General features: G+C 39.3%; 1 protein-coding gene and 1 long non-coding RNA gene across 2 annotated transcripts; both read right to left on the bottom strand.

Moving 5' to 3' along the window:
* Positions 1-25,577: 25,577 nt before the first annotated feature.
* Positions 25,578-53,491, bottom strand: LOC311081521 (uncharacterized protein). Its single transcript, XM_084112072.1, has 5 exons — positions 53,238-53,491; positions 29,343-29,654; positions 29,140-29,264; positions 27,837-27,943; positions 25,578-27,745 (listed from the first exon to the last, which is right to left on the bottom strand). The coding sequence occupies exons 1-5, from the start codon at positions 53,389-53,391 to the stop codon at positions 27,622-27,624; spliced, it is 822 nt and encodes a 273-aa protein (XP_083968198.1). The 5' UTR covers positions 53,392-53,491; the 3' UTR covers positions 25,578-27,621.
* LOC311081347 lies at positions 34,683-38,775 on the bottom strand. Its single transcript, XR_014605870.1, has 3 exons — positions 37,876-38,775; positions 36,637-36,794; positions 34,683-35,255 (listed from the first exon to the last, which is right to left on the bottom strand). It is a non-coding gene; the product is annotated as an uncharacterized lncRNA (long non-coding RNA).
* Positions 53,492-72,089: the final 18,598 nt, after the last annotated feature.

Here is a 72,089-nt window from a genome sequence, read left to right as displayed (position 1 = left end):
TTTATTTTATATTAATCTTTGCCCTTTCTGGCCTTTATTATAACAGCAATATTCTCCCTTTCTGGGTCTGTATTTTTAAATACTATCTTTTCCAGAAGTTTCTCTTAGACGTCTTTTATTTTAACCCTTTATGGGTTGTTCCTTTAAATAATCTTTTCTAGATTATTAACATTTTTGGGGTCTTACAGGTTGCCTTTTAGTTGGTAATTTACTAGCATTCAAAGTTCGTACTCCTATACTCAAGCGTACGAGTGCGGAAGCGAATGGGCAAGCATTGCTCGATCGACCGTGGCCAGGGGTCGATGGAGCAATGCCCCTAAAACGTTGGGCGCCATGTTTTACGGTGTGTACTTTACTCTTAACACCTTTTACCTATTTATTTATTATTCTCAGGTAAGGTAAAGAAAGTCAAATCTGACCTAAACCGTAAGCATTCAAAAGGTACTTACAATTTGGTCAGAAGACTCCCCTGTGGTATGTTCTCATTAAAAGTCTTCCAGCATCATAAATCTCAGAAGGCAGATTTTGTAATCAATTAAATTTCTTTTAATTGGTTACTTTTCTTTTTATAATAAATAAAAGTATAAAGGCAAATAAAACTTCATCATTTAAGTATAAAATACAATAATCATGTTTTAAATCAAAGGTGTAGTAAGCTCTGGGCTTCTTCTCTTCTGCTTGGGGTTTCTTGTCCTCAGCTCTGGGCTTCTAGGCGTCGGGGGCACTGGCGTATCAGTATCCCCTGAGGCAGTCAGTTCATCAGTCTTTTATACTCCTGTTGTTTTTAACAGGCGTTAGGTTGACACTCCTCCAAAGTTTCCCAGATCCTTCTCCAGGCATGTGCAAGCGGTCAACCTCTTCATGTCCTTGAACTCCAGTAAACTCAACTAAGATGGCTGAGTTCATTTAAAGTTCTAGGAGTCCTCTAGCGCACAAACATAATTGCACTTTTCTGCTCCTCTCAACATGGGTTGGCACAGTCACATATACATACATAACCAATTACTGTACATCTATGCCAAAACAATATAAGCCATCTTTTACAAACAAAATAAATAACAACATTGAATGCAATGCATTATATCCAATACATTGGCTAAATATGTGTAACAAAACGGCATCTACAATAAACAAGGAGGCAGGTAATTGCATTTTCTTAATATTATACAACAATATATATATATTAGTGCTGGGCGGTATATCAGTTCATACTGAATACCGGTGTTTATTTTTGTTATGATATACATTTTTAATATACCGCAATACCGGTGTATGTCGCTTTAACAATGTTGGGAACACGTCACGACACTGTTCGAGAGGGTCTGTTGCACTGGTGATACACAGCTGTGTGTGTTACTGTGACGGTAAAGATGGATAGGTTAAACTATAGCCTAATTGATAGCTATCAAATTATATTAGTGTTTCCCATACATTGGTTCACAATATCAACACAGCCTTTTGGAAAATCTATTAGTGGTTGGCATTGACATTGTTTAATAAACATGAGCACTGCACTGCAAAGTCAAAACGCGGTGCGGCTGTTTTTATATGAATGTATCTTTAAAGGGAAGTGACAGTCTTTAGAAAAGTTTCGATGTTATTTCAATTGACCATTCGCAAAACCCCGCCCTCGAACAGTCCTCGTCCAATCCTAGCTCAGAAACTGTAACTAAGGAGAAGGACCCCCGTCAAACATTGCGATTTCAGCAACACGGTGAAATGATGCGCCTATGGCACCTGCAAGTCTGACAACAGGTACCCCAAAAGTTTAGAGGGAGGGGTCGTTTTTTTCGCCTTTCCAAAACCCAAGACCCAAGACCCAAGCGGAAAGATGCCGACAATGGATTAAGCAGTGTGGGAGACCTCACTCACAGCTAAATGCCTCGAAGATTAATAAGCATACATATGTCAGCGTATATAACATATATAAGCGTCAGTCATGCCCGTTTCACATATACTCCGTAGTCCGTTTACAGTGCGTTTGCAGTGCTTTTTTTTTTCCGCACCCATGTTAACAGGTAACGCTTTCACACTGCACGCGGATGCTGCAATCGTTTCTGCACCGAGTCTATTTTTGCTGTGCTGCACGCGCTGAATTAAAGTGACAGCGCATGGTTCTTGGTCAAAATGAACACAGATTTACATGAAAATATAATAATCTCACCATAAATGCATTTAATAAAATAAAATGTAGTAAACTCACCATAGCCTAAATGTATTTTTGGACTTGCAGATTTGGAGGAGTTCCGTTTGCACACAAGCACACACACACACACACACACACACACACACACACACACACACACACACACGACTTGTTTAAATACATTTATATTGTTAATAAATAACAATAAATTGTTGTTGTACCAGCAATATCTTCAAGTTTTGTTTTTCACTGTAGAAATCTCAAATGTCATGATTTGCCAATGTAAGAGAGTAATGTTAGCCTACCGGCACCTTTTTTCCCCATCTTCAAGCACTGGCCTCGATTGTTGTAATATTCCCGTCTTTGCTTATTTTAACATTTTGAACATATCCCTCCACTGCATATTGCAGCCCTTTCTGTAGTGCCCTGGAGGATATGTCTGCTGCATTGCTACTCCAAAACCAATCACTTATACCAATAGGTATGGAGCTCAACCCAGCCATGGCTATGTGTCTGGTTCTCAATTGTGTGACGGGTGTAGTAACAATAACTAGGGGGCGTGGCTTTTGCAAACGGTCAATAGCTTGTTTGCATATGATGTCACGTCACTGCGTTGCCATGGCGCGAAATGCAGATGGAGGGCAGGAAGTAATGTGCTACATTTAGGAAGCACTATAACAAACTCAAAATGCCTATGTTTTGCGTCGTTTATGGTTGCTCAAATTGATCAAATCGAGAAACCACAAAGAGTTTTTATCGTGTACCAAAAGTTGTTGTTCATAAAGGGGAAAAATGCAAGAAATTGACCGAAAAACGCCGGAAAAAATGGCTTGCAAAACCTAAGCCTGCGGTCGGGAGGAGCCGAATCGTAAAATGCCCGTGTGTGCAGTATTCACATGGGCGTCAGTTTGGTTTGAAATGTGCTGGGTACAATGACGCATTATTTTTTTTCTTTCTTTCGCGGAGGTCATGTTTTGAAAGACTATGTCCTGTAGCTTACTAATGTAAATAAATAATGTATACAAAAATGTGATGATGTCCGACTCGTTTTATGAAGAAGAAAGCCTTAAGTTTTCAAAAAGCATTAGACATATGACCCACTATTCTGCTTCATAAGTAGGCCTACCATGTTGACAATATGACGTGACGTGGTTTAATGTTACAATAATTATCAAATTTCTCTCTCATATTGCTCCTCATAACCACTGAAAACTATAAAAAAAATCGAACCCAAAGTCCAATTATTATGGACGTTAAGTTAAAAGTGGTGGGTACAAAATGACTCGTGACGAAATCTGGTGGGTACGCGTCCCCACCGAAATCGACGCCTATGAGTATTCACTTCGTCAAAGGTGAGTTAATACAACTTATGGGGCTATGTTTGTGTTACGTACCAGTTTCCGAACTTTGTAAAGTCAAAGTAATTGTTTCTTCTTTTCTTTGAGTTTGTAAGTTACCCCTGTAACTGAAGACAAACGTAATGTTACTGGCAAATCTTTCAATTCAGTTGAAAAATCGCTGAATGGTAAGGATCACGTCCAACATATGTTTCAATTTTTTGTTATATCTTTCTCTTGTAATAGCGTCTAAAAGTAGTACGTTCGGACTTTCCTCCATCTCGTCCATTCCGCTCTTCACTTCCTGCCCTCCATCTGAATTTTGCGCGTCATCACAATCACGTGACTGCAAACCACCTATCGAATCTTTCTTTATCTGTCCTGATAAAACAGCGTTTATGAGCGCTGTGCTGGTTTGTGTACAGCCATTACCGGGGATTTGTGTACAGCCGTTACCGTGGAAACCGTTGTTTCCGACGCTCCTAAAGCGCCTCCTGCTGGACCTCTTTGTAAACAGCCTTGCAAATCTGTATTAATACTAGTGTGGATTTCTTTCTACAATATTCACTCATGTCAGTAATATAGGGCATTCTAAGTCAATTTACTGTAGTATTTCCTCTCTCAATCAGTAGAAAATGTGGCTAACACCCAGTCATGCTTAAAAAAAAAAAAAAAAAAAAAAAAAAAACTTCCCATGAAACAGTATAATTTTGAAAAATACCACCCACCACTAATATATATATAGGTAGTTCTGTGAGTTGGATAAGTCTCTTGTACTATTTGAATGATATTTTGTATTACTGTAATATGTTGTCATTTTGACCTGGAATTTTTTGAAATTTGAAAGACCCCAGGATTTTTGTCGCACTTTAACCACGAAAACACACACACACAAAAAATGTATTGATTACATTTTTTTGAGTTTTGTGGTTGAAATAAAAAAAAAGTAACAAATCCTTCCATCGGGTGTCAATTTGACCCCCATAGAATGAATGGAATGCGAGGAATGCTTCAGTACACATAAAAAAACCTAAAAATGCTCAAAATTCTAACTAAAAATGCTAAAACTTTACCAAAAAATTATTTTATTATGTCTACATGCATGTGTATTTGAATGGCTTTAGGACCCAAAGGAACAGCTCATTTGCTCCATATAGAGCTATAAGGCCATCTAGTGGCAAGAGTCATGAAATATCATGTTATATAATTTTTTTCACAAGAGATATTTTGAATTTAAGTTGAAAGAATGTGAGGAATGTGCTTAAATTAGTAAATATTAAACTATTTATTATTTATTGATCAAATCTAGTCATTTAAATGTAAATAATCTCCAAAAGAAATGCATTAATAAAACAAAAAATATCTAAATGACATAAAATAAGCTGGACAAAAACAAATGAAATTAAAGCTGCAAGCAGCGATGAAAAGGGCCCTCGCACCCCAGCCACCGCCACCTGACGCCTTTAGTAAAGGCCTTAAGATTACACTCACCAAATATGAAGAGGATCAGATCAAAACTGTAGGAGGAGTTCGTTAAAGTACAACATCAGGAAATGGCAAAAACTGCACAAAATCTGAGAGGAAGTTCAAAATAGCTGACTACCTGTTGTGTATAGGGCTGCGCTCCAAGAGACTTTTTTTTAGGTATTGGGTCATTACATGTATGTACCAAATTTCATACCTGTATGTGAAACGTAGAGCCGGGGCAAAATATAGGGGCAATAATTAAGCCATTTTGCCCTACCCAATTTTGAAAACCACATAACATGTAAATTTTCACCACTTCTGAAGCGTGTGCAGAGTTTCATGATTTTTCGAGCACGTTTTGTATTTGCCACACTTCCTGCTATCAGCAGGTGGCGCTATTCCTATAACCAAATATGAGCATGGTCATGTGTTCAGGACAGGACTCTTATCAAACATGTGAAGTTTGGGGCAGATTGGAAATTGTATGCCTGAGTTACTGCAGGCTGTCTGTGGTTGCCTAGCAACATCGGAACTGCAAGCAACATTAATATTGAACTTATCTGATCATGCATATATCACCAGAAGGCCGAAATTGGGTGAACATTTGTCAGGCCGCCGAGGGCACAATCTTCGACGAAAACTCAAGATCTTCGCAATAGTCCTATTTCACAAGATGGCGGCCGTGATCGGAAGTAGGGTAGCGATACTTCCGGTCGCGCCACCGCCCCCTCATACTGTCTATGCGCCCGCTACGATTGCCATTCGTTTTTAAAATGGACTGTGAACAGCGCGTTTTCTCTCAGTCATTCATGTATTTGCCAAAAGTACATATATCAGATGTTGTCCGTTTTGTTGACAGTTTTCAGGGAGATGTGAATAGATCAAAATTGGACAAAGGGTACAAATTCTTTTTTGAGCAATTTATTTTTGATTACCAAGGTATGTTATATTTACGATAGCCAATTTACAATTTATATTTTGTTGATTTAATGGATCATTTCAAAGCGGTGTAATAAAACAAAATCAGTTTTAACCATGTGTGTATGTGTGTATTTGGACACTTCAGTCTCAAATATTATTGCAGGGACAGTGATAATTAGGGCCAGATGTTATAGGTCATTAAGAAAGCGTGAGGAACCACATCAGCTTGAGGTAAATACATAACTTACTGGATTTAGCTAATGATGAATGGTATATTTTCTGATAACCAGATAAATTCTAATGTATTACTTGTCTCAGTATCAATAGCAACAGCAGCTATAGACACTGTTGAAAAACCGTTCCATTCATTAAAGCTCTACTATGTAACTTTGGTATTTGACCACAAGAGGGCACAGTTTCCAACAATAACAAAGGCGAAGCTTGATGACGCTATGAAGGACGATGGGAGATGTTGTTTTTAATGCGTTTTCACCATCTAGCGATTTATCTAAATGGAATTAATGAATCATGATCACGGATGAGGTAATTTATTCGTTTTTGTATTACCTGTATGTCTGATCGTATTATTTTATGTCATCATAATTAATGAACTGCAAGGAACATGAAATGTTACGCTATATTATCCCGTTACAACATACAGCTATTTGTCAAATGATTTGTTTGGTTAATGTTGTGCAGTTTTACGTTTTTAGGGGTTAATGCCGTGTTGTTTAACGTGTTCAAACCAATATCTAAAAGTAAATTTGAACGAACATTTGCAAGTAATGACTAAATATATTTTTAACAACATATCCGATTGTATTTAATTGTACTGCCATAATCTCGGTCACCACACGTGATAAAAAGCCTTACCGAAGTACAAAGAGCAATATAACTTTGTTTATAAGTGCTATTATTGACAGTTGCATGTCTTACCTGTCTATCAATACAATCGCGAGAGCAGTTTCTGTCAAGTCCAAGAATGTCACGCAGCTCTCTCCATCTCGAAAACGCCTGACGATATTTATCCGGGTTTTATTCCTCCGTCTGTCACACAGTCCGCGACTCCGCGTGTATCCGAATATGGACGCTTTCGTTTTGTTGGCACTTCAATACTCGCCAATGAGTAATCGTGATGCATAACAGCTAACCATACAGACTATGGCTATAACGCTTTAACCACCACTTCCGCATTTGACCATGCGATATTCCGGTGTGGTGGGTCATATTTTTTATTTTATTCTTTTTTTATTCGTTGTCAGACGTCTTTATTGTTTATTGTGATAAGAAAAAAACTCAATAAAGTTGTTGTAAAAAACAAAACAAAAAAAAATCCGGTGGGGGAATATCCTATCACATGTTCCAGACCGGAAAAAAGGATAGAGCGGACATTGCGTCACTGAGGCGCGACATTTCTTTTCCGGGACGGACAGTTATTTAAAATCGGAATTTCTCTGAAATAAAAAATCTTTGGAGACTTTTAAGATATTGTAAGTACACAACTGGAGGAAATATATCACACTGTGCAAGTTATTTTCGGAAATTTTATTACAAAATTCCTGCATATTGGAGCTTTAAAATTGCATTACACTTGATGACTAATCTCACACTTACTATATCTTTACCCACAAAATCAATAAATAAATTGAAATGATGTCTGATTGTATGTGTGATTTCTAGTATCTTTTTTTATTTTTTTTTATTCAATGTTATTTAGTCCAGGAGAGTGCAGAATTCATAATGAATTACACGAGATTATGGCTCATTTTCATGTTACCACCATGAATGAAACTAAGAATTGTACATCTTTCCAGTGAATTTAATTTAACTTCGCTGTTTTATCTAAACATGAAAATAATGAAATTAATGCAAATAAATAATAATAAACAAATTTTAGACTAAAAACATCAATGCAGTAAGTGATACTAAGTTGAAAAAAAAAATCATGTTACAAAAACATATTTTAGTGTCTCTAGAGACCCCCCCCCAAAAAAACAATGTACACCCTAAATGAACAACACACAAAGGTTAAATGAAGATGTGAAATATATGAGTCTTTCTATCACTTTCTTCAGATCACGCTTGAATCCAACTATCCACCTCAAATGGCAGCTTATACTTGTACTTGTGCTGCTGGAAGAAGTTTGTGCAACCACCTGGTAGCACTACTTTACCAGACAGCACATTACAGTACATTAGGAACCAAAAATGTTCCAGCTGCCCTTGCTTGCACAAGCAAACAGCAGACCTGGCATAGGCCACGCTCCCAGGTAACCAAAAAAAACCACAAAAAAAAAAAACTAAACAGTTTTAATTTTGACAACAGTTAATAATAAATAAAAATGTATGTAAAGTGCATGATGTGCAAATCAGATTACAATCAAGTGCAATATATACATGTTTTGTCAGGGCATCACTCCTGAACCAGTGGATGAGCTTGTAGTGCGCAAGCCAAAAGCCTCTGGTAGGAGCTGTGTGCAGTCTACTCTGTACAGAGCATATGGAGGTAATCTCCAAATACTAATACATACATCTTCACATTAGATAAGAATTAACACACTGAAGCATGAACATTTTTGTTTAAGGACCTTTGCCTGACAAAGACATGATTGCTGGAGCAGCATCCCTCATCTCCCTTCGACCACAACCGCTTATAGCCAAAATTATTGATGGAATGTCTGCTGTAAGCATGGTGTCCTCTAAATTTGGAGAGGTCCCAAAAGGTTCACTGCTGTCTTATCAGTGTCCAGCTGTGACACCAAAGGATGTGTTTATGCATCCATATGCTCCACAATTCCCCCCATTACCTGTCCGACAATACACACTTCCACAATTTCATTTTGTCCCTGGTAGCTGGGCTGAACTCCTGCATATGCAGAGTCTGGAGGTGACCCCTGAGATATCAGGCATCGTTGAGGAGGGAACAAGGGGTCAATCCAAAAGCCCACTCTGGTTTAGCATGCGTCGCCTCCGTCTTACAGCAAGCAAGTTCCATGAAGCTGCTCAGGTCAGATCAGAGTCCACAGCAAAGACACTTGCTGGCCGGATCATTAAAGGTGCCCCCCAGACCAAAGCAATGCGTAGAGGAATGGAGCTTGAGCCAGAGGTTCTTCGCCGCTATGATGAGACGTTTAAAGTTAACGTTCTTCCATGCGGTCTCATCATCCACCCCGATGCTCCACACCTCGGTGCCAGTCCAGATGGTAAAGTGGTGGACCCAAACGAAGAACCTCCCTATGGCATAGTTGAGGTTAAGTGCCCTGATGTGAACGACATTGGAGAGGCATCACACACCAATATTATTGGGGGTCAAGCAAAACTTAAAAAAAACACACCTACCACTGGCAAATCCAGGGTCAGCTGATGGTCACTGGCTTAGCTTGGTGTGATCTGGTGACTGATACAAGGAGTGACTTCACCGTGGAGAGAGTATGGAGGGATGATGAGCTGATCCAAGAAATCAAGGCTAAAGCTGATGAATTCTACTTTGGTACATACATCCATGTTTTGCTAGGATGAAAATAGTCAAGAAAGTGACAAAACCAAAGACGTTTATATTATTCACAGTTATGCATGTTGTATGTTTCTAAGCTTTATGATAAATGTTATTTTAAAAATGTTTCCCAAGCCTGACAGAAATTGATAATGGATCGTTTTGCATGTGACAGCCACACAATATTTTATTATAAAATGACCAAGACAGACAAAATCAAGTAATTATATTTAAAATATACCTTCAGTCAGTTATTGCCCATTTGGATCGCACTTAGTCTGGAACCTCACCCTTGAGCATGCCACACCCGTGGAAAAAGCACCAGAATGACTTACTCTTGGGATCAGGAACACACAAGCCTTTCCACCACGTCAAGGTGGCGATCCTTGGAAAGGACATTCACTCTGCATTCATTCTTATTACAACTCACTTTACCTTGCTGTCTTTTATGTCTTACTGCGGCTGCTGCTCTCGCTGTTTGTGTCACTCCTCAGTCCTTCCTGCTGCTGAGGCTGCTGCTGTACTTTCCTGGTAGCTCAGTGGCATAACACCTACACCATACACACCACAATCTCACCTCAACACGACCATACACACAACCATACACACAAATTTGAATTAATATTTAATTATTATCATTCAAAATGATTTAAGTTAATTTTATCTACACCACAAATTAAGCTAAGTACTTTATCGTCAGCCCCAAACTGCTGCCAAATACTTTATGTAGAACTCAGTGGCTCTGGTGCTGCTAACCTCAAAGTCTGAAGCCATGTGAACTTAACACTCTGACATTTTTCATTTGGGGTGACACTAGTGATCTTTGGGGTCTCCAGAGTTCCCAGGCAACAACAGGTATTTTTATAACAGAATAATAGTTTTTTTTTTTTTTTTTTTTTTTTACAAAAAGTAATTTTACTCTGTTTATTAATGGTTTTACTCCATATTTGTGCAGTTTTTGGAGGATCTATGATATATATTATATATAAATAATTAAAAATGTTTTTTAAATAGGTTTTTATTAGTGGTGGGCCATTATCGGCGTTAACGTGCTGCGTTAACGCGAGACTCTTATCGCGCGATAAAAAAAATATGCCGTTAATCTATTCTCCAAGTTGGGTTGGGAGCTGCTCCATACTACACAAGCTATGATGACGCAATCTACCCGCGGCCGCGAGGTAAACCCGGCTGCAACGCATCATAAACGCGGCTGAAAGTGAAAGCTGGTGAAAAAGATCGGTGCAACATCCATTATTTGGACTTGGTTCGGATTTAAGCCATCCGACGAGCAGCAGCAAACTATATAGACAGAGTGTGTGGGGTAACAGTTCGGTAAGTTAACACACGACTAATCCGTTCTACCACCTCAAATTCAAAACGAAACATGACATCACTGAATACCAGCGCGCGCGTATTATTCCCAATATATCTTAGTGGTGTAGCACATAATCTCTGCCTGCGCCCGATTTTAAGAATCGTTGTTGTGTTTCTTTTTAACTGAAAAGACATCAGTTAGACAATATTCTCATTTTAAATGTGGGGTTTCATAAGCTCCAAGCCATAATAAACATTAGACCTACTGAAGTCTGTGCAGCTAGTGTAGGCCTACTTAAATTTTATTTATCTGCAAAATTATGTTGTATACTTACAGTTTTGCACAATATATGTTCTCAAAACTACATACTAGAGGGCTGCATTGGGATTGAGTCCCGCCGGGTCCCGTGGGACCCAACGCAAATCTCGCGGGAGCGGGCGGTTTGAACTTTGCTGCGGGCGGGAATGGGCGGCTAAAAAAAAACACTGCGGGATCGGGAGGTAGCCTAGCGACATGATGATGTCGTCAATAATGGCGCTTTTCCACTACACAGTACCAGCTTGCCTCAGCTCGGCTCGACGCGCCTTTGTTTGGTTTTCCGCTGTGTAAAAGTTGTAACTGTATCTGCTTCCAGGTACTTTTTTTCGTACCACCTCCGGCGAGGTTCAAAGCGAGCTGAGGCGATACTAAAATGTGACTTGAAAACACGGCAGACTGCTGATTGTTCAGAGAGAATCATCACTATTCACCACTAGCGGCGCCAGGATTTTGATTGTAGGTGGGCCTCCAGAAAACTGGATGGGCCAGTTAAAATAAGCAAAAAAAAAAAAAAAAGGGGTTCCCCTTCATCTCCGTTTCAGCGCTTTTCTGCGGCACGTAGGACAGCGACTCATAGCCTACCTGAATTTAATGCGTAATACAGGTTAAAAAAAAAAAAAAAAAAAAACTTAAACAGGAATTTTTTGTTGTTTTTTTTAATAAAATTACAATTTAATTGAACGTATTGTTTAATAAAATTATAGGCCTATTATTTTTAGTTTATTAACAGTAGCAACAGCTGTAAAGATGAAGTTGTCGATCGTCATCTCCGTGAACGCGCCTATAGAGAAATGCACATCATGGATTGCATAATCAGAGAGTAGGCCTAGCCTTTTTCTTTTCGTTTTAAATTGTTAAAAAAACATTTCAAGCTTTAAGATATATTTCATGTCTGTGAGGCATATGCTGAGTTTCGTTAAGTTAGGATTAGATGCGCTCCTGTTCACGAGCAATGCAAGTGACCGCGCGGGCGCCTCTATGATTATATTGTCTCCTATATTTATTCAGGCAATTGGTTGATAAAAAATAAAATAAAATTAAGATACAATTTATACAAAACGAAATTCACTTAAAAAAGGGATTTGTAACTTAATTAAGTGGTCAAAATCATGTCTGACCCGCTCCATGTCTCTCGATATTGCGTATCTCGTGTGTTACTCGTGCGGTTCACTTTTCATAATCAACTTAGATGAAAAAATAACATTATAATATTTTAACAAATATGAAACTAAATGAGCTTGATGGCTACAACACATATAGGCCTACAGACTCTCTATTTGTACAAATTGCTGCATATTAATTTTATTCTGAATTTTGCACACAAGGCATTTGTTTGTGCATGCATAGTAAAACATATCTGCAACATTTATCAAGTTCACTGATAATTATGCGTGCATTTATTATTGTCTTAATGAATAATGTAACAAGGACGAATGAAGGCTAAACTGCGTTGTTTGTTTAGAATGGAATGGATCGCAAATAGATCCGAATGAAGGAATGTACAAAACCATAGTAGAAAATGGGTGGGCCCGGACCTAAAATGGGTGGGCCCAGGCCCACCCGGGCCCAATGGTAGCGCCGCGGCTGCTATTCACTGTCATTATTGCACGCGCCAGACGGAGTATGCTATCTTGAATAAAAAACAGCAAAAACGAAAACAAAACCATCCAAAAACAGCATACACTCGATTTCCTCCATTGTCCTGTGTGTGTGTGTCCAGAATACATGCCGGCCAGGGAAACGAAACAAAACCCATGAATCTCTTTAATAATAGCAATACAATTATGTGTTTTTTTCCTGCGGGACGGAAGAAGACACAAAATCAATGCATCTCTATTATTGTGCGGGAATAAATTCTCAGAGTTTTGCGGGTGCGGGCGGGAGTGGACATACATATTGCGGGAGCGGGCGGGAGTGTAACACATACATTGCGGGAGCGGGCGGGAATGGTCAGAAATTCGGCGGGCGCGGGCGGGAGCGGGATGAAGAAAACAGTCCCGCGCAGGGCTCTACTACATACACCCTTTAAAAAAAAAAAAAAACATTTAGCAGTTGTTTAGCAGGGTCTGTGTAACCTGTTTTGAAATGGTTTTATTATAATCGTTATCACAAGAGGCTGCAATATATATTGTATATCACAATATGGATTTTAGGCCATATCGCCCATCCCTAATTGATAGCCTATAGTAGTTGATAATAACATAGGCCTATAATGTTGCCTACGGACGGTAGCAGTACAGTAGTAACCTTTTACAGTCTATGAGTAGAACAGCTTTCTCAAGCTTTTCTCAGCTTTCTCCTGACTTGAGAAACCTGTTCTCAAAGACTTACTTTTATAGTCATTATTTGGGTAGCACACATATTCTGAATGCCTTCGGCAGAATTCAAATGAGCCATTTTAATCTAGATTAATCTAGATTAATTTCAAAATTAATCTAGATTAAAAAAAATAATCTATGCCCACCTCTAGTTTTTATACAAAAACAGTTTATGTAAAATTTACTTTATAAAAGACTCAAATTTCTAAATTTCATTTATGGGGATAACATGGATAATTTTACATGGTTTTACAACAGATATGTACAGTTATACTATATATTGAGAACAAAAACATGACACATGAACATCAAAATGCATTGAACTGAACAGCATTACAAATGAGCAAATAAAAAAGTAACTGTGTGTGTGTGTGTGTGTGTGTGTGTGTGTGTGTGTGTGTGTGTGTGTGTGTGAGAGAGAGTGTGTGTGAGTGAGTGTAAGAGTGTTCACATGGTCGATGTGTCCACATCACTGATGTGTCAGCGTCACCAAATTTGGATGATGTTCCTGGCTGGCATGTTCACTCTTTCCAGTATTTTACCTCACCTTCAAAATCTAAAGGACCCTGGTAATTTGCCATCATGCAACAGCAGGACCACATCTGATTCACTGTGCCTGCCAAGGTGAGGGGAATTGGGCAATCCCAAATGTGGTTCTCTTTTACCTGCCTTATTACGCGTTCCACAAGGATGTGGAGTCTGGCTATGGCCTGGGTTCTCTCAGTTTCCTCTCTGCTGAACTGGTCTCTGTGCTTGAAAGGGGGAATGGTTAGTTTTGCCCCAACAACCTCCAATAGCTTTCCAATGAGAAAGCCCTTGTCTGCCATAACCTCATCACCTGGCTCCAGCAAGTCCAAGATTCCTGACTGCCTTGTCAACTCCTTATCAGACATAGAGCCAGTGAACAACTTTGATGCAAATGTGATTGCACCACAGGGTGCAACTCCAATCAAAGCTTCCCATACACAAAAGAATTATATTTGAAATATATTTTCAGGATATATTTTGGAATATATGCAAATATTTGAAATTGGCCCAATAAATATATTTCATACTTCATATATTTTTGTTATATTTCAGAATATATTTCAATGTATTTGGAATATATGCCACATATATTTTTGACACTTTTGGGGACCCATACAGAAAAAAATACATTGAAATATATTCTGAAATATAACAAAAATATATGAAATATAAGCCTTGACACCAGTTCTTCCAGCTCCTTTATTTTTTCTAGTGCCTCATCAAGAGCACCTAATTAAAAAGAACAAAAGAAAACATCTTTTTTTTTTTTTGGTGTTAAACATGACACTTTATCAATAGAGGAAAAAAAAAATCATATTAATTTGGTAAATTGCTATTACATGTTTATGCAGTTATAGAACATCACTATTCTTTATTCACCCCAACAGCCTCACATACCATTTTTTATTTATTTTTTAGTTCAGTTTAATCAATTGTTCATATTGTAAGGAATAAGACTTAGCTCAAATGATTATAGGGAATCAAAATTATGAATCGGGTTGATTCATCTATATTCTTACAATATTAATAAATTATTGAAACTGAAATTTAGACCCATTCGTATACATCAATGTTCAATTACAATGAATTATAATTTAATCATTAATATACCAAAAAGGTCCCTCTTTCAGATCAATTAATCAGAATAATTTTTAAGGGAAATTAATGTATTAATTAAACAGTTGTTTGTCCCGCAAACTGGTCGTAAAATTAATTCCATCAACTTCTCAACAAAATTGTCTCTTTCTTATAATTCGAAGAAAGCTATATTTTCTGGCCATGAAAATTACTTTCTTGTTCTTATAAAATGTAGGGTACTTAACAGTAGCGCATTAGTAAAGCGTAGCTTGATCGTCATTTCATTGACTTGTAAAATGAACACTTATGCAGAGACAATCTAGGATATAATGGGTTTTTAATAATTGGACTAATACTACATCGAAACTACGAGTATACACAGAGTAAATACATATATTTACAACAGAAACATACGGATGAAAACATTACAAGACCGAACGGATAACAGATGAGAGAGGGAGAGGATGAAAGGGAGAAAGTGAAACTAAAGTTCAGGATGAGAGAGATCACCGAGATGATCTCAGCATGGCAAAATCAAATCAAATCAAATCAAATCAAGTATATTTGTATAGCGCTTTTTACAATACAGATTGTATCAAAGCAGCTTCACAGTATTAAAATAAAATAATACAACAAAGTTTGTTTCTAGTGGAATTTATTGATTGATAGAATAAAATTAAATATCCCCAAAATATCCCCAACTGAGCAAGCCAAAGGCAACAGTGGCAAGGAACCGAAAAACTCCATCAAGTGACCTAATGGTGTCCTAAAACTCCATCAGGTGACCTAATGGAGAAAAAAAAAACCTTGGGAGAACCCAGGCTCAGTCGGGGGCCAGTTCTCCTCTGGCATTTATGAACTAGAGGCCGGATTGTAGTTTGAAACTGTGAGATTAACAATATTATATGAATGCCTGGCTGAAAAGATGCGTCTTTAATCTAGTTTTAAACTGGGAGAGTGAGTCCGAGTAACGAACAGTATCAGGAAGGCTATTCCAGAGTTTTGGAGCCAAATGTGAAAATGCTCTCCCTCCTTTGGTTGATCTGGATATCCTAGGTATGACCAAAAGCCTCGAATTTATTGATCTTAAAGAGCGCGATGGATTATAGGGTGATAGAAGATCCGTTAAATAGACTGGAGCTAAGCCGTTTAGGGCTTTATAAGTCAGTAGCAATACCTTATAATTAATACGGAACTTTATAGGTAGCCAATGTAGTGATGATAAAATCGGTGTTATATGATCATATTTTCTTGATCTAGTAAGAACTCTAGCGGCTGCATTTTGGACTAACTGTAGCTTGTTTATTGAGGATGCAGGACAACCGGCTAATAAAGCATTACAGTAATCTAGTCTCGAGGTCATGAATGCATGAACTAACTTTTCTGCATCAGAAACTGATAGCATATTACGTAGCTTAGCAATGTTTCTAAGGTGGAAAAAGGCAGTTTTTGTAACATACGAAATATGATTTTCAAAAGACAGGTTACAATCGAGTATAACACCCAGGTCTTTTACTGTAGAGGATAAAGTAACAGGACATCCTACGATGTCAAAGTTGTATTGTGAGAGGTTCTGTGGGCGGTTTTTTGAACCGATAAGTATTACCTCTGTCTTGTCTGGATTTAATAAAAGAAAATTACGCGTCATCCAATCTTTTATATCTTTAACACACTCTGTCAATTTGGATAAATTAGCGTTTTCATCCGGCCGTGATGAAATATATATTTGAGTGTCATCAGCATAACAATGGAAACTAATTCCATGTTTCCTTATAATATTTCCAAGTGGCATCATATATATTGAGAATAACAGAGGGCCTAACACAGATCCCTGCGGCTCCATAGTTTACTGGAGTTATGATCGATTTTTCTCCATTTAAATAGACAAAATGGTAGCGGTCAGATAAGTATGATCTAAACCAGCTTAATGCTTGTCCTTGAACACCAGTATAATTTTGTAGTCGATCTAAGAGTATTGTATGATCTATAGTATCGAACGCAACACTTAGATCAAGTAAAACTAGTATTGAGATACAGCCTTGGTCAGAAGCTAAGAGTAAATCATTTGTGATTTTAACGAGCGCAGTTTCAGTGCTATGATGCGGCCTGAATCCAGACTGAAACTTTTCATAGATATCATTTTCTTGCAAGAAAGAGCCCAGTTGAGTGGACACAACTTTTTCTAGTATTTTAGACATAAAAGGTAGATTTGAAATGGGTCTATAATTTGCTAGATTATTATGATCTAATTGTGGTTTCTTAATGAGAGGTTTTATAACTGCCAGTTTAAATGTTCTTGGAACATGACCTAAAGATAAAGACGAGTTAATAATATTGAGGAGAGGCTCTTCCACTACAGGTAACACTTCCTTCAGTAGTTTAGTTGGTATAGGATCTAATAAACATGTTGTTGTTTTAGATGAAGTGATAAGTTTATTTAACTCTTTTTGTTCTATAGTTGTAAAGCACTGTAATTGTTCTTGCGGGGGGAAAATTGAGGCTGAATTATAAGGCGCGATTGAGGATTGAACGTTTACAATTGTGGTTCTGATGTTTTCTATTTTCTCAGTGAAGAAGTTCATGAAATCATTACTACTAAACTGTAACGGGATATTTTGTTCGGGTGACGTCTGTTTATTTGTTAGTCTAGCCACGGTGTTAAATAAAAACCTAGGATTGTTTTGGTTGTTTTCTATTAGTTTGCGGAGATGCTCAGCCCTGGCCGCTTTTAGGGCCTTTTTATAACGTGACATACTGTCTTTCCACGCGATTCTAAAGACCTCTAAATTAGTTTGTTTCCATTTACGCTCTAAATTACGGGTTTCTCTCTTTAGAACATGCGTAGTATTATTGTACCATGGTGCTTTAATTTTCTCTGTAACCTTTTTTAATCTAACGGGTGCAACAACATCCAATGTTCTAGAGAGAATGGTGCTCATAGTGCTAGTTAGTTCTTCTAGTTCATCTGTTTGTTTGGGTTCAGGCAGCAGCTGAGACAGATCAGACAAGCAACTCGAGAAATTATCTATGGTGGATGGAAGGATTGTTCTGCCTGGTCGAAAACGCGGCGCCGCATGACATATTACAGCAGTACGTAATATGCAAGTTACCAAGTAATGGTCAGTGACATCATCACTTTGTGGAATGATATCTATATCGGTTGGATCGGTTCCATATGATATAATTAAATCGAGTGTATGATTAAGACGATGAGTTGGTCCGGTGACGTTTTGTTTGACCCCAAAGGAATTTAATAAATCTATAAACGCAGCCCCTAATGCATCATTTGGATTATCTATGTGTATGTTAAAATCTCCAACAATTAATGCTTTATCTACATTGACCAATAGATCTGAGAGAAAATCTGCAAACTCTTTTAGGAAATCAGCGTAAGGCCCAGGCGGTCTATATACGGTAGCCAAGGCTAGAGATAATATGGATTTTTTTCTAACATCTAAGAGCATAACATTTAGTACAAGTATATCAAACGAAATAAACGTATAACCCATTTTCTGAGTAACATTGAGAATATCTCTATAGACCGCTGCAACACCGCCGCCACGACCAATCAGACGGAGTTCGTGCTTATAGGAGTATCCTAATGGAGTAGACTCATTTAGACCAAAATAATCATTAGGTTTAAGCCAAGTTTCAGTAAGGCAAAGTACATCGAAGCTATTATCCGTGACTATTTCATTTACAATAACTGCCTTAGGTGTGAGTGATCTAATGTTTAGAAGACCTAGCTTTAGAAATTGTTTTTGGTTACTAATAGCAACATTTTCTGGTTTAATAACAATTAGATTTTTTCTAGATCCTGCAGTAGATTTATTATTTGATCTCACTAAACGAGGAATAGACACAGTTTCTATGCAATATTCTACACTATTTATATAAGTTAATTTGGTGCAGCAGAGACTATGATTTGAACTTTTGGTTACTAGTCAAAAGGTATTTAACATTTTGGAGATGTTATCTGACAGAAGATCCGATCCGAATCTGCTTGGGTGTAAGCCATCAGCACGGTAAAGCCTAGGACGCTCCCAAAACAGATTCCAATTATTTACAAAGAGCAGTTTCTGCTCATTGCACCATGATATTAACCATTCATTTAGCGCGAATAATCTACTAAACTTTTCATGACCTAGTCGGTACGTGGGAAGCGGTCCTGACACAATGATCGTTATATCAGGCGATGTGCTGCGTACCGTATCGATCAGATTCCTGAAGTCTTTCTTCAGAACCTCTGTCTGTCGCAGCCTGATGTCGGCCCCTCCCGCGTGCAGGACCACAGTTCCGACGCGCTCGTTCAGAATCTCGGGAACGTGAGCAGCGATTTCAGAAACACGAGCACCAGGAAAGCAGTGACTATGCACCTTACTTTTATTTAACGTAGCTTGTACGTGTCGAACGATGGAATCACCGATGATCACAGCATCGCGTTCTGTTTCGCGAAGAGGGGAGAAGCGGTTTTGTGTGGATATCTCGAAAACCGGGAGGGTCGGAGAGAGTTTTCTTGGTCTAGACCTGACTCGCGTCTTCCGCTGCGGAAATATCCAGGCTTCGTGGTGGCATGTTGGAGCCGGCGTAAACGAGACCATAGCTGATCGCGGCCTCGACGCTCGTGACCGATGCTGAGTAACGCACGGAGTAGATGAGGTCGGAGTCAGCGGGTTAGTAACGTTGATCACTGATTTGTGTGCAATTGCATCGGCGCGTGATGTTTCAAGAGCTAACCGCCGGTCTATCAGCTCGGCTTTTCTCACTAAAAGGTCGTGGATCTGTTTCTCAACAGCTTCCAGCTCAGACTGCAACGCGTGTAGCTCAAATGTATCCTCACCTGCACCAAAAGGTAGACTACTTACATCTGATATATTCGCCATTTTAACAGATGGACAGTAAGTTAAGTTAGCAACGACGCTACCAGTGATGCTATCAATATTAATACTAATTTATGGCTTAAGTCTTGGATATAATCCGTCTTTTTAGTGGTACGGGTGTGGAGTAGACGCACGATAGGCGAAAAAAAAAATGTTTGTTTATAAATGAGTGCGGAGAAGACGTGTTCAGCCGTGATCCACGGACGTAACCTATAAGAGTATCCAGCGTTGGATCACTAGGCTTGAGACACGTCTGCTCAACAGTCCGCGTTGTAACTATGAGGTGAGGAAAAATAGAAAATGTTCGTTGTAAGTGAGTTTAAAGAGAAATCAAGAATCCCCAGTCTGCCAAAAAAAAAAACTGTCCAATCTATACCAACATGGAAAAAAAGAATTCTTGGACTGGAAGAAAGCGAGTTCTATTGGCAATCCAAGTGTATTAGTGGTAAGTACATTTACAAACCAATTAATTTTTGTCTAACAAATGTCAGTATAACTCCCACAAATATGATAAACATTAAAGGGATAAGTAACTTACCAAAAAATATTTTATATCTGTCGTCATCTACTCTCACGTTTTTTCAGACCTTTATGACTCTGTGAAACACAAAACGTGAACTTTGGAAGTAGGGGTGTGCGATATGACGATGTTCTGGCGCCTCTGTCCCAACATACTGAACAACGCAACATATATTCACATAAAATGTTAGCGCAGCGGAACGGGACACTGCAGTTCACAAAAGTTAAATGGTTTCAGTAAAACCATAGTAACTATGACTGTAGTAACAGTGGTTTTTGGAGAAAACTACAGTCATGGTTACTATGGTTTTATTGTAGCATTACTACAATATAACTGTAGTAAAACCATGGTTAATTTTCGTAAGGGCGTGGTTAATGAATTTGAAGAAAATCAACATTTCTGTTCACAGTTTTAATGAACAGACACTTTTCTTTTATCTGAGATGCTTGTATAGCAACTAAAGGCACCAGACTTTTCCCTACAGGGATGAAATAAAAAGGATTCTTAAATTGACCGCAGATTTTGACATCCACAGAGCGGTCTTAATTTCCCTAAAACAACTGCAGAAGTTGTACTTCACCTGTGTTTTAAGCAAACCAAAAAACCCGGGAGTAGCTAAATTTTTCCTATCCATGAATTTTCTCTGCTTTGGATGCACGATTGACCGTGTGACTGTTAACAATGCAGTCCCCATGATGGACATGTGCATATGAAAGAACGATGCCGCTAAAAAAAAGGGGGGTGATGTTTCCAATCAGAATTTCTTTCTGAATCCAATCAGAATCTTCCAATTGACGTGTTTACATGACGCATTTTTTATTATGATCAGCCCTTTATCCAAAATATGTGTCCAATCGCAGCTGTACTGTAAGCACTTTGGGTTCCTGATGAAGCACTATATTATTATTATTATTATTATTATTATTATACTGTCTTATTATTTTTGTCTTCTCTAGATGCTACATTGAAGAAGTGGCCGGCAGCCAGCTGAGGGCAGATAGGCACGTCTATCAATTCGAAGCTCACGGAGCTGAGAAGATCAACAAAATTTTTTTTTTTTTTTTTTTTTTTCTGTTCAGTTTTTTGTCTTATTTTTGTTCTTGTACTATATTTTTGTTCTTGTACTATTTGATTGTTCTTAAGTAAATAAAAACTGTAAATTTCTACATTTTGGGCTTTTATTTATGTTGTATAGCAGCTATGGATTTCAATAATTTTACTAACATATAGGTGAACATATAGGTGCATATATACGTGGATATATGCACACATATATACGTGCATATATGTAGGCCTACCTATATAGGTAGCCTACATGTATGCACGTATATATGTACACATATATGTGCACATATATGTACATATATGTGCATATATGTACATATAATATAGGAAAACGGCCAATTTTATATATGTCACATATATTAAAAACCTATATCAAAACATATATGTTTATATAGGTTATTTCCATGTGGGCGTATAAATCTCAATCACACTGGCCCTCATTTATCAATCTTGCGTAGAAACGGGCGTATATATTGGCGTAAGATTATGCTTACACTCCTCTCATCGCCTGATTTATGAAGCTGTGCGTACCTTTGAAATTCTGGTGTACGCAATACCTGCCCTTGATAAATGCCGCGGCTGAAAACGATCGTCATTAGAATAACACGCCCCTATATATTCAAGTCTCCGCTCCCCCCACGCCCTCATTTTACGCCATGGACACACGGAAGACGGCAAATTAAAGAGAAACTTCTTTGAGAAAGAGAAAGCGAAACCAGGGAAGTGGAAAGAAACAAAATTGATTTCTAGATTTTTATTATTAATGACGCTTATTGTTATTTAGAAGAAGAATGTCGTTATTATTATTTGTATTATTATTATTATTATTATTATTATTTAAAAGAAGAAGAATGGCATTTTTATTATTTTGTCAGTCTGAATTATTTTTTTGGTCATTGAAAGCCTTTCATTACTAAACCCAGTCCGTGCATACCTGCCGGGCCTAACCCTGGCCTAACCATCGTTTCAAAGAATAGTACAACGGCGAGCGCGTCGAGTATAAACGCCTCGTCCGTTTGGGGAGGTGCGCGCGCAGTCTGCGGAGACTCGCGCTGCGGAGCCACGCGAAAGTATAAACAAGGCTTGAAACGTCAGGTAAAGCGCACAGGCTCGCAACTTAAGGAATACATATGCCTACAATTCAAATGCTTTGGTAAAGTCACACAAATTAAACATTGAAGTCCATGTTGCACAAAAATAAACACTGAAGTTTATAATTACTATGTTGTTGTTTTTTTTTACAGTGGGTCATATTATATTATATCTTTTAGTTTGTCAGTGCGTTTTGTGGTGTTAGGAATTGTTTTTTTGCGCATTCCCGCACTCAAAACGTGCGTACACCACCTCCCGAGCTGGCGTAGGATTTGAGCGTGCCGTACGCCAACGTCCATATTGATAAATCTCAAAGTCAACGTGGTTTTGGGTGTACGCCAGGTGTACGCTGGAAATTTGGTGTACGCACTTTTGATAAATGAGGGCCACTGTGTTGCCAGGCCCCGCCCTGCTCTGCTTCTGATAGGCTTGTAACGTTAGTAAGAGCTGCGTTCCTTTCATATGATTGGTAGGTGAAATCAATTGACTCGAAAATATTAAACCATGCAAGTTCCAATTTTATTTTCTTCCTCACTGCCGCACGCCGGAGATCCGGCACGGTGCCGGAATACTTTAAGCCCTGCGATTTACACTGTGCCTGTAGTAATGAAATGTTAGACACCCTAGGTAAGGAGTGTGTGCCACTCTTTGTAGTTTTGTTTTCTTAGGTAGTTTTAGTTGGGCGCCGGATGCGCCGAAGATTTCGGTTTTATTTCTACATTTTGCTTTGGTTAGTTTAGGAGTAGAAATAAGGAGTGTTTGGTTATATTTCGTTCTTTTCTTTGGCGCCACTTAAGTTCCTTTCCCTATTTTTTTGATTGTATGTTTATTTTTCTTTCACTGCACTGTACATAGCGTATTTTTGTAACTGGATCTAGTGGCTTCGGCTTGTTGATTTTTCTCTTCAAGTTTGTCTGACGTGTTTTTCTGCTCCATTCCATCCACCAGTAGTAATATAATATCATAAATGTTACGGTACATCTCCTAGGCCTTTAAAGTTCGTAACAACTTTAATTTATTAAATACCCACAAAATAAAATGTCAGCTCCCCAGTTCACAAGCACTTCACCATTCCACAAAAATATTATTTTATTCTGATTATATATGCCTACATGAGCCTTGCCTATGAACTCGTAGGATTAGGACTGAGGCTAAAGTTTATGTGAATAAGGCTGCATTTGTAGATCAAAGCAGATTCATAAGAATTGTTTCTGTACAAGTGAATTAGTCCCATTTATTATTATTATTTTTTTTTTTTTCATAAATTAATTCATACAGTTGTTTGTTCATACATTCAATAGGAACTACATCAACACTAACACATGATTTATGAGGATTTATTGTATTTCTTTGTGGTTTACAGAGCATAAAGTGATTTATTAAATGAAAAAAAAAAAAAGAAAGAAAGAAATAGGTCTTCTGGGACAGAAAGGCAGCTTTTCCACCTTTTGACCACAAGATGTCGTTAGTGTGCAACGTGTTGAAAAGCTTAGAGTAATGAACCATTTTACAATACAGTTGAGGGGGAAAGCCCCAGTGCTTCACAAAGCTTCATTTCACCATCACTAAAAAATAGAACTTAAATAGGGTAAAATGACAAAAATAACCACACAGGTAAGTAAAATAACACAATACACATGAATTGCAGTGAAGATACAGACATAAAAGCAACAATTACACTAAAGATTAATTGGGATTAACATGAGCCAAACATAACTCACCTCTTCAGTGTATTAACCATAGACAGTATATAAACTGGACACAGCGACCCCATAGGTTTCAACGGAGAGAAAGTGAAGCACATTAGAAGCCCTCATTTCCTGATTGCCAAGCGTACTGCGCAGACTCAAACTGAGCTTGACGACGTGGATGTGACGTGAGCAGCCTGCCTGACAGTTGTAAGTTTTCTAGTAGCTGTGCCAAACGAAATCTGAACCATTCCCTTCCGAATCTTGCAGAGATGGAAAGCGTGAGTAGGATCTGTCCATGAGCTAGGAGCAGGAGCAACGTCATGACTCTCTATGGGCTTCTCCCTTGACTTTATCGGACTTTATGCCTCCACGTCCCCCCGATTGCATGCGAGCTTCTCTTCCTGTCTCTACGGTAATTTCCAGAGAGTCGCGTGGTTATGACGCAATCGTTAGCCTACTTTTACAAAAACTGCTTCTACGGGGGCATAACGTAAGATACAAGGTAATGGAGCCTTTTATACATTGTCGTGTTTCTTTAGAAATAAACCATGGACAAATGGAGTCTTTAAACGCCTCAGATGTAAAGTTATTCGCTGTCAAAGTGACGCCAAAATGAATGGGAGTCAATGGGATGCTAACAGCAGGTGAAGGCTTGTTAGCCAATGGCGGCTCCCGGGGGTACCTTCAAAGTAATATGAAACCCTTACCCACTGGTATTAACAATGCCAAGAGGAAGAGGAGGAGACAAAACAGGAAATTATGTAGGCTCATGATGACATCACAGCAATTATAATAAACAATGAATTATAACAGTGAATTATAATAAACAATACATACACTTTCTGCACCTGTTACACGCACACATTTTGTTGTAGATAGATATTTGAAATGATTATTGCAAATCTCCTGAGTATAACACCATTTTGAGGTTTCACATTAATCATTGAGAGGCAGAATTGTTAAAACCAAGAGCTCAGTACAAATGAAGTGATAAACTCTGACAAAACATGATTGTGTTATAATAGTAATTTTATATTGTCTAATTATGAATGCAAAAGCACTGGTGAATGTCCAGCAGATGGCAGTAGAAGAATTGGCCCACAACTGAAGGCAGGTGGTGCTCCTCCTGAGACTGATCTCAAAATGTTTTATCAGTTCTCAATGTTAGATTGGTTATTTCTGAATAAATCACCCGATGGCCGTCCCACAATCCTTTTTGTGTACATTTGTCACACCCATAATAACCTGAACACAGCTTTATGGACTTCACATAATAATAATAAACTTTATTTAATATAACGCCTTTAAACCAGCTTCTCAAGGCACTTTACACAATAAAACAGATATAAAAAGCGTACAAAAAAAGAGCAGATTTGAATACAAAATATTTAAAACCATCAAGAAAAAGGTAACTTTAAAAAAAATTGCTTTTAGGTTAGATTTAAAAATGCTTAGATTGTGTGCATCTCTAATATGAAGTGAGAGTTTAGGAGCATAGGATGATAAAGCCCTGTCCCCTACAGATCGCAAACGTGTCTGGGACAGCCAGTAAACCAGCTTGAGAGGAGCGCAAATGAAGCTTGGGAAAAGTTAAAAGCACTGAAAGATACTGAAGGGCCAGACCATGCAGTGCCTTAGGGTGGCATACACTGTGATTTTAGCTCGATTTTGAGCCGAATTCTGACTCGTGTGACATTTTTTTTTTCTTTTTTTCTTTTTTTTAGTTGGGCTGATGTTCAGATTTGTCGTGCAGTGTTACATTGTTAGACTGTTGACCATCATTTTGCAATTGTTGATAGGCTACAGAAAAATGTCACGTCCCAATAGTGGACATTTCTGTTTTTAAATCATAAAATCAGTTTGCGTTACATTGTGTTTCAATATTCATTGCGTTACAACATTTTAATAAAATTTTTAAAACATTTATAATACATTTTTTTAAACATTTACCCCCGGTTTCTCAAACAAAGCTTTAAGCCTAGTCTGAGACTAAAAAGCATGTTTGGGCTGTTTTACCTGAAAGAAACTTGCACTGACAAATCTTAAAATATGCACTGCTGTTGTTTTGTCTCAAGATTCAGACCAGTAATGTTTTTTTTCTTCCCAAGTCACGTTTATAAAAGCTACTTAAATGTCCTAATTAAACTAATCTTGGTTTAATCTGAGTACAGTCTGTGAAAAGGGCTTATTCTCTCAATACTAAAACTAAGCATTCTTTGTAAAATTCTCCTCTAAACAAAAAGTATTCTGCCTATTTAATATTTTAGCCTACTGTAAAAAAAAATAAATAAATAAAAAATTGTGTGAGAAAAGAAACATCCAACATTACTTTTGAGGAGTCTTGTTTATAGTATGGAAGAGTTGCCTTATTATCAATAATCTGAGAAAAATAAGTAGATCTTAAGCCGGGTGCACACTGTGCGATTTTGTCCATGATTTGGTCATCTGAGACATATTTTCAAATTCTAAAATAATCCTAGGCTAAAATCTGAAGTCTTTGATCGTAAATTTGACGTTTACGACAGCCGATTATTGACCGTTGCGATCAAATTTGACCTCAGACGAAATTCTGGCAGTGTCAGAAGATTTGACTCTCAGTCCTGCAGTGTGACTTCTCCTACATCAACAGTCAAATTGTCTTTGTTTATCAAGACAAGCCATGACCAAAATTAACGTTAGAGATTTCTTTGTAGTCACCATTTCAATCCGGCGTGTAACGCAGCTCACATCACCGAACGTGTCATTGATTGATGATGTAAAACTCCAGTTTTTAACGCATCTTGACTGTCGTACAGTCTGACATTAATGACAGCTGAGATCTTACAGTGTGACACGGCTTACAGCGAGGATCATGTTCGTTCAGTCTGACAAGCAACAGTCGTAAAGGACTAAATTAAATTGCACAGTGGCTTTAGACTCAACTGGAGCTCTATAAAGACCGCTTGGGGCAAGTGTATACTTTATATTAAGGTTCACTTACACAGGTTATTAATGTAAATACCATGCTTTATATTATGAGGAGATTTAAGCTAAGCTGTTTTAATGGTACAAAGACTTCTTTTAAGTCAAAAGATCAGGGCTGATTTGATTTGTCATGACCCCTTTAACTAGTCCATCACTGTTCTGATCTGGTCAATCTTCAGTATATGAGCTGTGTGTCATCTAAAGGTTTAATCTTCAGTCTTCCATCAAAGCTAATCGTTTTGTGGTCTGGGTTCAAGCTACTGTTGGTTATATTTGACTGAACTCTAAGTTTGGACTCATTTATTAAATACATTAATAAATAATGTATTTATTTTGATAAGATGTCATGATGTTTTATATATACTTTACACACTGTCACTTTAAAGTAGTGACTGTCATTATTTACAACTATGGGGAGAATATTAAGAAACTTGACTCAGTTCACATGTTGTTACGGCTGTGATTAAAATATATTTAATTACTCATTTTTTAAATATTTTTCACACCGATACATTTAAAAGCATGTTCACATGGATAATCAAACCACCCTGATGGAAATAACACAGCACAGTTCTCTTTTTCATATCCATTTGGTTCTGCCAACTTCCAGGACCTGCATCAACAGATCAGCATTAGATGTTCTTCAGACTGTGAGATATGATCATTTATTAGAGAATAATCAGTTCAGTTCAGTGATTTCTCACCCAGAGGTCAGTGTGCTGCCATCAACCCATGTCCATCTGCCCTCCACATCACCGTCAGTCAGACCCATCCAGACTCCAGTTTTTCCAGACATCTTCTTTACAAACTCCTAGTAGAACCAACAAGGAAACTACATTTAAAGGGTTAGTTCACCTAAATATGAACAATGCTATCAACAGTTCCTCACACTCATGTTGTTCCAGCTCCATAAAACTTTCATTCATCTTCGGTACACAAATAAAGTAGCCTAGAAATCTAGACACACCCTAGCGGCAGCAAAATTTATTTTGCAGCCAGGGTAGTCTAGCAACTCTCCGTTGACTTTCGAGCTGTAAAAACTTAAATTGGGTCAGGCCAATCACATCGTGTATAGAGTAGGCGGGGCGGGCTTAACATAATGACGACAGAGTTGCGACGGTTCCCTGCTACTTGAAAACAAAGAATGGCAGCTGCTGATGGAGAACAGTCTTTCGAATCGGCTTTGGCCACGACTCTGGAGAACTTGGAGTTAAGCTGTTCTTTGAGAAAAGAGCAAAGAACGGCACTTAAGTCATTCTTAAAAAAGGAAGATGTGTTCGTAGTTTGAATACGAACAAAAGTTGAATCTATCAACTAACGTTAGCTGTTGGGAAAACGCTCTGGTTGGTTGAAGCGCTGTCCTATTGCGTGCAGAGGGAATTTGAAAGACAACCGTTTAATCCGCCCCTCGGATTGAGCAGTGTCTATGGTGAGTTGCCAGACCTAACATCTTGATGTAGGTCTGGCTTGCCAGGCTACAAATAAAGGTGTTTTTAATGAAATCTGAGAGATTTCTCTCCCTCCATTAAAAGTCTATTCACCCAAAACTTTGACGCTTAAAAAAGTTCACAAAGACATCGTAAAAGAAATCCATATGAATCGAGCCGTTTAATCCAAGTGTTCTGAAGAGACACGATCACCTTATATGATGAACAGATTTAATATAGCTTTTATTCACATATAAACATTCATCAGTGAACAAACATAGAGCAATTTTGTTCTCATGCATCAAGCAAGAACGGTTGATCTCTGCGTATGTTCGATGAGTATTTTGAGTTTTGGGTGAATACACTTTCAATGGAGGGACAGAAATTTTCAGATTTCATTAAAAATATCTTTCATTTGTTTTCTGAAGAAGAACAAAGTCTTATGGGTTTGAAAAGAGGAGGTTGAGGAATTGATGACAGAGTTTTTGGGTGAATTAACTCTTTGACGTCTGTGTTTCTGAGTGTTCATACTGTAAGAGTGCAGCACAACCTTTGGATGGTCAATCTATGTTTCACTCACTTCTTTCTCTCTGTTGTTTACGATGATCAGATCAGCTCCTCTCTCTGTACAGTATCTTCTGCTCTCAGACCAGCTCTTCTCCTCAGAAGACATATAGTAAAAACTGGATTGATAAATACATCCATCTGTAAACAGAACCAGATCATCTACTAGCACTTTTACCACTGGTACTGAATTATGGAAACACTATAGTTTAACATTACCCATTTCATTGAGCATCTTCCACAGTTCATTTCTCTCCTGATTAAACTGGTCTCTTTCATTAGTCTGGTAATTGTTCTTGGTTACTCCATCACTTTCATTTGTCAAGGTTATGTCCTTGTTTAGTAGCTGGTCTCTCTCCTCTGTGAGGTTGGTAATCATGTTTAGTAACTGTTGTCTCTCTTCTGTGTAGTTTGTGCTCTTGGTATGGATGTGGACACACAGCACTATGACTGCAGTCACCAGAAGAACACACAGAAGCACCAAACACACTGGAGCTGCTCTGGAGCTTCTGGTCTTCACACAATCACTTCCTGAAAATAATGATAAAAGTTTTTGTACCTGTATGGTTTCTCTGAGTGCCTCTGTCCAGATCTTGTGTTCCACCAGTGTTTATATTGCCATAAACAGGCTGAGACATTTTTGTTCACTTGGTCATGGAAATGATAATAATACCAATAAATGTGCATAACAAAAATCTCTTGCTAAATGGCACAATTGTGGTAGTGTGGTTAGATGTAGTAGCCGGGTTCAAGTTAACACATTTTCAGGGTGACTCTTATTCAGTTGCATCGTTTAACAGCTCACTGGAGAAGTTGATCAATAAACAACAACTTGAATTTCAGATTGTTCTTCACACAAACATATCATATGACTACAGAAGACTCGGAATAATCCCCCAGGTCATATGGTCATATTTGATGATACTTTTAATAGCGCTTTAAAAGCGTGTTCTTCTAAGCTTTTTCTTTTAATCTCAAGAAATCTTCAAAACATTTATTTCATTTTCATATTATTATTGTGTTAAATTATTTACAGGATTTTACAAGATGTAACTAATATTTCACAGTAAATTACATTATTATCACACAGGCTTTAACTGTGATATTTCAAAATACCATATTCAGAATTTTACTGTGAAAATAATGCAGGAAACTACTGTAAATTCAATCTTTTGTGAACACTGTGTCATTGAGCTCTCTCGTCTCCTCTGTGGTCTCATCTGATGGATTCAGCGGTAAGTGTTAAAATGTCAAAATTTGCTCAATTAAACGACTGTTTTTTATATGATAGTGCATGTAGTTTAAAAGTATTAACCAAGTTGGCGCCAGTGGCCTCGTGGCCAGTGCGTCGACATGTAGCACCTTTGTGCTCGGGCGTCCCGAGTTCGCGTCCCGGCTCGTGGACCTTTCCCGATCCCATCCCTCATCTCTCTCCCACCTCGTTTCCTGTCATCTCTCTACTGTCCTGTCACAATAAAAGGAAAATCACCACAAAAAAAAAGCAAATAGCGTTAGTTGTAGGTTATGTTGTTAGCAGTTAACGTATTCACGTAGGTTTGATCATGCAAATTTAAAGATGTTGGTTTTAGTGTTAAAGCAAACTGTAAGACATTAGAAACACTGTTGGAAATTTCTTTGGAGCCTCATTTTTGAAAACATTGGTCATTATGTGTTAACTATAGCTTTTCTTAGTACTAACAACGTTAGCATTTTTCTGTGGTGAGCACTGGGAAATAAAGTTGTAAGGTAAGCTGTGGCCTTAAATGTGCTGTATGTAATTGTTCACTCTACTAAAGCATAACAATACCACAGTATGTTTGCAGATATTTAGGAAGCATGCTGAGTTCACATACTCGTTTCTCTGAAAAACACTTCTACAGCCAGTTATTTTACTAATGTTTTTTAACCCGTTCTCTCTGTTTTTTGTTCTGGTCTGTGTGATCTCGCCCACTGCCGGTTCACCTTAATAGTATTTCGACACCCTGGGATGCCAGTTGGCAGGAAACACAGCGTACTGGAAATGAACAAACAAACTGGGTGAGAGATTGTAGATTCTACCCGACCTAAAATTTCCCATCTAAAAATCTCAATGAATATATTAGAACATTTTAAAACGCGGATAAATCAAGTCATCAAGTTACAGTGTGTAAGTGTCCTCGGCTTTCATTGTCAATTGTGCCCGTTTCTATTCCGTGTTCTCAAACTGGCAACCCACATGAGCGTCGAGTCTGAGGAGGAGGGGCCGGGGGAAACGACGATCTCCAATATTTTGAATTTGGACTGCAGTACCTATTTCGACAGCTAGCTGTCATCCTTACAGACTGTACCTTTAATGTAGGCATGATGACAGTTCACAAGTTCGTTTGCCCATATAATCTTTAAGCTAATAAGGTTAAGCGTATCTGGGTGAACTCGAGCTTAGCTCAACTAAGTTTTCTCAGTGTGTTCCGCACCGTCAGCTGAAATTGGTCCTCCTCTGCTTTTTTCGGCTGATTCGACATGTTGAATCGGCGTCTGGCCGTCGGTGAGAGAGAGAACTCTAATTGGCTGTTCATCTTAGTGAATGAGTCAGTGCACGAGAATAATAGCAAAACAGCGAGCAAAGAAGAAAAACAGTACAGATAGAAGGCTGTTCTAATGTTACGTCATCTTACCTGAGTGTTCCTTGGCGAATATTTCAATATTAACATGAGCGGAGTGGAATAAAATTAAGTGTTTAACAGGATTGATATTCAAAACGGTAAGCACGCACTGCTTTGTGCATTGGCATTAACTGTTACTTCACAGTTAAAAACAGTAATTCTACAGGAGCACACTGCTAAATCACAGTAATCTGATGGCATTAACTGTATCTTCACAGTTAAAGGAGAACTCGGTAACTCTAGCTAACTCTAGTCACTTCTTCGCTGATTTTCCCTTTTGTTGTCGCATGTTTTCCCCACGAGCTCCCCCTACAGCTGTGGGAGGTCGTATATTTCACAACACAGTCGTAAAAAACTCACTTGTGGCGGCCTCCTCCCCCTCTCTACCGCTGCTCATGTGCGTTTGTTATGATCGGAGCAAGCCAACTGTATCGTGTGGAGCTATGTCTACCGAGGTGGGTAATCTGGTAATACATCATACATGCGTGTGTGTTTATGTCGAATTGCCGTAAAGCAATTTGTGTTTCGCGCTCGTTCTCGTTCTAGTTCTCGCTTCTCACGAGACTTCTAATTTCTATCTTGCCGGGACGGTAGTGCCCAAGTTGCAAGGTTGGTTTTCCGCCTGGGAACGCTGGGGGGAGCGGGGAAAGTCACCAATATCACCAGAACAGGTTGTTTAACCATCCAAATGATTTCTAGACAGTTTTATTAAGTTAAAAAAGTTACCAAGTTCTCCTTTAAAAACAGTAATTCTACAGGAGCACACTGCTATATCACAGTAATCTGATGGCATTAACTAACTTCAGAGTTAAATACAGTAATTCTACAGGAGCACACTGCTAAATCACAGTAATCTGATGGCATTAACTGTATCTTCACAGTTAAAAACAGTAATTCTACAGAAGAATACTGCTAAATCACAGTAATCTGATGGCATTAACTAACTTCACAGTTAAAAACAGTAATTCTACAGGAGAATACTGCTTATTCACAGTAATCCGATGGCATTAACTGTATCTTCACAGTTAAATACAGTAATTCTACAGGATCACACTGCTATATCACACTAATGCAATGGCATTAACTGTATCTTCACAGTTAAAAACAGTAATTCTACAGGAGAATACTGCTAAATCACAGTAATCCGATGGCATTAACTAACTTCACAGTTAAAAACAGTAATTCTACAGGAGCACATTGCTATAGTAATCTGATGGCATTAAAGGGTAACTAAACCCCTGGTGAGAGCCTGACTCCACCCACTGGCAATATTTGAAAAATGCTAGAAAAGTGGGCAGACCCCAGCGGAGATAGAGGGGACGAACCGTGAGCGGGAGGGGGCGTGCACCTGAGACCCGCTGTCAGACTCTCTAAAATGGAGAGTGACTCACAGGGTCGCAAGACGACGTAAAGTACATGCATCTGATGAGTTTTATCGAGTTGATGTTGTAGGATTATCCTTGAACAGTTCATTTCATATGAACCCAACACCGCATTCCACAGTTTGGAACGATTCCCCAGTTAACCATTAGTAAGTCATAAAACACAGTCATGGTGCCGAGATGGCTAAAGGAGACGTCACCCCCCTTTCCCTTTTGGTGCGTGTCTAATCTCATACCAGCGATGCCAGGACAGCCGGAAAAGAGTGCTCTTTGTTCCCCAAACTTAAGACCAAATGGCCCAGGAACCCTGTGGTGACCCCAAGGCATAAATCCACAGCCTTATCAGGAAACGAAGGATGCTAAAGCATTCTTATGGCCCAGAATCGCCACAAAACCCTAAACTAGGGGGACACCTCCTTTCTGCAGTTGTAAATTCCAGAGACCTTTGTCTTTAAAAAAAACCAATAGACTGAAATTAACCCACTTATGGTTTAATACAAACAACGGTCTCAAAATTGCTTCCAATAAGCTGAATTGATCACCAGTATTTACCTCACATATATCTTAAGTATTATGTATGTTTTATATAACCTGTGGAGTCCTTTCTGTGTGTTTAACTTCATTACAGCCTATTTGTAGGGTTTTCTACCTCAGTTATAGGAGCTAATCACCAGAAGTTCAACTCATACATGTGTATTCTCTGTATTATGTATGCTTTATATTATTCAAGTAATTTTTGTGTGTTAAACACGTATCACAGCTAAATCCTTATTTACTTCTACCTCAACTATGGGAAGTATATGTATTTTGGTACCTACTTGATGGGTAAATGATTTCTAGAATTTTGATATAAAGTAGATGTGTGTAGGATGCACCATATTCAAACTATTAAGTTTGCTTATTAAAGCGTTTAACTAAACTCTCAGGAGTTTGGGCACGCATGATCACGTGGACATTACGCTAATTACATGCAAGAACCGGAGAACGGGGCTTAGGTCCCGCCCAAGACAATATCTGATTGGCTGTCGCGCTAGGAAGGACGGGTCAGATGGACACGCTTATAACCCAATGACAAGCACCTATGCGTTGCTTTTTGCTTTGCCTGCTTTGTGCCCTGCTCTTGCAGTGACTTTTGCTCTTGCCTTTGTTTGTGCTGACCTTTCCATCGTCCAGCGTGTATGCTTACATACTCTTCAAACCACCAAGAGCTCACTCAAAACTCACCCAGTCAGCAAATTACCTTTGGCAAAGATGTGGGCCAGATAAACAGCTGAGCTGTGGCCCAGATTAGTTTGTGTTTGCCGGCCCAGATATGGCCCACATCTCCTTTGCCAGAACTGAACCAAAGGACTGCCATAATTCCACCAAGCATGAGCCAAATACTACAATTTCATGTGGCCCATATGTGGGCCTGGTATGCAACTTTAGTATGGTTGAGTTCTGTTAAAATCTAACGGCCCTTATGTGGCCCACATGCAGCTGACAGTATTTAAAGTCTTATTAACTCACAGGTAAATTAAACACTCAACAACAAATGCACTCAAAACTATTTATTTTGACAAGCATTTAAATAATTACAGCTAAAGTGTTGTACTTAATTACAGCAGTATTCAGTTGAAAACATTTCATAAAAATAAATATAATTACAGCAAGAGTTGAATAATAACAGTAGTATTCAGTTGAAAACATATATCAAAATAAATATAATTACAGCAACAGAGTTGAATTTAATAATTACAGTAGTATTCAGTTGAAAACATTTAAGAATACATAATTACAGCTACTCAGTTGTACTTATTTTAAGTAGAATTCAGTTGAAAACATTTAAGAATACAAATTAATAATATAAATAGCATTCAAAGCTAATTTTTTACACCAAAGTTCAAAACACTCGATCAAAGCGTGTATTAATGTTATGTTTAATTAGTCCAATGAGAGTAATACAAATAAATCACAGTTGGTAAAGAGAACTTTAAAGAGAAATTGAGAAAGTTAAAGCAAACTTGAAAGGTAAAGAGTTGAGAAGTGTGTTGATGTGCAGAGAAGTCTCCAATGAGGGTCGGCAATGTGTTGACCTTTTCCAGTAAGGGGATTCTGCCTGACTGCACCTGCAATAAAGAAGAATTTAAATAATGTTAGCAGCAATACAACCTGGAAGCTAGAGCTGCAGGATAATAAAAAAAATAATTAATGTAAATATCCTTTAATATTTTAATTGCAATTATTAACAAATTAAACACCTCTGAATTACCAGTGTATGAAAGTTTTTTCCAGTAAATTTTCAAAAGGAATTGCAAATTGTATTTTTCAATATGTGGGCAAGAATTATACCGTAATTCCTTATGACAAATTATTTCAATTTTTAGAATACTTTTGCACCAACAACCGGTTAAAATTTACAGCACTGCATGTATTCTGCTTCTTTTTAAAAAAAAAGACATGCACACTCTAATGTAAAAACACACCAACACAGATAGCATTAATGTCATGTTTTAGTCCAAAGACAGAGTCTACAAAAATAAGTGTTTTTACTAACACAAAATAAACTCAAGACAATCTGCAATGATGCGAGACAATTTGGAAGCAGAAACACACAAACAATAATGGGCCAAGTACTGAATGCAAGGAGGAACATAAAGGGTTAGTTCGCCCAAAAATGAAAATTCTATCTGTAATTACCCTCAAGTTTTTCCAACTTCTGGGTTGTACGTCAGAGCATAGACTCACTATTGGCCAAAGCTGGTCATGTGTGGGATGCTGGCCAATCGTGAGCCTACGTTCTGACGTACAACACAGAAGCGCTGTGCTGTTACACTACGTTGAATAAAGTCTTTATTTTAGCTTGTTTTGCGCACAAATTTTTTTTTTTTAATAAATAATTTATTTTCGACACTTGATAAACTTAAGGTTCAGCCATTGTATTCTTGGACTATTTTAACAATGTCTTTACTAACTTTCTGGGCTGGCAAGTTTCAATAACAGAGAAGCCTATGGAGGAGTGAGACAGCTCTCAGATTTCATCATATAAATCTTAATTTGTGTTCCGAAGATGAACGAAGGTCTTACGGGGGTTGGAACAACATGGGTGAGTAATTACTGACAGAATTTTCATTTTTGGGTAAACTAACCTTTTAAATACACAGTGATAATGAACTAAATACAGATAGTTGTAGGCATGCGCTGGTATGAGACTTTGACAGAATGATAATCTTATATTGTGATTACAGCTTTAAAATGTATAATTGAAACGATATGATTCGCAATATATAAAAAATAACTTTCTTTAAAAACAAAACATAAAACTTCTAAATAAAAAATGCAGTCACTTAAGTGAGCCACGGATGTGATCAGGTAATGACAAAAAAAGTTGTTTGGTTCGATACTGAGATAACAGAAATAAAAATACAATGTTCTGTAAAGCGGTTTTGAAAAGTTGTGTATTGTGCAAAGTGCTATACAAATAAAAGTGACTTCTAAAAAAGGTCTCACCAATGACAACTTCCTTTACGACCAGGCGTTGGACACCAATCTTCCCATTGACTTCTCTCCAATTCTTAACGTGCCACAGCAGTTGTAAAAGTGTCTTTCAGCACTCTCCACACGATGTTATCCAGGTCAAAGCCACCAACCAGACCCAGATAGGTAATCTGATAGGAAAAAAAAAACATTGTGTAAGTGGTTGAAATATGCATTTAAATAGACCACCCTAAAATGAAAGTGCTTTTATATTCAAAAATGAACTATAAACTATTACTTACTCCATCTGAAACCATATTTTCTAGGTTTTTAATATGGAAATTATTGTCATTGCCCCACCCATACCACACATTAGGGCTGGGCGGTATGACAGTATACCATAGCATGGTATATAATCTCTATCGTGAGAAATTAGAGTAATTATAAAAATGTCCTGCCTCTTCCAAGCTTTATAATGGCAGTGAATGGGTGCTCAATTAATTGATAGTTAACAGAAATACAGCAATTCATTGTTTGTTCATGTTAGTTCACAGTGCATACTAAAGTTAACAAGTACAATTTTTTATATTGAATGTGTTAGTAAATGTTGAAATTAACATTAACACATATTAATATATGCAGTAGAAGTGCAGTTCATTATTAGTTCATGTTAATGTTCAGGTATTGTATTGAAAGTCATAATTTTGGTATTGTGACTTGACACTAATAGCCTAACGTTAACATTACAACTTTAATTTTAAAGAGGGAAAAGTCATGAGAAAAAGTCTTGGTTGAATATCATTTCAGAGTTAAATAAAGATACATACAATAATGCACACGTATTAATGTGTTTATTTTTGGCATTTTTATATTATTATGATTAGTTGAATGATTGTGAACACAAATTAGGATTTAGGTTTTTTGACAAACAGTAACACCAACATTGGACCGCGTCGCCTTCACGTTAATTCACAAATAGGCTACTACATATGACAAACTATACTATTTTATTGTGTACGACAGTGAGCTGTTGATTTATAAACAAAAACATCTTAATTTAAAACGACAAACCAGCGAACTGCTATAGCCGAAGTTAACGGTTAAGTTACATTAAACTTATTGTAAGTTATAGCAGTAAACTGAGGAAAATATTAGCTAGTTCAACCCCTTCCTCGATGAAACGAATAACTAAACGCATAATAACATGCAATATTGACACATAATGCTGCATATTTCATTTATATGACTTTAAAATGCCAAAACATCACTTACCTGAATGTACACAGTCGTGAGGAAAGCAGAGTAAATGGCGTCAGCTGGCCAGCGTCGCAGTCAAACTCGCGCCGTAGTCTCACTCCACCAATAGGAGGGAAGATGCAGAGCAACATGAGGTGTGGAACGGCGGATGTTTGCCGCACTTGATTTCAGGATTCCTGTGTTTTTCCACGTATAAGCCAAATGTTTACCACAAGTCGGTGTTTCTCACTGTGTGCCATAGCTCAACCACATATGGTCCTCATGTGTTCGTTGTTATCTGGGCCATATACCTCAATATCAGTTGTGAACCAAGACAGCATTTCCCGCAGATTTTAAAGTTATGGCAAAACAAATATGGCTACGATATGGCCCATATCTGTTCAGCCATGCCACATCTAGGCCATATGTGCCAGATAATACCCACATGTGGCCCAAATGTAATTGCTATCTGGGCATCAACTCTTCCGTAAGATCCTTCGTTGAACTTCGTCAAAGGAAACCCTCTCAGAGTCGCTCCAGACTCAGAGGAAACTCCGTTGCATAGCAACCCGCAATCCAGGAAATCCCGCGAACGAAGCGCCACCCGGCAAAGCCAACCAACCACTCACCATCGAGTGCGGTCCCACAGAACGCATCATCGACCGACTGCCAGCCAATCAGCGCCAGAGATTCCCTCTCCAGCAACTTCGTCACAGAAGGGAACGCACGCGCACACAGGAGCAACCAAACGCAAGTACACGATATCTCCTAATTCTGGCTGAACTGGTGCAAATCTTATTGAGAAAACAAACTAAGATTAAAGTGCTAGTAGATTGATTCTCTCAGGTTGCGGTCAAGAAATAGTGTCTAACGCTAGACATTTGGGACTCCATTCACCCTCCGTTAATGACATCACTTTTCTCTCACTGTTTGAATGAATGTGTGTGTGTTTTCGTTAGTTTAGTTTGTGTGTATTAGAGTAGTTCAATAAAGTCTTGGTTGATTTTACATATACAAGCGTCTTGTGCTGTGTGCTTACAAGTTACTGCCTTAAACTGTAGATTCTGTTACCTTGCTCATAATCAGTTATTATAATTTTATGATATTATCACCGTAGGCCACGGGATAATATTCTGTCCAGAATTTATAAAATACCCTAATCTCAATTTATCGGTGGACGAATAGTTGATAAAGTGTTAAATATTAATTCTGAATAATTTGCATATTAATTCGGTATTCACTGTAATTCAATTACCTTTGAGTTATATTGATCCTAATTCCCTTATTAATCTTACATATCTGGTGGAGAAAAATGCTGGCAGTTTAAACTAAATTGTAAGCACAAAACAAGTCATTTGTGATTGTAGCTAATCTATTGGTCCGGAAAGATAGATTAGAGACACAGGAAAACGAGTATTTTATTGTTGATGTGTAACGTTAAGAGCGCATAACAGGACGTTGTGTGAATGAATGTGAATCTAAACTCACGTTTAGTTTGTTTAAGTGTTTTGTTGTTATTGTTGAAATTGCAGTAAACGAATTTAAGATTGTCTGTTGAGACAAAAGAAAGTCGCCTTACAGCGCACCAGGAGAGAAGTAAGCGTGTTCCTTACTTTCTTCCTAAAAGGCCTTGTTATAGCTAGATTGATTAATTATTGCGTGTTCCAATATTAAATCAACTAAGCTGTCTCCCTAGGTTGACATTAGAGTAGCTAACTAATGTACCTGTTTGTATTGACTCACTTGGTGAAGTAGATACTGTTACTCGCGAAACACTACATGTGTCCGAGCCTGATTTGAATGGGAGTTTTGTTAATCTTGATCAAGTAAATTGATGCAGTAAATCCTGCATGCTGTGTTGCGTGTCCACAGAAACTGACACGAAGAATTCCGATCCGCCGAGATCGCAATAACGTTATTGTTTTAACAGTGCATCTGCAGTGCACGAAATATTTTGCCTCACTCACAAAGAGCTGAGATTTATTGAGCGCTATATCGTAAAGAATTAGCGCCCAGTGTTTGTGTAATACTGAAATGCGCCGCCATTTCATGTAATGTTTTGAACTTTGTCTGCACGCAGACATACCCACGTGCGTCTCGAACTGTTTGGCTGTGCGTCACCATAGTAACAGCCGTGACACGGAAGTCTTAAAAGATTTTCGGGTTGACCCTCAAGTGCGCATGCGCGCACTGTTGTAAACAACTCAGGTGTTCACGGAAGTCTATGCTAAAGCCATTAGCCTCGTAGGTTAGCGCAAGCATTGGTGTGGCTCGCTGAAGCTGGATGCAGTGTGTTGTGTAGCAGTGTTGAAATGATTTAACCTTTTCACATCTCCACTCTAACAATCTGTGAACATTCCCATTTTATGTTTTACTCTTTTTCACCTCCCTCTCCCCATTAAAGGAATATTGACTCAGAAGTATTTAATTTGTGACGAATATACAATTAACTAGAGTTAAATCTAGGCTAATCGTAATCACCAATACCCTAAGCATTACATTGGCAATAGCTCTTCAATTGTGTAATAGGAAATCTTGACCTTCAAAGTTTAAGTAAACCAGTTACCAATTAGATCAGCCATTTTATTTTTGTATTATTTTATTATTATTATTATTTTTTTCTTCCTTTTTTTTTATTCCTTTATTTTACTTTATTTATTCACTCTGTTTTATTGTTTATTTCCCATTTTCATTTGTTTTCTCTCTCATTCGGTACCGTCATGGGCGGTCCCTTTGCATGTTAATTATTATTAACGCTTGGATTACACTGTTAGTCTCATTTCTTTTAAACAAATGACGAGGAACTTCATCGTTCATTTGTTTTAAATAAAGAGACGACAATAATTAAAATTTTGTTTATTTACTTTTAATTTTACATTAATTTGATTTTATTTTTATTTTATTTTATTTTTTTTATTATTTTCTTTTAATTAATTTTGTTTTCAAAATCTCCTATTGCCAGTATTGTTTTCCCTTCCGCTCCATTTTCCCTTCTCCTATCTTCAGTGGGAGCAGTAATGTATGTATATATTTATTGACATAAATGTATAGATAAAACACTCTGCGAGTTTAATGATAAAGTGGAAACAACTCCCTTTTGACATTGTTTTATTTAGATGTGCACCAAATAAAAGCAGCCTTTAATCGCAGCAAGGCTTAGTGGATTAGCATATAACCAAAGCATAACTATTGGTCAACTAGTTCCACATGCTAATTGAGTCAGTATCCCTTCCCTCACTTGCATTTAACTCCTTCCTTGTCTTTTCTGCTCTTCTCTCTTCTACCCATGATATTTCTGTAACTGAACCTGTGAGAATCAATCAGTAATTACAGGAAGTTTTCAAAAGAAACTGTTCGCAAACATTCTGAAGTTTTTAACAGTTGTGTGAATTCACCCTCCTTGCACCGCACACTACCCTCTCAGATTTTGGCATCCTATACGGTCTAAGCCAAATAAATTGATAGGAGGAGCAATAAACGACTACCACTCACGTAACGCATTCCAAAAAAAAAAAAAAAGAGCACGTAACAGATGTATGGTGTCAATCCTATAAGAAGGAGCACGATTATTGTCGTTAACACTTTCTTTCTACCAGGAGGAAGTTATAACAACAATAATACACGGAATTAAGAGATTCCAGGTATCTTTCAATTTGATCTTCATTGAAATATCTCTATTAAATTATTTACAAAAAAAATAAATAATAATTTTCCCTTCCTTGAGAATATTACTATTCTTTTATTTTTAGTGCTTTGTTTCACAGCTCTGATTGCTATCTGCTATCTTTGAGTATCACCTTGCTTTGTCTGGTCTTTGCTCACTCTCCCTCTTCTTAGCTGTATCCTCCAAGCTGTATGCACTATTTTCTCCCACAGAGACTACGAGTAGCAGTACACGTCAAAGGAGGCCCACAGTTCCAGGAAACCACACTTAACCACCCATCACATACTTAGCTCACACACACTTTCACAGATCTGTGCCAGTCTCTTTTCCAGGTTTCCCTACCTTGTGCCAACATGTCTCACACTGATGATCACACCACCCACTGGGAAGACTTAGAGAACTGGTTAAGTATGGTGACAAGCAGCCTCTTGCCCCAGGCTGCTGACAACCTACGACAGCACACGCAAGAACAACTGGATGCCAACATCTCTGACATCACGGCACAGGATCCAATCCGCAGCTATAACCACAAAGAAATAGCAAAGATCACTGGCTCCCTGAGTCACACGCTGATAGCCTCACTCAAACTGAGCGATGAGCACGAAGCTCACCTCCAGGAGAAGCTGACTCGCGCAAAACAACGCATCAACCAGTTAGAACTGGAAGCACAGGACCAACAGGAAGGGTCCGACGAGGTGGAGCCAGGCGCCAAAGAGGAAATCGAAAAGCTTCAAGAAACATTAACAACCACCAGCAGAGAATTAGAACAAGCTAGGGCTGCCCAAGATGATCTGGCCAACAAGTTACAGTATGCAGAGCAGCTACTGGAAAAGGCCAAGGCTGACTTCAGAGACAAGAACAGCCGAATAAAGGCCCTTGAAAACCATCTTGAAAGGTCACGAAATCAGATCAGCGACTTGACTCAACAGCTCGACTATGTAAAAGAAGAATCCGACTCAATCAGAGAAGAACTCAAGCATGCTTATGAGCTGCACCCTGAGCCAACCAGGACAAGGCGTCCTCTGGTCTCACCCCTGCCCAGCAGAGTTGCGTCCCCTATCCTGGGATTGCCACATCAAAGAAAAAGTGAAGAATCACCACCAAAGCCCTATCCAGCTGTCACGGAGGAGCGCTACCCTGCTGACAAGAGAAGGGGGTCTCTCCGAACCGACTATGAAGCTGCACATGGCCTGGAACTCAAAGACCTTGACAAACTGGCCAGGAACATCAACAAATTCACCCCAAATGTGTCAGGAAGTCAAGACGTGCAGGCCTACCTGCAATATATTGAATTCCACTTGGAAATGAGATCCAATGTGACAGACAGAGACAGACTCTATTTGCTTCGAACAACATCCAGTCCTGAGGTGCGAAGTTTCTTGGATAGACAGCCTACACACACCAAGTCAGACTTCCACCTCCTCCGAGAAGCCCTAATTAAAGAATTTGCAGACCCAGAGCCAGACCAAGGACTGGTGGCCGCCCTAGAAACCAAACAAGGCCGGCATGAGACACCCCAAGCCTTTTACAACAGACTCAGACGAGCGTACTTTGGTTCACGCAATGAACCCGATATGGAGGAGGACTTGAACTTTAAAACCCTCTTCCTGAGAAACCTCCACCCTGGAGTAAGCCACCACCTAGGCGTCATGGCCTGCCCTCGCACAATGACTACACAACAGCTGAGGGATTTGGCCCACAAAGCCTATGGCAAACAAAAGATGGCCTCAGAAAAGGGAACCAAACCACCAGCAGTTTGTGATTTCAATACGCAACATCAAGGATTAGCCCTAGAGGGCACCCAGCATCACGAAAGCACCAAGCTGCCACCTAAAGAACAAAGACACTCCTCCTTCAGAAAAGAACGGGACTCTCATGTCAGTGTCAGACCCAAACAACCAAACAATCACTGGCACAAGCAACGAGACCCGCCACACATGTCTGGACACCACTGGGAGAAATCATGGGACCAGTCATGGCCGCACGAAAACCGCTGGGATAATTCATGGAACCAGACACGGTCGTATGGAAACTCAAGAGGAAAAGGTTCATGGGAGGCCAACTGGACGTCTAAAGGAAAGCGACACACGCCCCCAGGAACAACTAGCCCAAGGAGTCGACGACGAAATCCACCCAGGCATCAATCAGACCAACCCCACACTGAGTCCACACAAGAACAGCAGACTGCACCAGGTATCAGTTCACAAGAAATGATGCAGATGTTCATGAAAGAATTCTTCAAACGCAATGAAGAGGACAGGAAATGGGAAAAGAAAGACAAGTCAGATTCAGCGTGACTAGAGGCGAAGCAAGGGAACAGCGACCACCTGGTACACATCAGCCAGAGCAATAACCACCTCTCTCACATTCACCACCCTCAAAACACGACAAGTAACGCTGCCATAACACCATTGTCAAGGAAACAAGAGACTGAACCTGAATGCCTAGCAACAGATTCAGAACCTGATCCGACACATGTCAACTCATACCACGGAAACCTCAAAGAACCAGAGGAGGATGGAACCACTCAAGTACCAGAAAGCGCCATCTTGGTTGTCTGTCACCCCTGCGAGCAACAGCAAACAAACCACAACACTCTACCTGTCTCAACCCAAACTCCAGTTCCTCAACTTCTGGGTGACCTCATCGAGAAAGGTGTGGCAAGGAAGTTCTATCTCTCCATCACACTAGAACACCATGTCAAACTAGAGGCCCTAGTAGACACGGGAGCCGACATCACCCTAATGTCCACTCAGCTCTTAGAAGAAATTCAAGAAAGAACCAAAAGAACCAGTGGAACCCTCAGACTTCAAAAGTGTGCACTCAACGTTCAAGCCTATTCCCACACGGGACTGCGGTTGGAGCAGGTGGCCCCAATCCACCTGACCGTCGGACCAATGAGCCTTATACACCCTGTGTACATCTCGCCGTTGGACACATATCCTCTTCTCATCGGCAAAGACCTTCTGAATCACTTTGAGCCCTTAATAGACTTTAAGCACCTAAAGATATGGGCCCAAGTTCGGGAACCCCTTCCCTTTCACTCACAATGCTCCACAGAAGCGCAGTGTCAAGTCACAGACACTGGTTCCAGCTCACTGAGCGAAAACTCAAGCCCAAGACCAAAGCAAGTCTCAAACTTGGTGCCACATGGCAAGAATCAAACTTCTCTTCTGTGCGCATTCAAAACCACAGAACCAGGCTCAAATGGCTTTCAACTGATGACAGCTATAGACATTCAAGGCATTACAGTACCTGACTCTGTGCTAGCCCTATGGGCAGAAAACTCAGCCATCAGCCTGAAGCTCTTCAGAGCCTTAAAGAAAGACAAGCCTGAACTGCCACATGCCACCAAGCATAACCGCTTCCCTCTGAATCCATGCTCCTTAACCATGATTACCTCTAAGACTGTCTGTGCCTTAGACATGTGCTGGAACGACAGACACCTGAGTCACTACTTCCTCGTTGTCCCCGACCTGCCACACGATATCTACATCGGAGCAGACATTATGGTCAGAATCAATGCCTACGTGGACACTTTGAACGAAGCTATATGGGCTCCCTTGTCTCGCCAAATAAGCACTTCAGTCAACCTCAAGAATCTCCAATCTGGGCAAACCATACCAGAAGTATGTGCCACAACCAATGAACAGGAGATCACGATACCTGCCTACACCAAGAGTGTCAGTGTCCGCCTCAACATGCGACCTGGCCAAAACCTCAACCACAATCTGGGCTTCTTCGAGCCTTCCCAGAACTGCTTAAAACTGGGACTAACTCTAGAAGCCACGCCTCTCATGGAAGTGTCATCTCGTGCTGTGTATGTACTGTTCAACAACTGTACTGCCAACGACATCAAGATCCCCAGAGCAAGTCACCTGGGATGGCTCATCAGCCAAACATTCCATGACTTTGAGCTCTCTGTACCTGTCATAGGCCCCATACCAGCCCACTTACTGCCAGAAGAAAGCATTGACCACAGAGTTTTCACAGCACCCCTCAAAACCATTGCCATCACCTCCATCCTGCCAGTGTCCCAAGAAAACGTCTGCAGATCAGAACTTACGGATGACGCACACCTCGCTGTGTACACCATCTCAACACAACCTGTGACAGAACCAAACGAACCGGTAACCACCACAGTCAAGGGCCTCTCCGACGACCCTACAGTGGAAGAGCCGTATGCAGGATTCAACGCTCAGCTCCAACAAATTCTGAACGAGGCAGACGCCCTCCACAATGACACTGACCGACAGGGACTTCACAAAGTCCTGTATAAGTACAAAGACTCCTTTGCAAAAGACTCTTTGGACTGTGGACTCACCAACATCCACACAGTACGCATACCGACGCACCCAAGTGCGCCACCAACTTTTGTACGGCAGTACAAAATTCCCATTGCATCATATGAGCCTGTGCAGGAAATCATCGACTCAATGTTGGAAAACGGAGTCATCCGTCCTTGCAACAGCACCTATTCGCCCTTATCACGATGGCCCATGACACAGCTGGACCAAGAAATTCCAAAAATCAAAGGTGCAACAATTCTTTCAACTCTGGACGTCGCTTCAGGATTCTGGACAATTCCTGTGCACCCAGAGGACCAACACAAACTGGCATTCACCTTTGGGAACCGACAATACACCTTCACCCGGTGCCCCTTCGGGTATGCCAATTCACCAGCAGAATTCAATATCTTCCTCAACAAAGCATGTCCTGATGCACGAACCAGAGGCAACCTTATCTATGTGGACGATGTACTCATGAAGAGTACCAATGTCGCTGATCATCTGAAGGAGATAGATCATGTTCTGAACCAACTAACAAATGCAGGAGCTAAGATTGCTCTCCACAAAGGACAGTGGTGTAAAACCAAAGTAAACTATGTGGGCTTGCGCATCGGACCTCAAGGTATCGAGCCACAGTCGAGCCGCACCCAAGCAATTCAGAACATCAAAACGCCCACTAATGTGTCAGAACTTCGCAGCTTCTTAGGCGTATGCAATTACTCACGACAATTCATCGAGAACTACTCAGACATTGCACGTCCACTCACTTCCCTTCTCAAGAAGGACCAACCATTTGTGTGGTCAGAAGCTCAAGACCAGGCCATGAGCGAGCTAAAACAACGCCTCTGCTCTGCCCCATGTCTGACCTACCCTGACCCAGGGAAAGAATTTTACCTGGAAGCCGGATTCTCCAGCCAATGTCTCAGTGCGGGCCTATACCAACTCCACGACAGAGATAAGCGAGTGGTCGCCTATGCTAGCAAGACGCTGCTTCCACCAGAGTCCAAATACTCAGACTGCGAAAAGGCCTTGCTCTGCACAGTGTGGGCCATTCAACGTTTCTCAAACTACATTGGTGCCCAAAAGGTCATCATAGAGACATGCCACCAACCTGTAACTTTCCTTAACAGCCAGAGAATCAGAGACGGCGTGGTCACCAATGCTCGCATAGCCACATGGCTGATGACACTCCAAGGACGTGACGTCGAAGCACGCTATGCCCAAAGCCACAAATCCTCCTTAGGCAATGGACTGGCAGCCTGTCAAAACTGCTCCGACGACACCCCAAACGATTTACCTGAACCTAAAGAACCTCCACAACCAGCACAAACAAACCACAGATACTTTGAGGAGAATGTGTGTCAAGGGATGCCCACAGCATATGTTGACGGCTGCTCATATAATCACCAGGGTAACCTCAAGGCGGGAGCAGGTGTGGTCTGGCTCAACGACAATCCCGGCCCACCACAACGGCTCCAACTGGGCCCTCACACATCACAATATGCAGAAATAGCAGCCATCCTCATCACGCTCCAAATTGCTGTGTCTCACGACATCAAAGAACTCCTCATCTGTACTGACTCAAACTATGCTCGACTGAGCTTCACATGCCACATACCAATATGGAAACAGAATGGGTTCAAAACATCCAACAACAAACCTGTCAAGCATCAAGATCTCTTCCAAGCATGCGACGACATAGTCACGAAACACGACATGCTCGTCTATTGGAAAAAGGTCCGTGGTCATTCACGGCAACCAGGGCAAGACAAAGACTACAACGACCAAACTGATGCCCTGGCCAAAGCTGGCACGCTACATGGCGATCCTTGGATTTTTAAACCCCTCCCACCCAGCCCATGTGTTTCTGTCATCACACGCCACCAGCACGCACAAGCCGTGCAAAACCCCGCCTCCTCCCAAATCAGCATCTTACCCCAAATTTCCAATGATGACATTATAACTCTCCAAACTTCGGATGCAGCCATCCAAACTATTGTTAATCACCTCTCTGACCCACAATCAAACCCCATAACCACCTCTGACCTTGCTGCTTCCTCTGACCTCCGGCATCTTCATGCACTCCTGCACATGCTACATCTAAACCATGGCATACTGGTATATGTCCCTGATGAACTCACTACGCCCAAGCTTGTTGTCCCTCAGTGCCAAAGGGGGGTTATGCTCACACATTCCCACGATGCACCATGTGCCGGACACCACGGCGCCAAAGCCACTTATGAAACGCTAAGACAAGTGGCATACTGGCCTGGCATGCAGCAAGATGTAGCAGAATATGTAAAAGGGTGCCTGGTGTGTTGCCAATTCCAACCTGCGAACCCGAACCACAGAGCACCACTACAGCGAAAAGGAATGTCCTTCCCATGGTCGGACCTCCAAATCGACTGGGTCGGACCCCTTCCAAGGTCAACAAGGGGTAACAAATATTTCCTCACCGTTGTCTGTGAATTCACCAAATGGGTAGAGTGCCTGCCCGCTCCCAATGATACAGCTCAAACCACGGCCTGCCTCCTAATGAACCATATCTTTTCAAGATTTGGACTGCCGCTGAAAGTCAACTCTGACCGCGGAACACATTTCACTGCCGAAATCATGCAGGAAGTCTGGAAACTCCTGGGCATACAGGCCAAGTTGCACATCAGCCACCACCCTATCGCCTCTGGGCAAGTGGAGCGTTCCAACCGAACCGTGGTCAGCATGCTAAAGAAGTATGTGTCTTGGAACCAAAAGGATTGGGATATCAAGCTCCCGCTAGTGCTAATGGCTATCAGAGCAACTCCTAACAAGTCCACCGGGGTGCCACCCTTTGAGCTAATGACGGGACGGCAAATGACACTGCCGCTCCACCTGCTCTACCAGCCAGGTGACATGAGCCTTGTCACGGCATATACCACCCACCAGTATCTTGAAGAGTTGCATCGCCATCTAAGAACCGCCTTTGCCTTTACGCAACAACAACTACAGAAAAGTGCAGAAGGTCGCAAAGCCTATTACGACCAGAAGGCCTCTCACCAAGAACTCAACATCGGAGACAAAGTGTGGTACTACAGTTTTGTGCAGTCACAACAATCGGGTCCCCATCGCCTGTCAAAGAAGTTCCTGCCTCGCTGGACAGGACCCCATGAAATCGTGGACAAGCTCTCACCTGTCGCATACCGAATCAAGATGAGCCAAAAGCGCAATGAGCCAGTCCTACGTTGGGTCCACCGAAACCAGATAAAAGGGCACTTGGGCTCCAACAGACAAGAAAAGGGGGAAACCAAAAGTGACTGACACAGATCAATTTCACCACACTCTACACCCCATTTAATGAAACACTCAATTGTCTTCATAAACACCTTACTCAGAGTTATTCAAATGATATGCACCCACTCTTTTGAGATTGCCCCACTAACAAGAAGTAATTACTAGAAGTCATTACTAATGCACACTTTCTTTATTCCCTTCCTTCTCTTCCACTTTCCACTCCTCTCACCTAAACAATCTTAAACCTACAGAAACTTGGTATAGGGCCTGACGATAGGATTGACTCACTACGTCCACTGTGCAAAAACGTGGATTGCAGAGTCCCGTGAGCTACCGGTCATGGCACTCTCGCAACCGATTAAATAATTATAACCATGCAGTTGTATGTAGATCTTCCATACCAATGATTTAGCTTTCAATCACCTAGCGAATATTTCAATTTCAAGCGAAATCTTGCACCAGAACTCAGCTAAGTGATGGAGTGTTGTGTTGTGTTTGTATGTGTGGTTGTCTCTCTCTCTCTCTCTGCCTATTTTATCCAGTGCTCGCCGATGTCCTCACCTGGAACATCACCGACCGAAAGGGGGAATATGTAGGATTATCCTTGAACAGTTCATTTCATATGAACCCAACACCGCATTCCACAGTTTGGAACGATTCCCCAGTTAACCATTAGTAAGTCATAAAACACAGTCATGGTGCCGAGATGGCTAAAGGAGACGTCACCCCCCTTTCCCTTTTGGTGCGTGTCTAATCTCATACCAGCGATGCCAGGACAGCCGGAAAAGAGTGCTCTTTGTTCCCCAAACTTAAGACCAAATGGCCCAGGAACCCTGTGGTGACCCCAAGGCATAAATCCACAGCCTTATCAGGAAACGAAGGATGCTAAAGCATTCTTATGGCCCAGAATCGCCACAAAACCCTAAACTAGGGGGACACCTCCTTTTTGCAGTTGTAAATTCCAGAGACCTTTGTCTTTAAAAAAAACCAATAGACTGAAATTAACCCACTTATGGTTTAATACAAACAACGGTCTCAAAATTGCTTCCAATAAGCTGAATTGATCACCAGTATTTACCTCACATATATCTTAAGTATTATGTATGTTTTATATAACCTGTGGAGTCCTTTCTGTGTGTTTAACTTCATTACAGCCTATTTGTAGGGTTTTCTACCTCAGTTATAGGAGCTAATCACCAGAAGTTCAACTCATACATGTGTATTCTCTGTATTATGTATGCTTTATATTATTCAAGTAATTTTTGTGTGTTAAACACGTATCACAGCTAAATCCTTATTTACTTCTACCTCAACTATGGGAAGTATATGTATTTTGGTACCTACTTGATGGGTAAATGATTTCTAGAATTTTGATATAAAGTAGATGTGTGTAGGATGCACCATATTCAAACTATTAAGTTTGCTTATTAAAGCGTTTAACTAAACTCTCAGGAGTTTGGGCACGCATGATCACGTGGACATTACGCTAATTACATGCAAGAACCGGAGAACGGGGCTTAGGTCCCGCCCAAGACAATATCTGATTGGCTGTCGCACTAGGAAGGACGGGTCAGATGGACACGCTTATAACCCAATGACAAGCACCTATGCGTTGCTTTTTGCTTTGCCTGCTTTGTGCCCTGCTCTTGCAGTGACTTTTGCTCTTGCCTTTGTTTGTGCTGACCTTTCCATCGTCCAGCGTGTATGCTTACATACTCTTCAAACCACCAAGAGCTCACTCAAAACTCATCAACTCTTCCGTAAGATCCTTCGTTGAACTTCGTCAAAGGAAACCCTCTCAGAGTCGCTCCAGACTCAGAGGAAACTCCGTTGCATAGCAACCCGCAATCCAGGAAATCCCGCGAACGAAGCGCCACCCGGCAAAGCCAACCAACCACTCACCATCGAGTGCGGTCCCACAGAACGCATCATCGACCGACTGCCAGCCAATCAGCGCCAGAGATTCCCTCTCCAGCAACTTCGCAACAGAAGGGAACGCACGCGCACACAGGAGCAACCAAACGCAAGTACACGATATCTCCTAATTCTGGCTGAACTGGTGCAAATCTTATTGAGAAAACAAACTAAGATTAAAGTGCTAGTAGATTGATTCTCTCAGGTTGCGGTCAAGAAATAGTGTCTAACGCTAGACATTTGGGACTCCATTCACCCTCCGTTAATGACATCACTTTTCTCTCACTGTTTGAATGAATGTGTGTGTGTTTTCGTTAGTTTAGTTTGTGTGTATTAGAGTAGTTCAATAAAGTCTTGGTTGATTTTACATATACAAGCGTCTTGTGCTGTGTGCTTACAAGTTACTGCCTTAAACTGTAGATTCTGTTACCTTGCTCATAATCAGTTATTATAATTTTATGATATTATCACCGTAGGCCACGGGATAATATTCTGTCCAGAATTTATAAAATACCCTAATCTCAATTTATCGGTGGACGAATAGTTGATAAAGTGTTAAATATTAATTCTGAATAATTTGCATATTAATTCGGTATTCACTGTAATTCAATACCTTTGAGTTATATTGATCCTAATTCCCTTATTAATCTTACATTGTCAATAGCGCGCGCTCTGTATAGGCATTTTCATATTTTGCCGCTATGTGAAAAAATCCAGCAAAATGCGCTGCCGCGTTTGTCGACCCCAGAGGATTAACTTTAGCCTAACCATAAATTGTGATTAAAATATATATGATCACTCACATCAAGACGCCGCTGCAGTGGTGGAGTCCATGCAGGAGGAGCAGCGTTTGGCACTGCGTCGCTTTTCAGCGCGAGCTGTGTGGAGAAGCCCATCTCCACCTCTATTGCGTTGGAAAAGCAATTCCGCGTAAAATGCAGGTTTCACACTCACGGTCTTCCAGGCCAAGTGCATGCAAACACTGGCGCCTAATTTCCAAGTCTGCAGGAAAGCTATGCAGTCCAGCAGTGCTGTTGCCACTAGCAACACTACACCTACCACTGTACTAAATACAGATAAATCTACGCTAGCTCATCCAAGGGCGTGGTGAGCTCGTACCAGGGAGGGCGTGGTGAGCTGGAACCTGCTTACGTCACGCAGTACCGCTTACGTCACGCAGTACCGCAACATCCAATAGGAAAATTCAACTGCAGTAGCCACCGTTCAACCTGAAGAGGGCAGCACTCAGACGTTTTTACACCATATATTGTAGAATTAAAACACTTTATACCCAAATGTCAAAAAAGTTACTCGAATCAATGAACAGCACTAATAAAGCCCCATTCTTACAGATCATTAACTAAAAAAAGTTGGTTTAGGGTTTAGTTACCCTTTAACTTTATCTTCACAGTTAAAAACAGTAATTCTACAAGAGAATACTGCTAAATCACAGCAATCCAATGGCATTAACTGTAACTTCACAGTTAAATACAGTAATTATACAGGAGAATACAGCTAATTCACAGTAATCTGATCGCATTAACAGTTAAATACAGTGATTCTACAGGATCACACTGCAATATCACACTAATGAGATGAAAATCGATAAAAATGATACAGTAACTTCCTGCAAAACCAATTCAACTAGTAGCCAGTAATTTACTGTAAATGTACGACCAAATAATTTACAGTGTGAGGATTGTGACTAACAGCACTAAAGTCAAGGCTAAGATCACTTGTTATGATCTGTGTTTTCTCTGTTTCTCCACTAACACAAAGATAGAGCAGCATTCTCATGAACATAATTATGAAGGCATCAGGTCTTCCGTAAAACCGTCATGATAACACTAAACTAATGCTGGATGTTTCTGTGCAGTTTTTCTGACACTCAAATACACCTGACCTCATCTGAGGTTCTCTTCATCAATAAAGGGCAAACAATAGACTGACGCTGTGCTTCAGTTGTGTTCAAGGTTATCAGTGTACAGTTCAGTTCATAAAATAATTTCAGATATCAGATTTATGACCATCCTAACTAAAACACACAAGCTGAGTAAACATGTTGCTCTGTTTTTAAATACAAACGGTTAGAAATTAAATCCAGTAATAGCATCAGAAGAACAAAAAGTAGAACCAAACACACTGTAGCTGCTATTGAGCTTCTGATCTTCACACAATCACTTCCTGAATACCACAGTTATGACATTAGATGACTGAATATGTGCAGACTGTGATGTTTCTATCAAAGTAATGAATGTGATTACCTGAACGCTGAAGTGGTTGATGTGTGTTTATCTCTGTCCTGAAGTCATGATCTCTTTCTGCACTCTCATAGATTTCCACGGTCATCTCCAGTCTCTCTGTCGGCCTTCCCTCAGACTCAGTCCCGATCACATCATCATAAATACTATCAGACATTTCTTCTCTTTAACATTAATTGATTTTGTTCCTTGTTTTTTTAGATCTGATCAGCACTCGTCTTCTTTTTAAAGCTAGTGGCAAACAAGCTTGTGGTCAATGTGTGAAGAAGAAAAAAGTAACATCAGACCCTTAAAGTTGACAGGAAGCAGAAGTTGTGATGGTCTTTTCTTCCCTTTTCTGATGTATATGTGAAACTCGGCCGTGACAGCCCAGCAATAAGTTTGTGTTTAAAAGACATCTAATAGCCGTCCAAACACAGCCCTGACGTCTAGGCTAAAACAAGGCAAAATTTGGGCTGTCAGTGAAAATTTAAAGGGGTCATAGACTGGATTATTTTATTATTTTATAATGTTTCCTGGGGTGCCCTTATAATGTTAGTATGATTTTAACATAAAAAAATGTCATAATTTATAAATAAAAGGCATTTTTCCTAGCTTGATTTTAGCCTCTGATTTGATCGCTCTGTTTGAAGGGGCGTGTCTGTGTGAGACTTCAGTGTAAACGCCCACTGCTGTGATTGGCTGTGAGACTTCAGTGTAAACGCCCGCTGCTGTGATTGGCTGTGAGACTTCAGTGTAAACGCCCACTGCTGTGATTGGCTGTGAGACTTCAGTGTAAACGCCCGCTGCTGTGATTGGCTGACATGCTTGCATATGAAATAGCTAGTATTACATGTGGAACTCTATCTAAAACTTTTAATTAAGCTTTAACCCCCTGAGGTCGGCTATCGCGCCGGCGCGATAGGCTCCTTTTTTTCCTTATGAGTGCAAAAAAAAAAAAAAAAAAAAAAAAAAAATTTTATCTTATATGCTTGTGTTATACATCAATCGATCCTGTTTAGTGTGTATTTTTTTTGCTTGTTAAGTGTTGTGCTTTTCGCCAAATAAAGAAAAATAAACATGATGCGAGTTCTGCCTACTCTCCGTCAGTGAAGTCAATTCTGAAATGCGTCCGAAAATGAACTGTAACTCAGCGAATACTCAGTCAAACAGGCATACAGACACACAGGCATGAAGCTTCTCTTCTTTTAAATGAAGTAATTTTTATAAAAAACAAATATTCACAGTTTATATAAAATGTATGTAAAGAGAGAGATGTCAGTCGTTCTCATCTCAGCTAATTAAGTTGTAATGTGACTCCGCCTCCGCGCTATACAAACGCAAATGTGAGGCGATACATACAAACCTCACCTGTGAAACGCCCACATCCGCTGGATAATGCCGGTGAAACACTGGATGCGTGGCGTAAGCGTCTCAGCTGCATGGCGTGTCCGTTTTTATTTCGGCTCCCATGTTAACAGTTTAGAGCTTGCACACTGCCTGCGTGAGACGTGCGTCTCAGGCGCGGCATGAGCCGCGTGGAAAACGCGTGCATGCTAGAAATAGAACCGACGCCTATTTTTCACGCGACACGCAAGCGTCTTGGAAGTATTTCCATGCAAAATTAAATAGGAAAATCTGTTTATATGTCATTTTGACACGAATACATATTAATAAATGTCCTTTTGATGTTTAAAAGTGTCTAGGTTTTGACATAAATGCAAATATAAATGTAATTTTACAAAATATTATCGATTTTCAAATACTGCTGTATGCTTTTAGCAAACTCTATTGCTATACTGAGATGAGGAATATATACTGTATGTGTTTTGTCAAAAATAAAGTAATCAGCTAATGAATCCTTTACTTTGAAATGCGTATGATAAAATGTATACTTTGAAATGTATAGTTCTGAAAGACGTTGACTGGTTTTGAATAGATTATAAAGTATGTATGTGTATGCATATATATATGTGTGTGTATGTGTATATGTATATATATGTGTGTGTGTGTATATATGAAGAGTTCAGATGCAAAAGCCTCTAAGCATCAGTTCTGGCAGGCCAGGTAGTCGCTGCTAACGCTATTGGCCAACAACACGGTCTCATCAGCTGATTCTGCTCAGCTGAGATGCATCAGCGCATCAGCTGTTCAACTCCCCTCGCTGCTAATGGCTACGATAAAAACAGGGTGCCCTCTTTAAACAGATTCAGTTCGCTCCTAACTGCTGATGCTAGCTTCTTTGCAGACTTTTCTGTTCGCTTGGCAAATCGCTCATGCTGTTATTGAATAGATTATAAACGTTGAGGAAGCATCCGAACCGCTGTTTTGTGGATTATTTATTGACTGGTCTTCTTCATGATTTCTTTGCTGGTCTGCTGCATTTGCCTGCTGTGTCATTCTGTTGTAATAACTTATTGTCCGTGTCACAGGAGCCGGAAATTGTGGATGCCTTGCTGGAGAAAGAGGTTAAAAAGGGTTTTATGATAGGCCCATTTGATAGGTCTCCTTTCCCGATTTTTAGGATAAGTCCTATAGGGATCACCACTCGCAAATATTCGGGGAAATAACATTTAATCATCGACCTCTCCGCTCCCCACAATGGTTTGTCTGACAGCGTCAATAGCCTCATTCCTTTAGCCCCTTTTTCCCTGTTTTATAGCACTGTTGATGACGCTATCAGCTTCATTAAAAGGGCAGGACGAGGAGCTTGGCTTGCAAAGGCAGATATTTCTGATACTTTTAAAGTAATGCTATTGCATCCTTCACAGTGGCATTTGTTTGGCGTTCAGTGGAGGGAAAAAAATGTATTTCTCGGTTAGACTCACTTTTGGCTGTCGTAGTAGTCCTAAAATATTTGATACCTTGTCCGAGGCCTTGTGCTGGATTCTTCTTAATATCAATAAATTACCATTCGTCCTTCATCTTTTGGATGATTTTCTCCTGGTGGATTTTCCGTCCGCGAAATCGGATTTTTCTATCTCGGCTCTTAAACACACTTTTTTTGATTTGGGCGTTCCTCTCCTGGAGGAAAAGACCGTGGGTCCCGTTAAAGTTATTGAATTTTTGGGCATTACTCTTGATTCCAACCGCAAGCAAGCTTCACTGCCCCTTGAGAAATTATCCCGCATAAGACAAATTATGAAAGTTGCTCAATTTTCAAAGTCCTTTTCCAAAAGTGACTTGCTCTCTCTTTTGGGCCACCTTAATTTCGCGATGAGGGTAATTCCTCAAGGCAGGTAATTTATTTCCAGGCTTCTGGACCTTTCTAAATCTGCAAAAGCTCTCACTGATGTTGTCACCTTGGACGCAGGATGTAGATCTGAGCTAAAATTTTGGTCTCTGCTACCGTTAATATCATTAATAAGAGGCGTTCATCTGTTCCATTCATCAATAGGTTCATGAGACATCTTACATGGCTGTCAATTTTGGGGAATTATCATTTTCGCACAGAGCATATTCCTGGTTTGTATAATCAAGTGGCCGATTCTTTGTCTCGTTTTAATTTTCAGAAATTCCATCTTCTATGTCCAGCTGCAGCCCAAACGAGCCTGGAATGCCCTCCTTTCAGCCAAACCATTCTAGATTGAACAATCCTCTCCAATCTTATGTGCACTCTGCTGCGCAGTACATGCGAGGGGGTCTGGCTAGCTCTACATTAAAATCGTATGACTCGGCATGGTCTTATTTCATCACTTTTTGTGCTTCTTTATCTGTGGCTGCTATGCCTGTCAATATATTGTATATTAGTGCTTTTATAGTCCACTGCTTTGAGGATCGTAAACTGCAGCCTTCTTCCATCAAAAGTACGTTCGCTGGCATCCAATTTCATCTGCGCTGCCTGGATCCATCTGCCTCCAGTATTTTGGAAAACCCATCCATTCGCCTTTTGCTGAACGGCCTCAAAAGACAGTCACCATAAGGCAATGATAAACGTCTTCCTTTTACTTTGGTTAAAAAAATCATATCTCAATTACGGCATGGGTGTTTTGGGCCTTACACCGATCAGTTGTTAGAGACGGTCATTCTCACAGCTTTTTTTCTGTGGGGTGGTGAATTTTCTTTTGACCCAAATCAAAATCTGACAATTTCTGACGTTTCAATTAATGATCACCATTTCACATTGTTTCTGAAAAACTCCAAAACTGACAAAAATGGTGAAGGTGTAGTTGTGTATATCTCTGAGTCTAACACTGTCTTTTGTCCTCTGATTTCCATGCTGACCTACTTAAGGTGCCGTCCTAGTGCTGGTCCACAGGAGCCGCTGTTTGTCACGCAGGTGGGAAAAACAATGTCTAGAGCCTGGTTTGCTTCTCACCTACGCCTCCTCTGCCAATTCTGCGGACTGCCTCCGGATCGTTATACAGCTCATTCTCTACGCATCGGTGCAGCAACTACAGCGGCGGCATCCGCTCCGGTTTTAACCCTTAAAGCCATGGAGCGGTGGTCTTCTGCTGCTTATAAACGATACCTTCGCCCTGACGTTCGGACTATTCTTGATGCTCAGAAGGCCATGAGCTCAGTTCCCTGATTGGTTGGCTAAATAAACAATTATGCCTCATCTGCTTAACCTTACTTGTGCTTCTTCTGCTTTAGTGACAATCGCCATGGATGCGCTTACCGGCTGCTTTATTCATTCTCTCATTTTTATTTTTACAGGAGGTTGCTGTTATGGTCTGTTTGGGGGGGAATAGTTCAGCTCTCTTAGTCCTAAATCATGTGAGCGTCCCCTAATGCTGCTGCTGTCCCCTGACTCTCTGCTAAATTCATGGTGCTCATGAATGTCAGACTCATCTGATTAGAACCATATTACTACATTTACATTTAGTCATTTACCAGACGCTTTTGTCCAAAGCGACTTTGGATATTGCTAGCTAATTCTTAATTTATTCATAAAGTCCTAAGTGTTTTAATTGTCTAATTCCATCCTCTTGTTTATTCACAAGATGATTGCCAGGTGTGGTTTGTTTGGGGGGAATAGTTCAGCTCTCCCAGTCCTAAACTGTGTGAGCGTTCCCTAATGCAGCTGCTGTCCTTTGACTCTCTGCTATTTCATGGTGCTCATGAAAGGTCAGGACTCCCTGAACAGAGCCATACCGCCAAAAAAATTGTATTCAGAATTTATCAACTTGAATTGCAATTTATTCAATAAAAATGTCCTAAATCATTTTTATTGACATGTGTGTTCTTGACTTAATGGACCTGACAGAAATTAAGTGTAAGCATCAGTAGTCAAGACACTGCTAACGCTATTAGCCAACAACACGGTCTCATCAGCTGATTCTGCTCAGCTGAGATGCATCAGCTGTTTTGCATCAGCGCATCAGCTGTTCAACTCCCCTCGCTGCTAACGGCTACGATAAAAACAGGGCGCCCTCTTTAAACAGATTCAGTTCACTCCTAACTGCTGATGCTAGCTTCATTGCAGCCCGCCACCTCCCCAGCTCCTCCTTGTTGTATATAACGTGGCATTTGCTTTTCTGTCATCATTGCTGCTCTGTTCATAGGGGGAATAGTTCAGCTCTCCCAGTCCTAAACTGTGTGAGCGTTCCCTATGCTGCTGCTGTCCTCTGACTCTCTGCTATTTCATGGTGCTCAGGGCTGGACTGGCCATCGGGCATACCGGGCACTTTCCCGGTTGGCCGACGTGCTTTTTGGGCCGATACATCTCATACTCATACATAATTTTTTTTTTTTTTTTTCTTCAACGGCCCATAAAATTTGTACATCTGCGGCCCATTCGTTTTGTTTTGTTTTGCTTAATTGGCGGCGCTGGGTTTGTGCCGGTGTAATGCATTGGTCAAAAAAAGTCAGTGTTAGTTTTTTTTGTTCTGACAGACCAGCCCATGAAACACGTAGATCAGCGGCCCATTGGTTATTTTCTTGATTGACACTGGGCTGGCCCAATCACAACTTTAAACGAGTGAGCGAGCGTGCAGCAGTGTCAGTGTGTATCTGTCAAAATAGTCCGCGAGATGGAGAAGAAACGCAAGGAATGTGCAGAGAAATAGCGTGAAAAAATAGAACCAGGCCCTTAAAGCAGACACTGTAAACTGTGTCAAAATATATGTTTTCTGACCTTCATCAGCTCCAGTGGCAGATGATGATAGTGAGGAGGATCAGGACTCAGGAGAGAGATGAGAAAGTGTAGAGCCTGCGGTAAGCAGAACTACTTTTGTTGGAGAATTTCCTTGATTCATGTCTAAGTATGATGTAATGAAAATGACAAGCATGACAAAATAGGTCTGAAAAAGGATGAGAGAATGGAAAATAACCAGTATGCATCAGCAATGCAAAGTGTCAAAATACAGTATGAAACAGAGCACCATTGTGTGAGGTTTGACCAATAGAGAAGACATGTCTAACTGTGCCAAGGTCACCAGGCGTGACAGAGGGGAAGAGATAGATTTGAGGGTGCCCATTGGGCACCTAGCGATAAGAAAAAGTATAAGACATGAACACTGGCCATTGTAACTTTAGATGTCCGGATGGCCAGCCGGCTTCTCACTTTGTTGCTTGTCAATAAAGTTAATTCTTCTGACAGTTTTACCAAAAATTCTGTGAGAAACACTGGTATTGCTATGCCAATGCAGCTTATAGCTTGTTTTAGGATTCATCACTGTGTAGTATAGTTCGACTGTATTAATAAATGTCAATTTTTTACTTATTTCATCTGTTAACTCTCACTCGTTCCTATACTCAATCATTACATGGCATTAGTGGTTTTAAGGAATAGGAGTTGGTATGCATACGGTATATTTAAGGGCGTGCAAAGATGGGTGGTGTTTATGATCATATAGTGGGGCCAGTCTGGGCCAAAATGCCAGAGCCGATTTTTTGTCCCAGTCCAGCCCTGATGGTGCTCATGAAAGGTCAGAGGACTCCCTGAACAGAGCCATACTGCCAAAAAAATTTAATTCAGAATTTATCAACTTGATTTGCAATTTATTCAATACAAATTTCCTAAATCATTTTTATTGTCATGTGTGTTCTTGACTTAATGGACCTGACAGAACTACGTTTTTACTATTACAGCTATCGAGATTAAGGAATCGTGAAAAGTATTGATCATAATGATCTATTTCCATCACATGAAAGGTTGCAGTTTTGAGCAGATGACAGACAGTCTGTTGATCGCACATGAAAATATCTTATCATTGCAATGCGATTTCTGCACTCTCACGAATGCTTTAACCAGAGGTGTAAAGTCCAGGGGTCAGGCCCTGTTTACACATACATGGTTATTTTGAAAAACTGAGACATTTCCCTTCGTTTGTGCCCTTTGGTTACACGCAAACGGAGAATTCGCCTCTGAAAACGATTCTTTCTAAAAACCCCTGCCAGAGTGGAGATTTTGGAAAACTTCAATTGCATGTTTGCATGTAAACTGAGGAAACTGAGTTTTAGGCAGCCGGTGTCACAGTATGCGACAGAACTTGCAATGCGTCAAAAGTGCGACCTCGTGAATCGATTCATTCAGTTGGCTAACATGGGCTTGAGCCTCTCGTTACACTGCCACCTACAGGTTTGGCATGCTTTTGTCGGCAAATACACGGGTTTGTGTAAACCAGTGGTTCTCAACTCCAGTGCTCTGCACATTTTGTATGTCTCTCTTATCTGACACACTCAAATCAGTTCATGGAGTCTCTCCTGACGAGCTGATGATCTGATTCAGGTGTGTTAAATAAGGGAGACATACAAAATGTGCAGAGCAGTGGGTCCCGAGGACTGGAGTTGAGAACCACTGGTGTAAACAAACACTTTTCTGAAAACTGACAGGTGTGCACGATGTTATTTTTGAAAACGGAGAGGGTAAAATGTCTGTTTATGAAAATGGCCGGCCACGTGTAAACGTAGCCTCAGAAAGTAAAAGTCCTGACATATAATTATTCCAGCTGATTTCACTAATTAGTTCTATCTCCTGGCTGAAAAACGGTGCTAATTAACAAATCCAGGTGATTGGAACAATAGCTAAGGAGAACTTTTAATTTCTGAACCTGGACTTTACACCTCTGGCTTTCACCAAATAACAATGCAAACATGATGTAAATACAGTAAGAGCTTTGTTGTACTGTACATTGTAACAGCGTCATGATTTTGTGATGATTTATTTCAACGAGTTTTGGCAAGTGTCCAGATAAACTCGCGCTGTTTGATTGACAACTTGGGTGATTGAAAAGGGAGCATTCTTTGATCACTTTCTTTATATAATTTAATCACAGTTTAAATAAGATGATTTTCATCCTACTAAGAGAAACGACGTGAAGTTGATTGTTTAGTCACTGGCTTGATTTACTGATGCATAAACAGTATTGAAGGATATTTGGAGAGATAATCTATCTGAACTTGAATAATTACATCAGAAATCATTGATCACAGATCAGGCATTACAATAAACATGACTACTTGCATGTTTGTGGCGTTGCTGGCAGATCCATATCGTAAAAGTCTGTTTGCAAAGCCTGCGTCAAAATTTACCAAATAATCCACAGTGAAATACACCGAATACAAACAAATAATGCACTGTTGAGACATTCACATTGTTGGGGAAAAACCCTACTATCCTAGCATTAGGATTGTTTGGAAGGTAATGGTATTGATCCTGTATCGATCTTTTCTCGTTCTCATGTCACTGTTCACTAACGCTCCAGTGGGCGGGGCCAAAGCTGCCCTGTGACGTCATAAGTCTCCACTTTTTAGATCCTGTGGTTTGCTGGCCTTGGTTTCAATAAAAGCAGTTTTTGGAATAACAAGAAAGTTTTGAGTTTTGAAACCTGCAGGGTATTTTTATAGTATAACAAACTCTTAACTGTCAAAGGATCAAGAAACATTTGAATTCTCAGTCTATGACCCATTTAATAGACGTCTAAACATAGCCAAAGGATAGACTAGTCATCAATTAGATAACATGCCAAAAAAATTAAACCAATCACCTTTTAATCACTATTGACTTTGCTTACATGATGGAATATCATACATCTCGCAAGTTATTTTGGTAAAAACAACATGTAACCAAATTCAAGGTTATTTTGTCTAGAAGTGTGTCACTCATAGTCGGACTATCGGGTCTATGGTTAGCCGAGGCGGTGAAATGACGGCTATTGCTTGCTGGGAGATTGCACCAGTAAACACGTCATCAGAGAAGAGATGTCATTGCAAGAGGGAAGTTGATGACTTTGACTTTTAAATTTGATGTGCATTGATCAATTATTTATAAATACTGCTACATTACATAAAATATAAGGCAAGGCAAGTTTATTTATATAGCAAATTTTATACACTATGGCAGTTCAAAGTGCTTTACAAAAGGAATTAAAATAATCACAAAATAAAAGTTACTGGGTTGTCACTTTTCATGTTTTCTGGGTTGGTAGATGCACCGGGGACCTGATTATGTCATTTAAACACGGAAAAAGTCAGATTTCATGATATGTCCCCTTTTAAATCAGTTAAGATTTGAAAATCACCAAGTGTGTTCCAGGCCTTATACGTTTAGAACCATCCGTGAAGTAAATCTATAAAAATGACTATAAAGTATTTAGCAATACAGATTTTTCAATTTTAAACCATAGAATTATAGTGACCACATTACGTTACCACTATATTGTTCATGTGAGTGTAAATGTAATGCAATAATTTATTTAGAATATCAAATTTTGTGTATAGAATCGGTCAAATCAATAATTTGAAAGATGCTCATAATCATTCCTCTATAGGGCATCACCACCAGAAGCAAAACACACTTTAACTGATCTGCAGCTTCCTGAAGCCACTTCCTGAACACGTCAGATATGATGTTTCAGTATGTCTCTGTTCCACAGCACAGGGCACATACTTTACTTTACACAGGACAGATCATTGCAATTTAAGTAGTAAATTACACCCTTTAAACTATAACCGATCCGACTTGTGCTCTATTGCTAATGCTGAAGGACAACATTAGATGCAGGCATTCTTGTTTAAACAACAGCTGAATAAACAAGAAGTTAAAATTGAGGAACTTACATTTTAGACACAATATTGACAGTTACTTTGGAACTACTTTTGCTGGTGGAGAAAAAAAGAGTTTGGCTTCTCAGATCAACACAGTGATGTTTCATTCCTGAAAGAATCTGTTTTTGAGCAAATCGATTGACTCATTGATTCAATGACTATAAAATATAGTGGACATTATCGAGTGCACTCATTTAATTACAAAATGCACCACAATAGCAACCGATGTACAACCAACATACAATCAACTTCTAGAGCCAGAGAAACCCATGAGATTCGTGTTGAATTAATTCCCCACGTCTCGGCAGAAGATGACATCCACAGCCATCCTTCATTCACTCATTATCATTCATTGTTTCAAGTGGACTATATTAGTGGAGTAAAGTAGGGGATAGTGAATTGGGGTTTAGGGGGAGATTTCAAACACAGCCAATGACTTGCTCATAAAAATATTTGATGACTCACTCTTAAAGACCATATTAATGTATCAACTTGTATTAGAAATGCTCCTCTCACAGATTCTATTAAATTACATGGACAAACAGCCCACCTGATGACATAGAAACAACCAGGGCCTAAAACCAACTTTTTGCCACATCACTTAATACAATTTACTGGCCATAAATATTTTTTATCAGTTATAACAGCAAAATTTTTAGGTACCAGTGAGATTTACCACAGCTAAAACTACCAGCATAAATAAATTAAAAACATTAACGACAAGAAACAGTAGTTTTCAGGTGGAGACATTGAATAAAGTAATCAACAAAGATTTTCATATACTCGCCAATGCCCATTTTGCGCTTGGTGAGTATTAATTTTACAGCCTGCTATTAGGCTCTATAGTCTCCCAGAACCTGAAACAACAATGATCGTGTTTCATTGTTAATAGATAAAAATAAAGAATTATGTCATCAGTAACTTATTGGAGACCTCATTTTTGAATAATCAGTTAAATTCAGTGATTTCCAGCCCGATCTCATGAAAGTGCGTATCTATAGCACAAATTTTATTTCTCGCACCATTTACACAGCAAAAATAGTTTTCGCATACATATGATACACACTTTAAGGCATGTAATACGCATGCACTCCACACCCCTAATCCTACCCAAGGAGTTTACAGTGCGTATCATTTGCACGCAAAAACTATTTTTGACGTATATATAGCACAAGAAATAAAATTACTATAGATACACACTTTCATGATATCATGTTGGTGATTTCTTACCCAGAGGTCATTTTGCTGCCATTGACCCAGTTCCTCTGCTCTGAACTCTTCTGCTTTTGACACTCTAACTTTAGAAGATGCCAGTTCTGTCAAAAGTTTATCATAGAATGTTAAAAATAAAAGTTCTTAAGTGGTATCGGTTCCTTGAAGAACCTTTAACATCCATGGAACTTTTCCATTACACAAAAGGTTCTTTTTAGCTGACAAAGGTTCTTTAGAATTTTAAACTGTTTTTCACGCAAAGAAAAAAAATGGTTCTTGTTAGAACTGTGGCCTGGATGGGTTATTTGGGAACCAAATATGGTTCTTCTATGGCATCAATGCAAAAACACCCCTTTAGAACCTTTATTTTGAATGTGAAGGTGCAGCAGCGTTGAGTCCGCTTGTGTCAGTGTTTTATACTGAAGTGGTCGAAGTATTTCAGCACTGATCCAAATAGTAGGGAGCTAATATTTCGTCTGTACTGAAATTATGTAAGGAATAATTGACGACAGGCCGTTGAATTATTAGAAAAATAATCCACACCCGAGGTGGTAATGCGGTCACGACGCGAAGCGGATTCTCTGACTGTTTTCATCGACTGCAGCAGATTTTAAACACCGACTCTGAAAACAGACTGAACGCGCGTTTGGACATGATCAGTCATAAGTATCAAATTACATTCATAACCGGCCTTAAAGTGTGTCCCCGGCTTAATGCAGTTATTAATGCAGTTATTAGAGAGAGATGATGCAATAATGAGACAGAAAAGCATGTGCGTCATTATTATTTTTTTATTTATTAATTCAATTCGTTTTAATTAATTTGTTAATTTTTTTATATTATTAACAGATGACAGTAGACTAGCCAAATAAATGAAACACAAAACCCTTTTAACAAGTAGGCCTATCAATAATTATTTATTTGTTAAATTATCTGCAATATAAATCCGTGCTGCAGGACTATCCATTTATTTAGCCTATATTCAGTTTTATTTTCTATTGATTATATAGGACTATATACTTTATCTATTAAAATTAAACTGCATGTTTCCATTGATTGTGAAGCTAGACATTGAAAATTGTAGATGAAGCGCATGGGGCTAAATGGTTTTTCTTGTTATGAATTGTATCCTATTTTCCTTTATTACAGTTGACTACGCGAAGTGATATGGAACTGTAATGCGGTCAAGACCTGCCTGGAACTACTTTAGCCGTGCGTTTCCCTGAAAATAATGCACACCTAGAACGTTTGTCAACCAATCAGATTCAAGCATTCAACGGCCCTGTAGTATAAAGCTAAATATAGTTATATAGAGTGTAATTAAAATATTATTTTACCCAATAATATAGACATAGAAATATAGAAATATTACACACAAGAGATGGCATTGACAAATGAGTGTAAAATTAGATTCTTCAATTGTTTTAATATCTCCTTTTTGTTTGAATGAGCATCAAATGCTCATTCAAATAATAATAAAAAAGTATCTTATTGTTTTGCACAGTGCAACAAATCTGCATTGCTTTGGATGTACAGAGTTGATGCTTTGACAGCTTTATTAAACCTCTAAATCCGTCTCACCAATCCATACAAAGGTGCAATTTCATGAATAATCAGCCAAATTACAGTACAGTCCTCATCTGAAATTGCCCATGCCCCAAAACCTACAACAACAGAACAGCCTGTGTTTGTGTCATATACCGGTAATATATGTGGCTCAAGTGACTAAATAGGTTATCTTTGGACATTACTTCGTGTATGGAAGTAAAATAATGGCAAATGTTTTTGAAACAAAAAGCTAATTGAAAAAAAAAAATGCATTGCATTAACCGTGATTGCATTTTAATGTGTTGTATTTCCGTTGCTTGCATTTTTGTGCGCTGTAATTTAACATTGTTGTATATTTAAACAATGAATATTCCAATTGGAAACATTTCACATACTGTTTCATTGTTAAAAATTCAATAATCAATATTCACTTTACAAAGTTCGTTTCCAAAACATTCAGTTTGTTTAAGAATACCACCAATAATATTCGCCTGGCAAATCTCAAGGGCCAAAAGGATGGCCTTCATAATCTGTTATGGTGTACCTTTGCTCATAGTGGTCATTAATGTTGCATTAACAGCTGGAGCTGGACAATATATTTTGGAAGCAGATGTATGCTGGCTGAACTCGAATGAAACAAAGACACTGCAAATTTTTGTGATTTTGGCTCTAATTATTATAGCCATTGATATTTTGATTATAATTGTGGTTTTATGTAAGGTGTGGACTGTTAAGAGTGTTAACACATATCCCATGCTCATATCCCGTGCTTTGATCATATTGACTCCACAATCTGGTCTAACATGGGGATTTGGAATAGGAACCATGCTGTCACCGGCCTATGGAGTCCATATGGTGTTTACACTCCTCAATACACTGCAGGTACAGGTTTCTGACTAATCATCTGTATAATCATGTTGTTTTTATGCTTTATATCAAAAAATACTTACAGTCCATTATTTGCATCATTATGTGTTGTGTGCATTATAAAGTTATTTTTGTTTTGTGTTTATGAATATGGAATCATACTACAGTATTATTGTACAGTTTTTCTTTATATATTTTTATACTTGTTTGACAGGGATTCTTCATTTTGGCTTTTGGATTACTTAGGAACAGAAAGGTATACGTATTTTTTGTTGTTCGAGTGCCCGAACAGACAGGTCTGATAACAAGGCTATTGTCATGGTTCCCGTGTGTGTGTGTGTGTGTGTGTGTGTGTGTGTGTGTGTGTGTGTGTGTGTGTGTGTGTGTTAATTTAATTTCCTGTCCCTTAATTCCCCTTAATTTCCTGTCCCAGTTTCTGTGCCAATCCCTTTGAAGTCTCTTGTTCATTGGTTTCCCTTGACTGTCTCTCCCCAGGTGTCTTTTCTTGTTACGCATGTTAGACCGTCTGTCTCTCTGTATATGTATATATATATACTGTACAGTACCTGTCAAAAGTTTAGAAACTGAATTTTTTTACAATGTTTTTGAAAGAAGTCTTTTATGCTCACCATTTAATCAAGAAATATAGTAAAAATAGTATGTCTTCACTGCCACTTTTAAACAATTTAATGCATACTTGATGAATAAAAGTATTTATTTCTGTCTTTATTTTTTTAATCTTACCACAAATGTTTGAATGGTATCTTTGTTTCTACAAACTTTTTTCAACACTTACAATTTCGATTTCAACATCAAATCATCATATCAGAATAATTTCTGAAGGATCATGTGACACTGAAGACTGGAGTAATTATGCTGAAAATTCATTCATTAATATAAATGATAACGTTGAATTTTTTCATGCTGTTAAATCTCTCAGGGCTGTGTATTATTATCTAAAGACAACTTTCTTGTTATGATTGATTAAAGAATACATATTGTAAAGGTGTTGGAGGTCAAGGTCCTTGACCATTGAGTCTGAAATTTTCGCACGTTAAAAAAATTATACGACCTCATGTTGTGTTAATCACATTTACACACTGCCTCAGAAACTTTCGTCCGTCATAATTTTCTTTAGATCGGGTTCAATTTTCTTTTTAGGAGCCACCGTAAAAGCGAACGGCAAAATCCAGAACTGTTCAGGATCAATTGGTTCACGGAAATTGGTGGTCTTATTTTAAAGCGATAGTTCACCCAAAAATTTTAATTAGCCCATGATTTACTCACCCTGAAGCCATCCCCTAGGTGTATATGACATTCTTCTTTCAGATGAATACAATCTTGAATTTTTTTAATACAATTATATTACAAAATGTCCTGGCTCTTCCAAGCTTTATAATGGAAGTCAATGGGTATATAAAAGTGCATCTATCCATTATAAAAGTGCTCCACAGGCTCTGGCAGGTTAATAAAGGCCTTCTGAAGTGAAGCGATGCGTTTGTGTAAGAAAATTATCCATATTTAAAATTTTATCGACTAAAATAACTTTCTTCCGGCAGACGGCCATACACATCGATTTATGAGTAACACTTGAACTTGACACACAACATAATGACGAATGCGGAAGCACAGAGGAAAGAGCAAAACACCAGTCACGAATTAGAAGTCTAAAACGAGAATTTTTAAAGAGAAATGTGGGAGGAGCTTGAGTTTGTAGCCCAGTCCTGTTCGTTTGAACCACGAGAGCTTACGCTACTCTTACATCTACGTCATACATCTTCAAGTGTTGCTCTTGTGGCGTAAGTCGACTTGCGTAGGCCATCTGCCGTAATCTAGTTATTTTAGTTCCTAAAGTTTTTTTTAGTTTGTCCACTTTGATGGACATCAAAACAGAAACGTTCATTCACTGCCATTTTAGAGCTGGGAAGAGCCAGGACATTTTTTAATATAACTCCGATTGTATTCGTCTGGAAGAAGAATATCATACACACCTAGGATGGCTTCAGGGTGATTAAATCATGGGCTAATTTTCATTTTTGTGTGAACTATCCCTTTAATATGTGGCTCCAGTATCGCTAGCTAAGCATCAAACTGAGCCACTGACATCTTGAAGTAAACTTTGAATGGCTCAGAATAATCCTGAGCTCCTTGATGAGGAGGTAGAACTCTCCTTCCTCTCTTTTTCTCTTTTTAAGAAGAGAGAGGACATCCTCACTGCTTGAAGACTGTATTGTTTTTGCTATTTTTTTCGCAACGGATTAATTAATACGCATCGGACTCAGTGTGTAAGGTTTCTTTTGCATGACAAATTTTTAGGATGACGAATACGAAAAAACACACGAAAATTTCAGACTCAGTGTTTCAGAATTAATTGTTATTGTAATAAAAACTAAAATGATTTTTTTTTCTTGTTAGTTTCTTGAAAATCCATTCATTTCAGTAAACAACCATCTCTGTTTTTGCAGGTCAGAGAGTCACTGAGCGCCCGTTGTTCCTGGATGCGGGACTCGGATTCAGACAAGATGCCAAAGGGATCCAGAACAGATATCTTTACCAAAGATTCTGGTAAAACTTAACAATACTGTTCTGTCATTAATGAATAACTGCAAAAGAACAAATGAGTAACTTAATATTAACATTCTAGTAACTACTATTAAAGGCACAGTATGTAAGTTTTGCTTTCTATGGAAATCGAGGGTAAAGCGGATATTATGTCATTGACACGGGCCGTTACACTAGTTAAAAGTGATGATTTCTCTGGATTTAAACATTGTTGGAAATATTTGGGATAATGCAAGTACACACAAGTCAACAATGACTTTGAATTGACCCTTCGCAGGGAGTTTTGATTGACAGGCGATCTGACCAATCATAATCCGCCATTTTGTCCGACAAATCAGTCAGGAGAGTTAGTAGATTAACGTTGGAGGATTTGAACTTGAAAAACGGAGTGTACTGACGTCTTTCCACGGTTAAAACAACACTCCTTCTTATGTTCATTCATATTTATCTGAGGCTATAAATGAACTAGAAGGAAGAGATGATCGGTTCACGAGCAGCTTTAACTGAGGCACCACAGCGATCTGTCAGACACATTAAAGAGCCACAAAACGGTATTTATTGTTTAAATTTCTTTAAAAAATGACCAAATTTGAAAGTTGAGACTGTTTTATATCAAAAGTAACCTGCTCTGTCCTGTCTGTCAGCACGTTGTCAGTGTCCTCTCTGCTCTGCGATATATTTTTCACTGCGTGAGAACATTGTGTGGTGTGAGAGCGGAGTGGCTTGTCGGACATAGCAACAGTAACTAAGGGGGGCGGGTCTTTGCGAACGGTCATTGGATACGGAAGCTGTTGGAGAACAGAAGTGATGTGGTGAATGGAGGGGGTTCGGGCAGCTGAATCCTGGACCAGTTGAAGTTTATGAAGGGATTTGTGAGGGAGGCCGAAAAGGAGGGTTAGGCTAGCACTATATTAACCATGACTGTTAATAAATACACAAGACTGTTTATGTAATTAGTACAAAATGCCTAACTCATGATTTGGGTAAGCTGTTAATAATTAGTAGCTCTAATGGGCCCATTTGATTTGATTGATTTGATTTGATTCACATTTGTACAGTCATCATTTGTTTGTTTTTTTGAAAATAAAAACAAATTATGAAATTGAAATTATGAAATTATTGGTCAAAATGTAAAATATTTAAACTATGCTTCATTTATATGTAATGAAGGTGTCTTGTTCATCATATTTATTTTCATATAAAATCAACAGAACTTAAATAACATCCAGTTTATTAGCAATGACCTTTATTTTATTAGCTTTTCAAAAGTAACAAGATAGTGACAGTAAGGGAGGATGACACGTACACTGAGAAAATCGGCAGGATTATTTTTAGGTGCTGCTAGCTAAGAATCTTATTACTGATTAAGCGCAAGTGTTAAACACTGAAGTTAGTGTCAGTAGAGCATGATGAGATTGTACGTCGAGTAAAAAAAAGTTTGAAGCAATAATAATAATAACAACAATTTGTTAAATGTTTTGTTTTTGTAAAAAAGACAGATCAACAAATAAACAAAAACTTAAGAAATGCTTGGGCGTGTGTACTTTGCAGGTCCGCAGAAGAAATGTGTACCATGTGTCTGAAATTTGTGAACATGGCTCAACGGGTCATCATGAAGACCATGACGACAGTGAGTCACGTGACCTGCCAGAATCAGCCTGCCCGCTGCCACTAAACACTGACAGGTGATGCCAGGCAGTCATACACAGGCAAACCAAAAATTATTCAGACACCAGATATAATGTTTGATTTTTTTTTTTATTGAGAAATAAAGTAAACAGTGACATATTATACCCAAATATTCTTCATACAGTTGACTACCAGTTAAATGTATAAAAATCTGGGACCAAAAATTATTCAGACACTTTGACTGAATAATGTTTTGCTTAAGTGTTTTTTCTTTAATTGCAAATGCGACCTTTTTACACCACAGACTGAACTAAATGAATGGTAATTAATTAGGAAATTAGTTGAGCTAAATTGGTATTATGTGATTGTGTAGTTAAATTTAACAGCTGACAGATATTCAACCTAATTCATTTGTGAGACAGTCTAACAGAAGGATGGACAACACTGAGTTCTTGTCATATTTTATTATCATTTTCTAAACTATAACGAATAAACTGTGATCATGTGAGAAATGTTGAAGGTGTCTGAATAAATTTTAGTGTGTGTGTTTAATGTTGGTTATCTTTTGTGTTATCTTAATTTCAGTCCGAGAGATGATGATAGCAGTGTCTTGCAGAATGATGAGTTTGAAAAAAATGAAGAAGTTGTGCTGCTTGCCCAAGGTCTACAAGAAGCCTCGCTCTCTGACTCCAGTGACAGGAGAAACACAAGGGTGGTCACACACTCCCAAGCACAAGAGCTACGGGCAGCATTCAACTGTCTTATATGCAAAGGTTTGCTTTGCTAACTCGTTTCTTTTGTACACACTCTGATGCTTTGCATAAATTCATTTAGCCAATTCTGTCATTTCCGTCAAGTCATGTGTATGCAACATCACTCAGTTACTGTTGCCATTGTGGAAATGAGCTGTTTGCAGTTGGCCATGATTTAATCCATAAATAAAGTATCCAATAATGCAATGTTACAGAAAAAAATATTCTGCATACTTGGCTGATCATGTGATATTCTCACATCGGCTTCCATAAGATGAGCTGTTTAGTATAAACCTGTCTATTGTGAAGCCTT

The sequence above is a fragment of the Abramis brama genome (genome assembly GCF_963993115.1).
Source record: "Abramis brama genome assembly, chromosome: 4".
NCBI lineage: Eukaryota > Metazoa > Chordata > Actinopteri > Cypriniformes > Leuciscidae > Abramis > Abramis brama.
Note: the sequence above shows the minus strand (reverse complement) of the source record. Positions and strands in the feature narration are given on the sequence as shown.

What these genes read in the sequence shown, in the direction of transcription:
- LOC311081521 (XM_084112072.1), bottom strand. Translation starts at nt 53,391, where the DNA reads ATGTCTGATAGTATTTATGATGATGTGATCGGGACTGAGTCTGAGGGA. An exon ending in TCAACCACTTCAGCGTTCAG is followed by an intron (nt 29,655 to 53,237) that starts GTAATCACATTC and finishes CATTATTTTCAG; the next exon opens with GAAGTGATTGTGTGAAGACC. An exon ending in GGCAGCACACTGACCTCTGG is followed by an intron (nt 27,746 to 27,836) that starts GTGAGAAATCAC and finishes CTGTTGATGCAG; the next exon opens with GTCCTGGAAGTTGGCAGAAC.